Source organism: Saccostrea cucullata, unplaced genomic scaffold (assembly GCF_032062105.1).
Source record: "Saccostrea cucullata isolate Sc308-1 unplaced genomic scaffold, CSIRO_AGI_Scuc_v1 ctg281, whole genome shotgun sequence".
In the NCBI taxonomy this organism is placed as follows: Eukaryota; Metazoa; Mollusca; class Bivalvia; order Ostreida; family Ostreidae; genus Saccostrea; species Saccostrea cuccullata.
Genome location: NW_026926059.1, coordinates 714,910 through 785,948, shown reverse-complemented (window position 1 = coordinate 785,948; position 71,039 = coordinate 714,910). Strand labels below are relative to the sequence as shown.

Below are 71,039 nucleotides of genomic sequence, written 5' to 3'. Positions count from 1 at the left end.
CAATATGACAATATCCCCTAAGTATTAAATTTCGATAAAAATGCTTAGTACAGAGAAATAACAATTAGAATCGGGCTTGATATTCCACAAAATAATCATCATGATGGCGGTTTCTATAAATAAAGTTACAGAGTAGAAACGATATTTACAACAAATCTAGCGTATTACAATACTGAAATTAATCCAGGATGATAAAATTAGAATCATAAGATCATTCTCTTCTAGAAACGTAAGTACAGTGAATCAATAATAAGAAATGTAACCGATTATGCGATCAACAAATGGGGGAAAGTACAATGTACAAACAGGGTAACACGAATCCTATATAAAACAATCGGCATCATTGTCACAATCGTGACATGTCTTTAGTTAAAATCTTGCCTTTTGAACACATCATCTACTCCTTAGGTGTAAGCTGCCTTCAAGGTTTCATTTCTGTCAAGCAAAAAGTTCCCACGATATTGATCCTTCTATGCTTGCCCCAACTGACTACTGCAACTAATGTGAACCATTTTTTAGTGATCAAGATTATTGATTTTTTTGCCCAAAATTTATTGTGTACTCTTAATGCAGAGATAATTTCTTCAAGGTATCCACAACACCCAAGAATTTTTCTGAATTCTTGTGTTTGGATTAGAATTCAATTTGTACATGACTATGTGAAAAGAACAAGATGCATTTTTAAGGCTGATTCCCTCCACATGGTAGCTATTGCCCAATGTTAAAGTTTTTCAAATGAAGTTCATTAGATCAAACAATCAAAAAGGTGGTACCCAAGAAAGGCCTTATCACAAGGAATACTTATAATAAATATGAAAGCCATAGCATCACCCATTCAAAAGTTATGACAAAAGTTAGTTTTCACAAATTAATCAAATGTCAAGGTCAAAGGGTCAATAATGTTGATGCTCAAGGGGAGATAGTATCACAGGGAATATACATTTGTAAACTATCAAAGCCTTAGCACCGACCATTCAAATGTTCCGGGAAAGGTGAAAATTTTCAAAAGTAGGTCAAAGATCAAAGGAAAGGTCTTGGAAAAGGATTATATCTGTTAAATGTAAAAGCCTAGCTTTGACCAATCAAAAGTTATGGCCAAGATTTAAGATTTTCAAAAGTGGGTCAAACTCCAAGGTCAAAATTATTTGTGCTCTTGGTAGGTCTCATGACAACTTGTATACCACTGTAATCAAAGATTTGGGCCATATAATTTTTAGGTCAGTCCATCAGTCTGTCTGTTTGTCTGCAAAACCTTTAACCTTGTTTGTAACTTTTTATTAGCTGGATTCTAGGGCTTTCATATTTCACAAGTGTTTTCTGTTTGCAAAACATTCATTTGGGTACAAATATACTCAGTACTTGATCTCTTGACCTTGGATTTTGGCATACTTTTGCAACAAATCACCAAACGCATATCTTTTCATAACTTTGGAGTTTTTTTTAAACATGTAAATTTCAAGTGTCCGGACTTGTCTTTGGGTAACAATATTTTTTTAGATTTTGTCCTTGATCTTTGAAGTTGACCTACTTTGAAAAATAACCTTGACCAGTACATTTGAGCAGGTGCTAGGAATTTCATAAATAACGTTAGTATTTCTTATGGTAAACCTTAATTTTGAGGGGATGTCAATCTTGTAATCTCATGGCCTTGACCTTGGAGTTTGACCTTCATTTGGGGAAAATCTAATCTTGTCTATAACTTTAGAATGGTTGCTGCTAGGGCTCTCATATTTAACTTACACATTCTTTGTGTCAAGACTTTCTAGTTTAGTACCATTATCTTTCTTACTCTCATGTCATTGACCTTGAAATATGAACTACCTTTTTAAAAAATCTCCAATCTTGGACACATTTTCTGAATGGTCGGTGCTAGGGCTACTATGTCAACTGTGTTTCCTTGTGACAAGACTATTCTTTGGGCATCAACATTTTTTTTAAATATTGGTCTTGACCTTTGAGTTTGAGTTGACCTACATTCTAATTTTCGAATAATACACCTAACAAAAGGTGGGGAGGTTTTAAAGTTGCAGTTGCAGATCAAGGCTGGGACCTCTTTTGGTGGGTCGGATCGGCCATTTCTTGCCTTCTATATAATCATGTACATATGAAAATAATTCAGTCAGATGAATTTGTAAACATTTAATAACACAAACACCAACAACAAAAATAAATGGCAGTGGACCAGTAATCTCATTTGGTATAATACCGGAAGTGACATCAACTCCATGATAAATCCATGACGTCATGACACTACATGTGAGCTCTTGTCACGTGTAAAATGACTGTGACTGTAGCATGTCATCGATTAGATTACTAAATCGTGTATCCTTTTTAACACAGTTATTGTATCCTGGTCCCCAGCACCCATCTGTTGAACATCTTATGCTACACACAGCTTTTTCTGAAACTAGAAACGTTTGAAAGATAACAATATGGGGCAAAACATGGCAGTACATAGGTTGGACAATTTTTTTTTTAGAATTTCTTTACATCATTTATTTAAATAAAAAAAAATTTCCTTACCACAATTTAATACTGATTTATTTCTTTTGATTATGGCTTTTTGGCGCCTTGACCTTCTAAAGTACTTTCGAAAATCTATACTGTCAACATAACACAAATCTTTATTGCTGGCAATAGCTACGTTTCCTCTCTGGATTGTTTTTAATGACGTCATACCGAGGTATTTTAATGATGTAAATGCTATGGTTAATGAGTTGTTCATCAATCTGAAACAAAGAAAAACACGATCTGATTGAACGAAAACGAAACAAGAGAAAACAAAATACATTTATATAAATACCACCGTAACAATTGTAGAGTGAACAATTACTGTTTAAATACTAGCATTTCCCTACCAGTTATGTTGTTATTTGTAAATTAAGCTAACAATAGGATTTTCAAGAGTTCGCATGGCTATTTTTGTTAATCACACTCGGTGTATTTCTCCATTAAAAGATTTCCTTTACATCATTAGCTTCAATGAACTTGAAAGGGACCATTATATCTCACTAAAACTATATTCAATAATTTAATCCTAAGAATATAGTACTAGACCTGTGTTTATATACATACGTCTTTTTTCCTCGTATTCGAATAAGATTCTTGAAGTATGATAGGTTTGTGAAGTCAGTGTGTTTGCCCTGTACCACAAGAAAACCCGTTATATCCTGGACGTTTTCGAATACCCTTAAGGCGTCCGGATGAAGTCCCATCAAATTAAGATAGGGATCTCTACAGTTAAAAGAAATTGTATATCTAAAACATCACAAAGATCATCAAAACATGTGAACAAAATTACAAAATTAAATAGCACGACATTTTATGATGTAATTAAACATAAATAAACTTTAGGAAAAGACGTGTACTTACCCATGGAATGTAGCATCAGTGATTATAATATTCCCATTAATTTTTGTACATCCCCGAAATCTTCGGATATTAGAGTAATTCACGTAATCGGGGTCTCGAAGTCCTGGGCATACTGTAAAAGAAAAGACATTGTATTATTAATATACAAATCTACTTTATATAATAAAATATTTTTTTAACTTGTGCTATCTTCGTTATTAGTATTTGAATTAATGTTGCAGCTGTTTAAGGAAAAGTACCTATCTGTTTAAAAGCATATAAAATCAAGTGCGTTGAATATTGTATTATTGATATGTAGATATGTCTATCATTGTACAACTCAATGATGGAAGAGCCGCTACTCTAGAAATCTAGACATGTGACTTGCTTGGCATCGTTTAGGTATTGATAAACAACTATGCTTTTCATATGATATTCAGTTCATGTAAATAATTCTAACCATATTTATACGTATCCGTACTGTAGATTCCGTACTTTAGCAAGAATCTTTAATAACGCAAAAAAAGAAAGACTGGAAGAGATCAGATAAAACGAAAAAAAAACTTCAAAATATTTTCTCAATTTAGTTCGGATCAAGTAATTTTGATATTTGTTGGGAAAGCAACAGTGCATTTATAAATATAAGAATTCTTGTGAGAATTCTTGAGAAATACGTTTGTCGATGTTGACTTGTGACAGTCCATTTATTTTGCAACTTTTGGGCAAATTAAGATCCGGCATCAGGAACAACAGTTGGTCTTCTATCCGGCATTGGTTTAATCATTGTCCTCCTGTGAGATGCTGGGATCGATGATTTTATCAGATTGATAGATTACAACATGGAAATATCGCAGTAATGAAGTGGGCATGTAAGGACTCATCCTCCCTTAAACAAAATAAAATCCTCTTCGGAGGATTGTTAATGGTACGAGCATTTTTTATTTTTCACATGAATCAGAATAAAAATATAAGAATCAAGTAAAGTTTGGCTAGGCAGAACTACGGTTTAACTATTTTTATTATAGCTTCTTCTGAGGATTTGGGAAACTGATGACTCTTGTCAAACAAATAATTGAAATCTGGTGAAGAAAAGGATGGAAGCCTTTCCTTTTGAGAGCTATGACTTGCTTCAATTAATAGTTACATCAATAGTTATATAGCTATACACTAATTAATGTAGACTTCTATCATAATTATACTAGTATATTTTTTAAAATTAACTTTTAGTTTACAGCCACAGGCACTTGTTTCTGTAATAAATTTTTGCCCCATAGTTTAATAATAACATTATTATTACACTATGGATCAACAAATTTATTTTAAAAACGTGCCTGTCTCCTATAAGCCTTACAGTATTGTTTCTTCCTATAACTTTTCAGTTATCACCTATATTACGGTTGGTGTATCGGACTTGTGACTGAAATTCAGAGAGAACGATTTTATTGATCAGTTGTTCAGATATATCTGATTTTCGTTACATTATGTATTCATAACTTTCTTATCTTTTTGTTCCAGTGCTAATTTTGACCTGGCATCCTGTATATTACGGAATCTTGCTCTAGGCTAATGTTTTTTTTTTTTAACAATGTCCCAAATTTATATAGATACAAACCATTCAAATTACTTAATGAAAATCACAAATTACTCATTCCAAAGAAAAATATTGTGCCTAACCTCGAATCAAGCCAATCAATTTGCAAAAAAACTTTTTTAAAGATAATTTTTATCGAAAAAAAAAACATGCAACATTTTACATATCATGCAAAACAATAACTTTTTTAATGACAATTGCTATTTTAAAATCTAGAACTGTTGATGTCTCGCAGCTAGTTTTACATCATTCTTTTATTTTTTGGCTAAATAGTACAAGCAAAAATTACAAATCTGTTTATTTTTAGAAAACTAATCTTGCGTCCATCTTTTTTCCTTAAGCGCGAAAATTAATACCAAAACAAAATTAATTTTAAAAATGTTATTCGTGACCTGTACAAAATTTATAAATCAAATTAAGAAGCTCAATGATAAGAGGAAAAAGATATATATATGTATTTTTGTGAAAAAGGAAGAAATTTAATGTCAATTATAAAATCATTTGAATTAAATATGAGATGTTATTATACATGTTAAATTAAAAAAAACAACAACATATTTTTTTTAAAAAGGTAGCTGTTAAAAAAGAAGACTGAGTCCGTTGCGATTTTTTTTTTCAAATTCAATTTCCTTGTGTGTTCGAAAAAAAGGTTGGAAATCGATAAATTTGGAAAGAAAGTACAAGACGCGTGCTCTATTAGAAAGTAAATTCCATGGAAAATTTAATCTGTAGCTTCTAAATATTATAGATATATAAATGTATACTTTATTTATTGATGTGTTTGTTTGCGACATCTGATTAAAGATTTATTATAAAAATTGATAAGGTCAATTTACCAGAATTTTGTGAATCTCTTCAGTACTCAGTGATGATTATGAAGATCGCCGATTCACATTTTCGTATAATAGAGTCCTGTATTTTTTTTTTTATCTGACCTTATTTTATTATAATTTTAACCTAGAAAATTTTCAAAAGTGCTATATTAATATCGGATATAAATGACCAGAAGTGGTGTAAATTTGCCACATAAAATAAATATTGCGATAATTTTCCCGCGTCTGGATTATAGCCGCACTCGATGGAACCAGCCAATGGCTTCAGGAGACGTTTATTGTGATGCTGACCTTTACTCTCTTTTATTAACAATTATTTTCCTTGAATTTGAAATAATAGCCTAATACTGGAAAAGCAGAATAAAAACAGCTTTATACCTTAATGTTAATCTGCTGATATTTTATAGAAGCTATCTTTTAAATGTTTCCATCAATTCTGATATCTGTAACCCCAAGGCCCTCAAAGAAAAAAATCCTCAGCTCTCATATATGCAAACCGGAAACAATTTTATTCGTCCAAACACGTGAACGCTCTACATAGACTGTTAGTCCTCAGTTATGATATTTTTTATTGGTTAAGATTATTAAAGAAATGCTCGCTCACCTCTTCTTCTCCTCGCTGCATGTGAAACACAACATAAACATCCCAGAAAAATCAGAAAATCGCTCTTCATTCTGAAATGAGTGTTCAATACCCGCTGATATCAACATATATATTAAAACTGACTAAAATGGGTCGTTGTTTAAATACTTTAATAAAGTGTGACATATTAAAAGTCAGAAATCTGCCCGACCATCCCACCTGGCCCACTGAAGAGAGCCAAGTACTCTCTACCTGTAGAGCGTGACTCACTTTGTTTACATCATACAGATGCCTCTCATGTATACATTGATAAAGATGGTTCATTTTGCAATATAGGCCAAAATAAATCATACATGCACATATGATTTGGAGGTCTATATGTGAAGGAATCAACCACTCCCCCCACGTTATCGTTACGTCAGCCACGTCGCATTTATCTTCATTTAATATCAACACCTGAGATTTACCTGAGATTTACCTGTACATATAACACCTGACAGATTATCCTGCCGGGGGATTTGTGAAGGTCTTAAAGCGACCTCCCCCACGAAGAAATAAACCCAGGCCGAGAGATTCCTCGTCGCCAGAGGAAGGACTAAATAGCTCTCGTCTCTTTTGATGGTTCTTGTCTCCAAATCTCACTTGTGAAATATAGAAGATGATTCCCTATAAAGATTGCCTTAATTATTTTGTCATTAAGTCAATTGCCGATAAAAACAGATGCTTATTGACAGATTTTAAGGCAATGGATGGAGACAGGGCGCGTTCATCGGGTACGAACAAACAGGAAATTTGTGACATGTAAAGAGAAGAGCTATAATAAAGTGTGTCGCTAATGAAAAATAGCCACAAGTATGTGCATAGTATTTATAACGATAAACATCGGGTACATGTATACCAAAACACGTGCGGATCTAAAGGGGTACCCCTTCCTCGAAGTTTAATAATTAGGTTCAGATCAAACACGGACCTCTAAAAGCGTCAGAGTTGGGATCAGGTGCCATGGAGGAGTAAGCATCCCCTGTCGACGTCATACCCACCTTGAACCAAATAATGTGCTTTAAAAAAAATACAACAATTCCGGCTTTTGACTTCATGTTTATCAAACTCTTTCAAATGCCAAATCCCCATCAACAAGTTTTTTATGAGTTTTTTTAGTTGAATATCAGCAATTCAAACTTGAAATTTTACACAATTTTCAAAAGAATTATTTATAATTGTGATTCCAGCAAAAATGGTTTATCCCATCTAACTACCCTATTCTTTGATAAATTCATCATGACCCACCAGGACAAGAAAGGATGTTATAGTTACATTTTAATCATTAAGTGCATGATGCACTTTGCTTTTATTAATCCAAATCCCTATATTGTCGTCCGCGTGGCGCAGTGATATAAGAGTCACGAAGTAAAAAGTTGATCCTTACGTCGCGGGTTCGAATTCCAGACCGGTCTGTTGGATGAGACCGTAAAACCCGAGGTCTGGTGTCGCAGAAGATGCTGCCACGAAAAAGACCCCCCCCCCTGCTCAATAGCCGTGGATGCCGAGTTTAGCACAAAATTTGTACCTTTCCACCGGCAAGTGGTGGCGTCTCATTGGAGTGAAAATTCTAGAGAGGACATTAAACAACAAACAAAAAATTATCCTCTTTCCTGGCTTACAAAAAGACAGTTAAAAAAATCAGGCCAAAAAGGAGCAACTTTTTTTTTAAATAATCGTAGTCAATCCTGACCGATATAAATTTTCAATTCACAATAGCCTTGAAATTCGGAAAATATGACGTACGCTCATGTATGACAATTATTAAAGTTTAAAATATGTATAATTATATGCTATTTGTGCTAAAAATTCTCTCTCTCTCTCTCTCTCTCTCTCTCTCTCTCTCTCTCTGAAAGTCAATTGCAAAAAATAGCAACTATTCTTTGATTTACGACAATGGAGAAAGATCACGGCGAAGATTTATATTCAGATCATTTAATTAATAAATGATTTTTTTAGTACTCAAAAAATGAAATGTGAAAGAAATTTGTAAGATAGTTTGTACTGATTTTATCGATGCTAAAACACAATTATCGCGAAATACCCATATCAAACCAGCTTATTTTTTCGTTCTCTCCAAATTTTTACATTTTAAAAATCTAGCTGAAATTCAACGCACAGACAAAAAAAAATCTCCGAAAAAGAATAAAAATTTGCTTCATTTTCATTACGAACAAATTCATTCAAATCTGAACAAACCATATTACAAGAAGCAATGATAAAACCTGAAAGAGGTTTAAAAGAATAAGAAAAAAGTGTTGAGAAAAAAATAAAAAAGCAACCTCAAGAAGATTTTTTTTGGACATCAATGGCTTTATAATTTAATTATAAATCTATGTTTACATTTAACCCATAATTATATATACGTGTTCATTTTAAAGATAATGTTCCAAATATAAATCGTGAAAGACCTTAATTAGCTAGATATCTAAGTACAGCGTTTTTCTTCAATGTCGATCTTATTTTATCAAGAAAATCATCAATGTTTTTTTCACTCTGTGGAGCTCCTCTTGTTGCTTTAAATTGATCTACGATTACATGGACTATTTCATTTGAAAGAAATGCATTTCAATAGAAAAATGGTTGGAAAGAAGAGAAGAATATAAAACGTTTTCCGTGACCTTTTAAGCATTTAGCACCAAATTGATATTGCTATTAAAATCGAAATAAAAGGGTGTAATTTTGCGTCATTACTTTTAGCACGAATGGGAGTTATAATAAAGCATATTCAATAACTATTAAATAGAGAGACAATTTTGTTTTATTGCCGAGTAAATAAGGAACATGTTTATTTCAAAGAAACATTTTATTTTAAAAAATATAAACTCAAGTAATGAAACTAAAAATTAACGAAGATAAATTTCACTAACACCTACACTTTTAAATGACGACATTCTAAATCAAAGAAATTTTATTTAATGCTAAAATAAAATGTTTATTGGCATCATTTTTTTCTTTAATTTAACAAGAATAAAATTAAATCATTGTATGGAAAAAAGAATACTTGTTAACGAACATGAGAACGTTTGAAGCGTTACCTTGCCTGCCAGCCGGGGCCTTGGATAGCAGTCCACAAAATGACACGGCAGTAGAAGCGTGGACGATATTGGTAACTGAGCAGCTTCCGGCCATCTGCCCACACCATGTGATGCCAATTTCTAACCGATTATGATAACTGATATAGCCACAATCCATAATGTTATAAAACGATAAATATACGTCAATTTCTTGTTGTAATGATATGATTTTTAATGCCTTTTGTTTTTGCGAAAATTGAGGGAATTGACCTTGTGTCCTGTTTTGGTTATATATCGTTTGTTTGAAAACAAAATGAGATTAAGTGTTGTCTAAGAATTCTTTGCAGGGTTTGAAATGATTATCTCCTAATATTACTTAGATCTCTTTTTCCCTTGTCATTTGGGCAATCCCAGGGAAAGCTAACAAACAGAATACAAGCATATAACTTCTTTAGACATTCTCCTGCAGCACAGTTGCTGTGAAACTGCAAAACACGGATTATCTGTGTGATAATGCATATAATCATAGCGAAGGAAACCCATGTTTTCCCTCTAAACTGTATTTACAATATTGTCCATTATAGCGAAATAAACCACTGGCGTATTTAAGAATTTCAGGCTTGTATGGTGCCATTTAGCAATTTTAACCAATTATATTGGTCATTTACAGAAGGGAGTTCCCATAAATCACGCTCTTAATTACCAGGCTCGCCAATCTAACTTTATGAATGGACCGTGGTTATGAATGAGAGCAAAGGTATGCCCATCGACAATGTTATCTACAAATGTTACTAGAACCGCAGCAGCCAGCCAATTTACAAATCAAAATGTTATAAAAAGAAATTCAAGCTTTGAACAAATGATGAGTAGGCTTTGAGTGAGCAAATCCTCAGCAGTAGATCATCACACGAACTCCTACACTACAGAATGACCACACCACATATCAAAAACTTCCCGCTGAGCAGGCTTAAATCATACATTAATGCGCATCACTCCGAAGGATGCTAACGATCTTTTTGGTTAAGTCATCACATTCTTCATCATCTACAATGGGGATTTGATACCTGTACAATTAAGAAAACCCATCTATCCCCCCCACAAAAACGCAACACTTTAGAAGCAGTTGATCATTCATTTCTGTTTGGTGATGCAATACTTTAAGTAATGTTTGAAATATTTGTGCATCATTAACTCCATAAAACGATGGAGTAGATGATAATATCAATATAATATCCTTAACAGAGATTTTTTCTGTATTTAAAGTAAAACTATATGACCCATATTTCAGTCTATTGGGAAAAGGTGTGCTACTTTCTTTTCAGAACTTGAGTTCCATACAAATGCTTGTTTTCCTACCAGTAATTACAGCATAAAGTGTGTATAATATGTATTAAAACAAAAACTAAACTTTGGCAATGGATAATTTTATCAAGGTGTAAGGACAGAGCAGTTGAGTTCGTTCCTTTAATTCAAATGTGGATCCAGCACAATGTACATGCTAGGCGCTCCTACACCCCTTCCCTCTGAAATCTCTGGGACATTGGCGTCGGAAGCAAATTGAAAGTGGAGAGGGGCTAAGTGAGAAAAAAAAATCAAATCTACAAAAATTGCAACGTTCCTGTTCAAAAGGGGGGGGGGGGGGCTAAATCTACGACCCAGTGTTCAATGCATATATTATTATGTCTATAATTAAGCCCCCCCCCTGGTTCCGACGCATATGTGGGATCCGCCACTGACTTAGTTTTGAACTTCGTACTACGTACACCTCTCTAACCCATTTATTGCAATTAAAAAGAATTGCCCAAATTGCCCTTTAAATTAAAAAGTGTTTATTCAAAGATGAATTGCCCGTTTCGTGATCATCTGAAATCAGTTATAACCAAGGATTATTAATTTATTACGTATGTCGCCTCACGACCTCCAGCGAGAAATTTGAACACAGTGATTGGTATTGAGATATTTTCTACATCACGCTCACATGTTTGGTTTTACGGGCACAGTGGTACAACCTTGATATTAAACATTCAGTACAACCACACTCACATTAAAAAGATAGTTCTGTTCAATAATTTATTTTCGTCGGTAATTAATAAGGCGTAATTTTTTGCCATGCATAAAATTGAGTTTCCCGAGAAAATGATGTTGGCCTTGAAACTGTGTGTTCTTTAACTGCTGTATCATTATGGAACGTTGAAGCCCGAGAGACCTCTAGTTAGACACTTAATAAATCTGTGATTTCAAACAGAATCATGAATAGAATATCAAAAAAAAAATACTGCATAAGAATGGAAAATGATAGTCCAATGTTGAAATAAACAGGGGTCGCTGAATGCAGGTCAAATAAATTCAAATATTACCTGGAGGAAAAATGACAGGAAGTCCCTAAATACAGTGGGGCGTTAAGGCAGGTTTGACTGTACCTCTATTTTAATGGAATTATAAGGTAAAATTTTTATCACCTTTCAAGTTAAAAAAAACCAGAATATCTTAAACTTGATTCTTTTAATATTGCACATTTTCGTTGTAAACAGTATGGAAATTAAAAAAAAAATCATATGGAATATGATCTTCATGTAATTTTTATTCAATTATTATTCTCTTTCCCTCTCTTTTCAAAATGACTGCTTGCCTGGTTATGACACTTGTATGTTTACCTCAAGAAACAACAATACAGTAAGTCCTGTGATCTAAATACAGCAAAACATTTACCGCACCAACTCAGATTATACCATCGTCGCAAACCACGGCCAAAATGTATGATCCTCTCCCATTCTGTAGGAGAGAGCTATATGCGGACTCCGGACCGTGGCTTGAGATGATGAGATTATACTGAAGTTCTCCAAATTTAAAGTTTATGTTTTATGCCCTGTTCACACGGAGAGTTTAATTCGAATTAAACGTAAATTTACTGCGAATTAGCTTCGCTTAGAGTTCACACGGAGAATTTAATGCTAATTAGTTTAATTCGAATTAATTTACTGCTCATTAAATTACTTCGCATTAGCTCCGTGTGAACGCTAAGCGAAGCTAATTCGAATTAAATTTTGACGCATGCGTAAGGCCAGAATTAAGTCACAGGGCACGTGTTGGTGGTTATATATGGGTATTTGTGCTATATATGGTTCAAAAATTGAGGAAAAATATGTTAATCACTAAAATCAATGAATACCTGTAGCCTCTACATGATGTATCAAAGGATGGCTCTGTATACATGACGTGATTTACAAATGACGTCATAATAGGCTTACTGACGCCTGACTGTAGAGGAAAAATTTTAATTCGCATTAGTTTAATTCGCATTAACTGTCGTGTGAACGCAATTTAATTCACATTAGTTTCATTCGCATTAGTTTACTTCGCATTAATCTACTGCGAATTAAACTCGTCGTGTGAACAGGGCATAATATTGTAGACATACGAGGGTTGTTAGAAAAGTTCGCGGACACATTGTGTACTGTGAAGTATGACCTATGTCTGAATAAATTCCTACATGTTGTTTATTGGTATGTAAAAAATCAGGTCCATTTACTAAAATCTTGAAAATTTACAACGATTTTTACTATAATGTCATAGGATTTACGGAGCAATCCCTTGACGTAAGGCGACGTGACAACCAGATTTCAATCCGTTATGCTTTGTCGCAGTTTTATAAATCTTTCTTTCTTCAGATTTTTATCTTTTTTCTACTTTAAAATTGAACATCTATATCAAGACATGTTACCTTTCTACTATAATGTCTTTTATACTAATTCGGATTGTATTGATTCGGATATTTTTGAGATCTTTAAAAACGTCTATGCAGTATATTGATCAGGTTTGAAAACGGCAAAACCATATAGGCACAACGTCCATGCGATAAGAGAGTATTAAAGTATCGATGGAGTTAATCAATCAAAATGTTAATCCTTCCATTTATATGAAGTCACAATCATTTGAAAACTTTTGTCCTTTGTGTGTGTAGGAAATTTCCGGCAGCATCTTGAAAATTTTAATCTCTTTTTAGACATTTTACTGTCTACACACATAATTTTTACGTAGTGCAGTGCTCCATGACGCTCAATGACGTTCCGATTTTTGGCTGTGTCTTTACGTGTTGATCATTTATAAATGGCTATAAAACAGTCATATATCCTCCAATTTAATTCAACATTTCTCCAAGTGACGTTTCATGAATACTTTAGCGATAGGTAAAATATCATAAATCTCTTTGCGCTACAATTGTGAAATTTTTAATTTTAATCAAGAGTCTTTGTAATGTAAACGTGCCAAAATGGAGCATGCAAGATTTATCAAAATAAAAAAGCCGTTTATTTTTCAATGATCACCGGAGAGCACCAAATTTTTGTATATTTATTGTAAAATAGGTTAAGATTTTATCTGAAAAGTTTGACCGGTTTCGTGGAAATAGCGCGCTCACAATAGAACTTGTCCGCGAACTTTTCTAACACCCCTCGTATAGACTACTCAAAGGGGAACAATTCATTTTATGAGTTACTGTATGTACTTCTACTGTCATGAGAAGAGTGTAAAAATAACCCAAGGAGAAAATCGGTATCAACAAAAACAATTCACAATTCAAGTTCTTTTTACATTTTTTTCTCCTCCATCTTTGAATTTATACATTTTAGTTTTAAACATATGCTGCATAATCTCTGTTTCTTTGGATTTAAACATTTTGGATTTAAACATATTATATATACATTAAATGTACTAGGTTAAAAAATGATATTGTATAAAATAATTAACAACACTACAAATATAAAACACCCTACAGTAAAACTTGTTTAGATCAAACAGGATATAGCATCCCAGATATAACATTTCTTTGTAATTTATTACAGTTATAACAAACTCTGATATATGGAATTTATGGATATAGCCAACTGATTTTGAGTCCCATTGAATAATAAAACCTTAGTTGTCCAAGGTATGTTTTGTAATACTGTAATTGCTTTTCTACTACATGTATAATCGGTAGTAATATTTTAATTCTCCAGGAGTTCGCTATAACCAAGGTTTACTGTATATACTTAGCTAGAAAATTTCAGACATCAAAACTATTGACAAAATTCATCAACTCATCCAACATAATTAAAAGTGGAAATTGTTAAAAGAAAAAAAACCCAGAAATCTTCAACCAATAGAGCAAACTGTGGAATCATTTTAATTCATGGGGTTGGTATCTGTGGGCAATCAAAATTTCACCGAGTAATGGGAATGTGATTTCTTGGGTAACTTGTAAGATTCGATTGACCAATACCTTGACAAAGTAGCTTTGGGGAATGTAATTTTGTGGGTAACTGTGTCTGACAAAATTCACAAATACTTGGTATTAGTCCCCCATGAACAATGTTGATTCCATAGCATTATTGTCAAACAGGTTAGACAAATTATTGTAAGCTTCCTCAGCACCCTGTCAAATGCCAATCAGCTTACAATGTTTCCATCCCGTGTAAATTCAATAAATTATAAAATTATATTTTTATCAGGACTACTCATGACATCCGTCCACATATAAAAAAAGGGGGGGGGGCATCCTCAGCCCGTCACATGTATTTAAACACCCTTGATAATTTACTTCACATCCTTGTAAATCATAACCAAGTTCCATTTTTTCGTTTCAAATATTTCATTTAATAAAGACTTCAAAGTTCAATGAAATATAACAAAACAGTCAGTACATCTATGAGTATATAAAGTCCTAGCTTAACATCTCTGGCCTAATAAAACACAGTGGATTGCGGTGTCCGTGCGGTGGAGAAATTATACACTACTTAATTTGTATTAGTTTACATTATTTTCTTTTACCTAAGTCACTAGTAATTTACAGTCAGTGATGTTGATGACGTAATATGATCTGATCGTTACGATCGTCGTGATGAAACTGGCGTTCGCTGCTCATATATATAACCTTCCATAAATGGTCACGTGATCACAACAACCAATGAATAATTGTCCTTTCTGGAGCAACTCGGAACTACTTTACATACATTTTGTGTAATACAAAGAAAATAACATCGCTCAAAATGTCCTTTCTACATGTAAAGTGGGAGCTATAAATTCTATTCGATATACATTAGAAAACAAGTTCAACAAACAATCTGTAATAAAACGGACACACACAATCCATGGCGTAGTAATACCGAACAATAATGCAAACACATAAGTATTACGCTACACATTCAAGTTCCAAAACATTTCGTCAAGTACAGCATAATTAAATGACAATACTGCAATAAAATAACATTTAAGTATCAATTATGAATATTTGAGGACACGGACAGTGTTATTTCGATCTTATCAATTGTAAAACAACAATGTTTATGTCACATGACTAATTTCTTCGTAAGAAAGATGGCAGGCGCCCAATTTACAACACATGTGATAATGCTGAAATAAGTAAGTAAATTACAGTCGTAATATGGTAGATAATGATGAAAAACTGACATACAACATCTCAGTATCACTGTCCCTTACTGTCTGTTCAACAATATCTCGCTAGATCGTCTAGTAACACAAAAACAGCATTTGTTTACATTAATACAATGTCGAAGTGCAATGTGTATTGCATCAATAATTCAAGTAAACAATAAGATAATGAAATAACATCAACAATAAAACATTTCTTATAGATTTACAACTGGATGCTACTTTACTTCACTTACAAACACTCCACCATCAGCCTGTGATTAATTAATATGCAATATTCTAAAGTCCAACCCCCATGCATATTACACTTCCCCCCACTTAAAAAGTCAAATTCTCCTGAATTTACAGTCTTAATCAAAATCGTCTGGTTCTGCTAGTTTCTTGCTTCCATCATCAATGAAATCTTTATTCTTCCTGCATTCAACCGCTTCTTTCGGAAATTCTCACACATCTGCCTGCTCGTCTGATACCATTTCATCTACTTCTTTCTCCATCTCTTCATCTCGTCTCTCTGCTACTTCTGTCTCCATCTCTCCATCTCGCCTCTCTCTGCTACTTCTTTCTCCTTTCTCCATCTCTTCGTCTCCACCATGAAAATCCACCATCCATCCCATGTATAAAGTTTACAGCTCCCTGTGCATAAGCTAGTACAAGATTGGAAATTCTTGTTAGAATTGGATGTAGTTGATAAAGGTAGGTTCCTATGGGAATCAGTCAGTCAATCAATCGGGTCTTATTCTTCATTGTTTTTGTAGATTCCTCCCAGGATCAGGAAGTGACATCAATTATCCATTTATAATTTTATTCCAGTAGTAGATTGAAATCAACAAAAGTATCAGTCCGGCCCAGCCCTAGACAACTGAGGTCCACCTGCAGTCCGGCCCAGCCCTAGACAACTGAGGTCCTAATGTGCACTAATAGTAATGGCCAGTCACTATCTACACATTCACCTAGTGTGGTGCACCACCTAGGACAACATCCATCTTTATAGACATGTGTCAATATAATAAAACAAAAAAAAAAATCTGGTATCATCAAACTACTGTCCGACATCATTTAGTTTTGTGGTATGAACTTCCTGAACCAGGGTTGCAAGTTGATGCCTCGATATATATCAACCTATCCTATAAATTAAGTCAAGTCATCTAGTTGTCCTGTTACAAGGTCCTTTTCATTTTGAAGTTAATACAGCAAACCCATCCTTTGGCAATTTATCTTTGTGATGTAGTTAAGAAGAAAGTCCTTTCCAAGGATCCTATCTTGTGAAATTTTGCAAATTACAAATTCGTGTGGCAATGCTTCTTTCCCAAAAGATACATCCAGTACAATGGTCCTGATGTTCTCTATTAAATTCCCATTTACATCCTGAATGTCAGAGGTTGCAGGCCGTATGTTAGAGCTAGTTTCCTTTGAGAGTTTAGTAAAATTTTTAACTAAATAATCCATGCAGTAGATCCACTATCCTAGAAAATATATTGTTTTGTCAAATATGTTTCCTTTTGTATAAAATCCATTGTCCCGTAAGAGAGTTATATCCCCTGTGTGGCCATTCCTAGTATGTTCATTTCCAACAGAAAGACATTCCTCTTGTGCCGACTCCTGACTTAATGATATTTGTTATCTCTCATGTTTCCACTGCCATGTCTTTTATTCAGGTTAGAGGTCGGGGTCATCTGTTGTCCTCTTGTCCATCGGTCTGGGCAGTCCTTCATGAGATGATCTGGTGAATTGCAGATGAAGCAAGTCCAAGAGTTATTGCCCTTCCGAGGTTCCATTCTCTGTGCACTTTCCAGTTTCTCTAATCTATTGATTAGTGACTTGATTGTATCCTCTAAGTTATTTGATTTTTGCTCTCCAGTGGGCTGTTTGACTGCTTGTTCTTGATCCACATGTCTAACATTTATTTTCTTTTTATCCCCATCCCCCATTATTGACTCGTATCTCTCAATGACGTCTACCGCTTCTGCAACAGTGCTACACTCCTTGTCAATACAACGGCATTTCATTTCAACGGGAATAATTTTGTAAAGGTGGTTCAGGGCCAGTGATTCCTGAGCGTCAATGTCCAAGTTACTGTAAGCTTTTTGTGATAATTGCCGTATATCGTCTCCAACATCTGCAATATTTTCTCCAGGCATCCGCCTACGCATTTCCAGTTTTGAAAGCCACCTATTTTTGTGCTTTGAACTACCAAATCTCTGGTCCATACGCTGAACAAGAATTTTAAACGTGCGTCTTTCCTCAAGTGTTAGGCTCATGTAGAAAGTCCTGGCTTGTCCACGTAAGCTAGCGGCTAAGAAAAGAAGTTTAGTCCTGTCGTCCCAGTGGCTAAGTTCAGCGCATTCTTGAAAGTGAGAAAAGTATTCCTCCCAACTTTCTTTTCCATCGTAGGGTTCGGGTTTGATCATAAGTGTAGAAATGCGATTGTGATCACTTTGTGCGTCGTCAGCTAACTGATAATCAGATCGCCGACGGAAATTATGTCCTCCTTCGTCGTCATTGTCATCACTGTCATCTCTTTCCAAAGGATTTTCATTTGCCATTAAATATTCGTCATCAGTGTTCCTCCCACAGACATCTGTTTCATCCCCTTGGCCTAACTGAACATTTTCCTTATGTTCATTTATAAATACTTCAGGATCCGGCGAAGTAGCATCCTCCATTTTTAACTATAAAAACAGTAACAAGAACATATGTACATCGTTATTTTAAAAATAGATTTTTTTTCCTCCACCACACGACAGTCCGCAATCCACTCTATTTCAGTACTTGACAGGTATTAAAGTACGGGTTCGTATCCTAGATGTCCTCGTATATGGTAGGACATCCCACTTCTGACACCAAAAATTGTAAGCTTCCTCAGCACCCTGTCAAATGCCAATCAGCTTACAATGTTTCCAAATTCCCGTGTAAATTCAATAAATTATAAAATTATATTTTTATCAGGACTACATCATGACATCCGTCCACATATAAAAAAAATTCTTCAATCAGGGGGAAAACAGATACTTCTAGGTTTTAGCATTGAAATAAAAAATAAATGAATGATCCTCAGCCACTGTCACATGTATTTAAACACCCTTGATAATTTACTTCACATCCTTGTAAATCATAACCAAGTTCCATTTTTTCGTTTCAAATATTTCATTTAATAAAGACTTCAAAGTTCAATGAAATATAACAAAACAGTCAAAATAACGTACATCTATTGAGTATATAAAGTCCTAGCTTAACATCTCTGGCCTAATAAAACACAGTGGATTGCGGTGTCCGTGCGGTGGAGAAATTATACACTACTTAATTTGTATTAGTTTACATTATTTTCTTTTACCTAAGTCACTAGTAATTTACAGTCAGTGATGTTGATGACGTAATATGATCTGATCGTTACGATCGTCGTGATGAAACTGGCGTTCGCTGCTCATATATATAACCTTCCATAAATGGTCACGTGATCACAACAACCAATGAATAATTGTCCTTTCTGGAGCAACTCGGAACTACTTTACATACATTTTGTGTAATACAAAGAAAATAACATCGCTCAAAATGTCCTTTCTACATGTAAAGTGGGAGCTATAAATTCTATTCGATATACATTAGAAAACAAGTTCAACAAACAATCTGTAATAAAACGGACACACACAATCCATGGCGTAGTAATACCGAACAATAATGCAAACACATAAGTATTACGCTACACATTCAAGTTCCAAAACATTTCGTCAAATACAGCATAATTAAATGACAATACTGCAATAAAATAACATTTAAGTATCAATTATGAATATTTGAGGACACGGACAGTGTTATTTCGATCTTATCAATTGTAAAACAACAATGTTTATGTCACATGACTAATTTCTTCGTAAGAAAGATGGCAGGCGCCCAATTTACAACACATGTGATAATGCTGAAATAAGTAAGTAAATTACAGTCGTAATATGGTAGATAATGATGAAAAACTGACATACAACATCTCAGTATCACTGTCCCTTACTGTCTGTTCAACAATATCTCGCTAGATCGTCTAGTAACACAAAAACAGCATTTGATTACATTAATACAATGTCGAAGTGCAATGTGTATTGCATCAATAATTCAAGTAAACAATAAGATAATGAAATAACATCAACAATAAAACATTTCTTATAGATTTACAACTGGATGCTACTTTACTTCACTTACAAACACTCCACCATCAGCCTGTGATTAATTAATATGCAATATTAATTCTAAAGTCCAACCCCCATGCATATTACATTATGCATTCAGGAAAAAAATCTCACTCTTTATATTTACATACTAGCAAATTATTTAAATCCATAAAATACACAAATATTCAGGGGAAAAACACATAGTATTCTGTTTCAAAAGCAACATTTCTGTAATAGAGAAAAAGATTTTAAAACCTTTTCCTATTAAATATGCAAGTATTCTCATGTAAAACAGTTTTCACTACTCAGGGATGTTTTGTGGAAAGTTTAATTAAAATGGACCAAATAATTCTGAAGAAAAGGATGAAATTCTGATATGCTTTTACAACAGACAACAGGAAGCTAGCTTTCATTAAACCTCATATTAGTCTTTGACACAGGTGAGCTAAAAATCCAACATTTTGCTTCTCTCCCTTTGATTTCTCAGTAACATTCTCTCCCTTTGATTACTCAGTTAAATTCTCTTTGATTACTCAGTCACATTCTCTCCCTTTGATTACTCACTCTCCCTTTGATTACTCACTTATAACACTTCTACTGTACCGGTAATTTTCCCTCAATCACTCTGCTTCACTTCTACACTATTTCCTGCTGATCCACTTTTCGATCGTACATACACTCCCATTCTCTGTATTTACAAACAGTTAGGAAGTTATACATGTTCAAAAAGCAGCCCTCGTCAAAAGGGTGGAAATCCTCGGTGAGATGTTTAAGATATGTGATCCGTTCACGGGAAACAAGTTCCCATGTGGTCAGTCCACGGAACATCAGAAAAGTATGGAATCCCAGAAGTCCAATCACAGTGAAGCCTCCAAAGGACAAGATTAACATATCAATAATAAACACCACATTTCTCTCCCACCAGTCCTTCCAAGACACCTCATACTGGAAATTTGTCCTGAAATGAAGTCAAGTACTGACCAATTAAAATGTTCCATGTAAGGACTGTCTCACGCTTAATCAATTAGCACTTTATATAACATTTCTTTAATTTTGTGAACACAATCACCATAATAGATTTCATACAATCAATGAGTCTGTCAATTATAATGAATATTTCTGTAAAAAAAAAATATGGTATAAAATCTCAATAATTGTGAATTTCATGGTTTTATGAGTTGCTCAGGTGAGCTAAAACTCACCATGTGATTGCAAAGGTCCAGAGAATGAGGATGGTGGTGACCAGCAGGAAGGTCCAGAAGTATTTGTGGTTTCCCTCCCCCACACAGGCATCCAGCCACGGACAGTGGTGGTCGTGTTTCCTTACACACTGCTTACAATCCTCACAGTGCTTAGCACGCATCGGTTGCTGGAAGACAAAACATGGTGAACACCACAGTTCAATTAAAATTCATAAGCATAAACTTATATGATGTTTACTTGACATTTTGATTTTTAAGTGCAGTCCAATTATATTTATATCAGAATAATTTAATTTTGTTTGTAACGCTGTATTTGATTGGATAAAAAATTTACTTTATATCCTATAAAATGAGTTGCCTACGTCACAATGACTTGCGTCAAACACGTATCAATTCGCCTGACGTTACATTCAAATTTTGTACAAACTGAAGTCATTTTGTTAGAACAATCATCTTCTTTTCTTACATCAAACGAATGAAAATTAAATTATAAGCAATGAATTTAATAGCTACCCATTTTATACACCGCTTTTTATATACTGCTTCGCGGTTTATAAAGCGTTCATTATATTAAAATGGGCTTAAAATATAAAACATGCTTTTAAGAAGGTGCCAGAGATGCATGACTTGCTTGGTCATAAGGCATAATACATGTACATATGTATATTCATTAGGTATAAAATATATTTTAAAGTCGCAGGAAATGAAAATCCCTTTGTCAAATCATTATAAGCATGATTGATATAAACATGTGTTACTGTACATCAGATCAACCTTCAACACATCAAGTTTCCTTTGGATAAATAGGCAACTTGTTGTAAATAGTGGTAGTCATGAGTATTTCAATGTATAGCTTAATCAGAAACTGCTTTAAGAAACATATTATTGTACCTCTATTTCACAATAATCACAATATCTAAAGCGCTGCTTCAGAGCCTTCAGTCTTTCCTCATTAGTCTCTGATTGACCAATCAGGGGAGCGTTATCAGACTGAGGCATCATGGGAGTTGTGTCTGAATCGTCTTCCTCCAAGTCCTCATGTTTTTCTGATAAAGCCTTTGATATCTAGTAACAAGTGTGTAAAAGTCAACTGATTTAACTTCACATTACAGTGTGATTTATCAATGATCTCGTTTTACAACTAAAATACACTTAATCATATTTGTACAAAAAAGTTGTCTATATTTTAATCTTCAAAATAACCAAAGTAGAACATGCAGTTTCCAAACTTCATTATTTTTGTCTTGGGTTTTCTTGGGTTCCCCAGAGGTTGCCTTACTTCCATATCAACACAACAGAATCTACGCTCAGTCATATACAAAGAACCATAACTCTTGTTAAAAACTTGTAAATTTTAAAACAGAGGTCTCTATCCTTACCCGCTTTGACTGCTTTCGTCCAATGTATCCAGGATTTTTTAAACATGCAGCAAAATACGTGACCAGAGCTACAAGGACAAGCAGGACATAACTACAGCCATACACCAAGTCCTCTCTGTCCACAAGGGCCTTCTTCAATGCTGTAAAGTAAAAAAAATCACAAGGCAATTCATTTTTAATTTTCTCCTGTTTTCAGCTGGTAATACTTTTAATTTATTAATAATTAATTATACTAATAATGCTAGTTAAATGAAACTGCACAAACAACTTGTTTATCTGAAAATAAATATGACTAACTGTTAATTTAATAATAATATTTAATTATACTAATAATGCTATGAGTTTTTAATTTATATAAACAGATGTATACATATACTGTAAATGTCTACAAATTGATAGATTATATTGAACAAAAGCAGAAGTTATAGAAAATTTTAAATGCAACTATTATCTTGTAAAAAAAATAGGAATGAGACAAAAGATTGGCTAAAACAGGTATGGTTAAAATGGCCCAATCCCCAATCTAAGGGGCATAAAATGTCATCTGGCTCAAAGACACAAGGAAATATTGACTTAGTTTTTCACAATAAATTATGTTACACCAGCTGTCCACTTACATGTTTCTTTATACAGTAGAGTAGCAGGAACTCCTAAAACCAGCAGTGTGTGTGTTCCTCTGATCAGAATATGTCTGCCACAGAAACTTCTACAGCGAACAAGCTTCTTCATGTTTCGTTAAACCATGACATTATACTGAAATATTGAACGTGTAATAAATTTCATATTGATATGTGTGCTCAAATTTCTCTTCAATAAGGTCAACCTCTTGATCACAACAAAACATGATAAGATTTAAAAAAAAAAAAACAGGTCTGGCACAATCACTCCATTTAGCTACATAACAGTACCTTAATGGCTGTATTCAGCTATACAGAACTTATTGGTCTACAAAATCATACTTATGATCTTAAAAGTGTATTTTTCAAGGATATATAATGTATATAACAGTTAATCTGTGACTTCTTGAAAGGAATAACAAATAAGACCAGTTCTGGTTTGTGATAATAATTCAGCACAATATGTTTTTTTTTATAGTATAATATCATGGCTTGCTACATATATGTACACACAAGGTGGTTTACACTTACTAAAACAGTGGAAATACAATCTTTGCTTAAAAGTGCTCATTTAAGAAAGAAGTATGCTTAGCAGCTGAATAAAGCTACTTTGAGCAGCTTAATTAAACCATAAAGGCAAAGACCTATAAGAGGAGGGGGAGAGAGATACAGTCGTTAGGCTATATATATAAGGCAGTTAATTCAGTTAACTGGAGATTCAGTTACTTGCATTTTTCTCATTTCTTGTTACAATTACCGGTAGGCCTAAAATAAAAATTAGTTTGTTTGGTTTGTGATTAATAATTCAGCACAATAGCCATTTTGTAATTTTTTTTTTTTTCTTCAATTTTTCAAAATATTGAAACTGTTTCATTTTCAATTTTTGACTTTTGTTTTTATCAGTGGTTTATAGCAAGAGTGGATGTTACTCATGTTTAGTAGGCCTATGAAAACATGGAAAAGCTATATTATTTGTTATTTAACAAAAATCTGAATTTTATTTAAGAAAGCCGACTATAGTTTCCATTGCGCAATATTTTGCGCATCATAGTAAAATGAAGCATATTTACTGTTTTAATGCAACTTTTTTTGCTTAATTATTAAAATTAAACAAAATTAAGAAATTATGGGTATTAAAATGTTATTACAATTTGATATTACTAATTTTTTAACCGGTTTTGCAATTGATAGGTAGGTTGACGTCGCTGCAGTGTCTTTTTTGACGTTAAGCTCTTAAAGAAATGGGTAATAAAAATATCATTAAAGAAAAAGTAATAAACATACGCTTTTGAAATTTAAAACAAAGAAATTTGAGAAAATCTCCAGTATTTTTTATCATGTTTTCATGTGAATCCATTGTGTACGTCATATTTTGTAGTACGCTATAAAAATAGTAAAATTTGCTAATTTTTTGCATTTTGAGATGACCCCTCTGGTAACAAGACGGTAGAATTTTGTGTCTCTTACATATATTGTATAATATAGTATTACTCATCAAATATTATAGTTTGAACAAAATGTCTATTGTAGTATTTGTATAATTTGCTTTAAAGTGCTAAAAATTGGCATTTTCCTATATAATCCTATGGTAAATGTACCTGTATTTTGAGACGGTCCCTCGAAAATTCCTGGACGGTAGATTTCCCCGAAACTTTGCATGTACACTGAAGTTAATGTAAGTTATATATGGTATAAAAATTAAGAGTTTCGCTATTGTAGTTTTCACACAATAAAACTATAGTCGGCCCCCTTAAAAAAAAAAAAAACAAGATGTGTTTTGAAACACTATGCTCCTGGCAGCAACAAAGTTCAAAAACTATTTTTAGCATATTACACAGTCAAGGTCACAAGGTCATTGAGCTTTGTGTCATTTAAAAGAATTTAATCGGTGTATGCATACTAAATATATCCCTATCTGATATGGTTCAAAAGTTATAGCAAAAAGTGTAAAGAGATATTTTTAGCATATGTTTATGATTTTTTTTTAAAAGGACTTTATCGGTGGAGTTTTTCATACCAAAATAATTCCCTATCTCCTATGCTTCAAATGTTATGACAAACAGTGGAAAAAGCTTTTCTCAGCATATAGGTCACAGTCAGACAAGGTCATTGACCATGGTGTCATTTGAAAGAACTTAATCGGTGGATTATGCATACCAAATATGATGTCCCTATCTTCTATGGTTCAAAAGTCATGGCAAAAAGTGTAAAATATATTTTTAAATAGATCACATCAAGGTCACAAGATCATTGACCTTGCTGTCGTTTGAAAGGACTTTATCCAGAGTATGCATACCAAATATGAAGTCCCTATCTATTTTTCAAAAGTTATGACAAACAGTGGAAAAAGCTATTTTGAGCATAAGGTCACAGTCAAGGTCACAAGGTCATTGACCTTGATGTCTGAAAGGACTTTATTCCTGGAGTATGCATACCAAATATGGTCTATCTCTTATTGTTCAAAAGTTATGGCGAAGGTTAAAGTTGACAACAGACAAACAGACAAACAGACAAACAGGTACAGACACAGACAAACAGACAGGACAAAAATATATAGACACGTGTTAAAAAGAATTAAATAAAAGTTTTTTCGGAATGCAATCAAGAAGTTTTAATTGAGTTATGTTTATTCATTATTTATAGAACAAATGCTGGGAAGAGCTTCAATATAGACCTCTTAATCACATATTTAGAAGATATTGGATGACACCATATAGCTATTCATAGAATTGAATGTTATTTTACGGATCGTTGTTTACTTGCGTTTTTCATTAACGTGATTAAATGCAGTGAGGCCTGTTCAACTACATGTACAAATAACGTAACATTTACAAAAAACAATTGCTGATTAATTGCTAGATCTATATTGTATCACACTTCATATGCAATTTTACTCTCAATGGAAAAAAATCTCAATTTCTATGAACACCGTAGGCCAAGGGTTTATGAAGAGAGTAGCGTATCAGAAACCCTTGGCTAGCGAAGATGTGTAAAAACTAAAAAATAATAAATCAAAATGATTTATTTAAAAGTGTGTTTTATCCGTACCGAGATAATTGGATAATTGTTACTGAATCTGTTAGGAGTGTGCTTGAAGATTTGAAATTAAATCTATAAATCTGATAAGCATTGATAAGGTCGGGTTTGAACTACACTCAAAATGTCAACTAATTGCCGTAAAGATTGAGTTATATTAATTTATTTTAAAGTTTATTAAATGATGTAGTTACAGTGTTTTCTAATAATTATTTATCTTCAAAATATTTTTTCTTATTCATCTTGTGTAATGTATTCAAAATGAATGCCAATACATCATTCTCATACGATATTAAATATATTCGGTTCAATCTGCTTTTCCCGTATTTAGCTTTATTAATACATTTTCATGGGGGAAAAACGAGGTTTTGACAAGGACACTTTCGCATTCTCTGACTTCTGCTAGGGGTGTCACATAATGGCATTCCATATTCGGTGTATCAGCCAGAGAATACGAGCGTGCAGATCTGCTGTAGATTTCTTGCAAACACCTGCTTTTACCCACATAGACAAAAGAGTACAGAGTGCCACTACAGTAACCTGTGTTAATCCCAGGGTGGGTACCTCTGTTACATAATGAAAGAGCAGCAGTTGCATCATGTCATCCAAGTTAAAACCAAAAGGCAGATATAAAGTTCTGAGTTATTTTTTCCAATATATACTCGGATTGTTTGACAATGGGATAACCCAGATTTAATTCACGTATTCTCATCTTAGATATAACTTGCGTAAGATTTATTGAACTTACTCTAAAAATTCATCTATGATCTGTTTCATTGTAGGTATCAATCAATGATTTAGATGAAATCCTTCAAGAATGTAACAAGAAAAAACCATCGGTCAATGGAAGCATCTCAGGAATTTTTGACAATTCATTTGATTTCGAGACAGTTTTAAGACGTGAACTAGTTAAAGAGGGCCATGAGAAGATTAATGATAGAAAGTGCAATGCACTTAAAAGAACATCTTTATCTCACAGCAACCATTATAAACACAAAGTGTCACAAAAAGATGATAAGTTTGGACTTGTGCCACGTTTGACCTTTAAAAGTGATTTTAAATTTAGCTCATCGTCTAATGCAGTGGACATTTTTTTAAGCAATGGAGCAAGTTCAGGAGGAACCCCAACAGATTCAGAGTTTGAGAAGAAAAGAGCGAAAAGAGAGGAAAATCTACTGAAAATGAGGGCTTTTCTTGAGCAGTCTGTATGAGATATTTGATTAAATGTTCAGACTTAACATGCTAGCCCACTATGAAGAGAGCTTAAAATTTTAGATGTTTTCTTCACTTGATGTACTCAAGTTAAAATGTCCCTTTCATTTTGATGTCTGTCTTTGTCCCTCTCTGATATATGCTGTATCTAAATACATGTAATTTAAGATTAAAGAAAATATGCCCAATAAACTGAGCCATAAATATTTGCCTCTTCCACCCCTTTGAATTCATAATTGTTTTTATGCAATTGTCTTGACATTTCAGCTTCCACCACTATTTGAAATAGGTATATCCTTTGATGCCTATTCACCCAACATTGTACTGGAGAATAATTACTGGGGAAAAAAAGAAATTACACTGTGAGTAGACCAATTATTTTATTTCTTTTAATATCTGTAAATTTGAACTCTCATGCATGAATATTAAGGTGTATCTAATAGCTTTGCTCTATGATTTTTTTTTTCCTTTTCAGTGGACTACAGCGCTACAAAGCTAAAGTCTGGACTCTACAGACCTTGACAGGCATACGCTTTATTCACACAAGGCTGTGTTTGCTAAATACCTCATGTGACTTGGATGAAAACTTTGTGCGAGTGCGATGGAGGATTTTAGGACTGAAGCAGTTAGCAGCGATGAAACGCCTTAATGTATATGGAAAATTCTGGAAGATTTCGAAAATGCCTGACAGAGTTTTGGAAAAAGATGCAGTGTATGTTTGTATTATAATATAAACCTTCAGATTTTAGCAATTCATCTTTCATTGTCTTGAAGATTTAACAGATTCTTCAGAGGGAAGATCTGAAAATTTTCTTAAATTTGATATGTACCTTGACATTCAAGATTCATTCTCTCTATTGATTTAATGTTTTATATTATTTAGATGGTATGATGGAATTTCTCTATATTACCTCAATGATGAAGGTTTAGTCAATAAGCATGTTATCAACAGGGTAAGTCTCAACATTCAAATTTCACATGTGTTCAGACAGAGATGCAGCTTTGTGTGACAAAATAAATCTTTTATCTTTATTTTTCACAGGTAGAGGAGGAAAGTAGTAAGAGAGTTTCCCCAGCTGTGTCGTTACGCGAGAGACTCACCAGAAAAGTGGGCGTACTTCCTACAAAACAAATGTAGGGCTCAGTCTTCAAGAAATCTAGGAGATTAAAACCGTTGGTGCAGATATGAAAATCTAACAGAGAACTGTGACAAAGTAATTTAGCAAGATTGGTGCAAGTGGAGATTTTAAATTTCACATGTATTGAAAACTAAATTTTTGCAAATTTATTTTATATGCAATAGTTTCTAAGTGTAACTTTAAAAAAGAAATATATTCTTAGCATCAAAATGGAAACTGGATTAGGTTAGCTGCAATAATGTAGCCCTCTCCCAGTTTTTTTATCTGATGTTTTCTGGAGAGGGCTACAATTCCATCGCATCTTCGTAATGATGCAAATATATTTTTTTAATACGGGCGATTGAAGGCAAAATAAAATATTTTTACATTCAAATTACTTCTTATAAGACGGAATTTTTATTCACTGTCAACAACATAGCCCGCTTAACTCGAAAACCATGTAAAATATATCTGCATGTTTACCAGCAGCAGCCATGACAGTTCACGCGTGACGTACTGAGACTTTCGCTTGAAATTTAGAACAACTTAATAAAGCAAATGTCGATGTTTATAAACGACTGTGCTGAAATGTATCACAAATATATCAATAAACAAAACCATTTCAAGCGTTATTTTCACGCAAACAGCAATATGAATGCTTAAAATAAGGGAATTCCTAAACGATCCGCTCCTATAGACTCTAAATTCTCATTGGCTGTCCCAAAATAAAATCTATCAAGGTCAGTAAACATGGCGGATAATTCAAGTTGTGATGTTGACATACACGAAAAATAACCGATATATGGGTTGTTGTGAATATTTTTGGATCGATTTATGTCTTACATAATTACTTTTTTGGAGTCCAGGTAAGAGATATTAATAAAATAGCCGTTTATTGATGATTTGAGCTGAAATCCGTCCGGGAGTGATTCACTGCTGCATTGCACCATTACGGAGATCCTAAGGAGTTGTAGCCGTCTCCCCCCCCAAAAAAAAAAATCGGAGAGGGCTACATTATTGCAGCTAGGATTAGGTATCTAATATTAAAATGTATTCAAGTTTTCTTCTCATTCATTATATAAGGGAAAACTTTTGCATTCAAATGATATGTTTTAAAATAATTATCTCCCATTGGAATTTGTTATATAAAATCTTAGAAAAGATGATGAAGTAATATACAGTATTGTGCTTTTCTTTGTATGAAGCTTGAAAAATATTGTCTGTCATTTTTTTTTCTGATTTTAAATTCATGCTGAGTATCTTGAGACTTTATTTTCAAATTTGTGATATTCATGTATAAATATATACTAGTATTTATGATACATGGAATGGAAAATTAGAATGGACGATTATACATGAACATGGAGGTATTTTACAAGTGCTAATATTTTGTATAACCACAAATCCAGTGTGTGTCACTATTTCTCTCAGTTTTTGCTCTGCTGTTAATGTTAATATATTGTATATCACAAAATGGAGATGTTAATCCCCAATAAACAAGTTTATAAACATTTCTCTTAGAATGAGTATTATTATGGCCATTAAGTCAGCAGAAATTATACATTTTTTTTTGTTGATAGACACCCCTCCCCCTTACAAATATTTAATGAGTCAAAAGTAATGTAGAAGATACACTTAATTGGCATTAGTTTTTGTTAAATATGAATGCTTTTATTACAAAGTTTTTGAAGTAAAGACTTACAGCTTGCCTGTGTTTTTCCTATACCCTGTCTGGGCCTATCAGCACCTAAAGCCATAACTTAAGTTAATTACCCCTGTATTGTAGGTTGTTATATTGCTGGTTCCTTCCTGTGATGCATAGTTTGAGTAAACTTAACACATCTCTGGATTTTCTTTCTTATTTTAATCTAACAAGCATTAATAATTTACAACAATTATTTCACCAATTAATGTTAAAAATATATATATTTTTTTAAAATGTCATTTTCTATAACAATCAAATTGGGACTACTGATGGATTGTTTTATTTTTTTTTTTTTGGTTACCTGGGTCACTCCACTAACTATTCCTCTTTTTTTCTCTTCAGTTGTCCACCTGTTGGAGTAAAAAGTGTGACAGGACTAGTTTTGAATATGGGCCCCCTGAATCACCCCTCAGGTGCTCTGCCAAATGAGCTAAATTGATACCCATACTTGAATCTGTCTGACTGTCATAAATTAAACTTTTCATAATTTAATATAGACTTTTCAAATCCACAGGCCAATTTCAACTTAACTTGACACAAAGCAATCTTTGGTAATGAGGACCATTTACCTTTCAAAGGGGAAGGGGGAGATATATATTGAATGAAAATGGACACCAATTAAAAAATGATACTTGGGTTTTGAGTCAGAAATTACCAAACTTCTGGTCAATCTTGCAAGTATTTTTAGGTCACGTGAGTCATTCAGGTGACATAGGCCTAATGTTATCTGATTTCAGTGTAAGTCGTGTTAACCAATTTAAACCAATTTTTGCATGTTAGCATCTAGGTACTATCTGTTTGTCTATTTTTCTCTCTGTTGTCAACTTTAACCTAGCCCATAACTATTAAGTGGGCAGGGCTATGGCTTTCGTCTTTCACAAATGCATTCCTTGTGACAAGACCTTTCTTTTGGTACCACCAAATTTGACCCCTTGACCTTGGAGTTTGACCTATTTTTACAAAAATACCACACTTGAACCTTGGCTATAACTTTTGAACAGTTGGAGTTAGGGCTTTCATATTTCACCTGTGTATTCATTGTGAAAGGACCTTTCAGCTGGTATAAATATTTTTGAACTTTTGATTTTGACCTAAGAGTTGGAACATATCTTTTGAACAAGAACTAGGGCTTTCATATTTCACAATGTAATCCTTGTAACAATACCTTCCTTTGGATACCAACACTTTTGACCTTGACTTTTGGAGTTCGACACATGCATTTGAGAGAATTCAACCTTCGCCATGAGCTGATTTTAAAAATCTTCAAAACTAAAACGTTCAGCGTCTTGGGGAAGTTAAGGTTTAAAAAAGATTTGAAAAATTGGCATTTTCTAACAATAAATCATTATGCCATCGTTAAAAAAACTGTTCCTATAGCTCCCGATCGACTGACTAAAAATGCTCCGACTCAAAAATTTAACCCCCCCCCCCAAAAAAAATGGTTTTTTTTTTCATTTCTTATTTATCTCCTACTATTAATAACTATATTTAACATCGCATTTGCAAGTATTTTTGAGTTTAAAACAAGATGTGTTTTTGAAACACTGATGCCCCCGTGAAGGTTGAATTCTCTCAAATGCATGTCAAACTTCAAAGGTCAATGTCAAAAGTGTTGTACCCAAAGGAACGTCTTGTTAGAGGGAAGAAACCTGAGATATAAAAGTCCTAGTTCTAAATGTTAAAAATGTATGACCAAGGTTAAAGTTTTTAAAAAGTGGGTCAAACTGTTAGGTCAAGGTAAAAAAAAATATTTATACCAGTTGAAAGGTCTTGTCACGATAAATACAAATGTGAAGTATGAAAGTCCAAGCCCCAACTGTTTAAAAGTTATGGCCAAGGTTAAAGTGTGGTATTTTTTTGTAAAAGTAGGTCAAACTCAAAGGTCAAAAGGTCCAATTTGGTTGTATCCAAAGAAAGGTCACAAGGAATGCACTTGTGAAATATGAAAGCCATAGCTGCACCTACTCAATATATAGTTATGTTCTAGGTTAAAGTTGACGACAGACAGATAGAAAAACAGACAGACTGGACAAAACGATATCTACACCCGGGAATTTTAAAAAGCCTCTTCCCCACCTAGAGATTCAACTTTTTTATTATGCTCCAAGATCGAAACATCACGGGAGTATATTGCCTTTGTCTTGTCTGTCTGTTGTCAACGTTAACCTAGCCCATAAATATTGCGCTGTCGAGGATAAGTGTATACCACCTCAGTCTACGACCCACTCCAGAATTGTGTTACCATCGGGGGCATAGTGTTTCACAAACACATCTTGTTTATCCTGAGTCAGGAGAGGGCAATCAAACATTTGTTCAAAGATGGCCTTTTGAAATGAAAGAAGAAAAACGTTTAAATTCATCAATATGGAGTCATGAAGAGGGGATGCCGGTCAGTTCTTCGTAAAATAAAGGAATGTTCTAAGCTGACAATCCAAACAACGGGACCTGGCAAGGACTACGTACTTCATTAAAGTAAAAGTTGTCAAGACCAATAATTATATTTTATGCCCCGGGCCCCGTAATCGAAGATTCGGAGTTAAATAGTTTTTGCCCTGTCCGTCTGTCTTTATAGACACTTAGACCTTCTCCAGAGCTTTTGAGTGGGCGGGGCTGTGGCTTTCAGATTACACATGTATTCCTTGTGACAAGAACTTTCTGTAGGGGTACCACCAAATTTGTCCTCTTGACATTAGAGTTTGACCTATTTTCAAACTTAAACCTTGGCCATAACCTTGGGTGCATGCTTTTGAATATGGATATTGCTTATCAATATGACGACGTTTGTCTATAGGTTCCCACCCTGTCTCTAAGAAGAGAGATTCTTTCCACGCTAAAATGGGTAAACCTGTAACTATTCATGCGGCACTTAACTGAACCTTTTCTAGCCTATCCATATCAGATAAAGTACAACTGTCAGTGATTCACAAACGCATCTTGTTAAATAAAATCCTAAGCCAGGTTTCCAGTTAATATTCAATTTCATATTGTAACTAAGTGCAACTACTGGTTTATTGAAATAAAATAAAAGATGTGTCTGTAAAACACTGATGCTCCCATTTTGGTAGCTGATGGTGAGGGTTTGAAGTTTTTCAGATGCAAAGTTAAACTCCAAACGCCATTATCAAAAGGTCAAAATTGTTAATATCCGAAGGAAGGTCTAGTCTGTGAAACGTGAATTAAAACCATTCAGTGCTGCATGTAACTGTTCAAAAGTTATGGCCAAGGATATACATGTAGGTTTTTTAAAGGTGGATCAAACTTAAAGGTAAAGGTCAAAATATTTATACCCATAATGACATTGAAAGGTCTTGTTACAATGAATACACGTGTGAAGTATGAAAGCCCTAGAACCAACTGTTTAAAAGTTATGGCAAAGGTTAAAGTGTGAAATTTTATTTTTTGTAAAAGTGGGTCAAACTCCAAGGTCAAGGTCAAATTTAATGATACCCCAAGAAAGGTCTTGTCACGGGAAATACATCTGAGAAATATAAACTTCATAGCCCCATGGCGCACCCACTCAAAAGTTATGTTATGGGCAATTTTGAAGTTTTTGGGACAAACATGCAAACAGATATGTACATGTATAACTGAACAGACAGACGGACGGACGAACAGGACAAAAACTATATGCCCTCAAATCTTTGATTACGGGGGCATGAAAATGAATTACATACAGTTTGAGAGCCCATGTGAATTATCATCGGCACATTTATCAGTTTATACATGTACATAGACTCTAGTTAAGGAATATTTTTAACAGTTAGTAATTAATTTGTAATGGACTAAAACATGCTTAGTATTTTACTAGACCAAGAATAAGTAATTGAATTCATTATTTCCATTAATTTTCCAAATGTAAGCAGGGACCTATAAACGGGTACATTGTACATGTAAACCGGTATATAAACACTGATAAATGAATGCATGTGGATGGGTTTTAGGTTTTAAAAACTTTAAATATATTAGGAAGAGGGAAGTAAATATTTCTAAAAATTCTTAACAGCTCCTTTTAAAATGGCGCCAAAAGTGGGTATAATTTATGCAGCACACTGCCACTGGGATCCGCCACTCCCATGATAAGTTGACAGCACAATATCTTTTGTTTGACAAGGAAATCCCATTGAATTTAGTTATTACATGTTATGTCGAAGCGAATCAAGTGTATTCATTCATTGATTTGTTATCATGTTTGTTGATAATAACAAAAACAGTGTTTCATATTTTGAGACCAATATGACTCAATACATCGGATTGTTTCTAGACTTTTTACTATAAGCTATACGCTTGTCCTTTCGAAATATCGAGTTTCGGATGGGATAGATAGAACAATTACCGCCTCGTTTTCGCATTGGGAACAGACCAATATGGCGGACTCGGAAGGAAGGAAGTGAATACGAGGGAATAGATTATCGACTTTTTCCCCGTTGTGTCAACTACATGAGTTCAAGTATTTCCTCAAAATTTGCTACTTACCAATTATCTACAATGACGTGAAGTGGTGCAGCCGACATGCAAGGAGAAGGGGGCTAGGGAGTCGTGAACAACCGGAGAGAGATGGGAGCCCAACAAGGAAAAGAAGGAAATCCAAAAGCGACCAAATCCAAGACAAAGAAGGACCCACCCCCGGCCAAGATTCCTCAAGGGAACTTTTTCCCTTCTGACCAGCCTGGTAAGTGGTACTTTTCGGACGCTACCTCAACACGAATTCTTCAGTGGGTTTAACTGGAATCCCGAGTACACACAATGAGTCATCCAGTGTCAGACTGACTACTGATTGTCTGTCTGGGTCGACAGATAATGCCATGGTCAGGGTGGCCATGAGTCCCAGGGAAGGCTCAAATATTGGGTTTTGATGGCTAATTTAATACATTTTTTAAAAAATCTTTTTGTAAATGTTTAATTTTAAACCAAACCAAAGTGATTTGGTGTTGATCATCTGTAGTAAAATATATGTGACTATAAGGATTTTATCACTAGAATTCAACATTTTCGAAAGTTATTAAATATTTACAGGTTTTTCATAGAATACAACATGTACAATAGAGAAATGATCCCCATCTTTACATATTTTTATTGACACCTTGAATGATTTTACCCAGCACACTTTAAAATTTTGATAATGGGCATGGGAGTTTGGTCACACACAGTAACCGATTAATAATATCACATGCATGATGCCCATTCTTGATCAAGCCAAATTTATTATATATCACATTCATGATGTACATCTCTCGATTAGGCCTGCTTGAAAATCATTGTCTCAAGCCACGGTCAAAGGTGTACATATACCTCTTTCCTACCCTAGCTGTTTGATCACATAAAATATTGTAATCTTAAGTAAGGACGCCTCTATGCTGTGACTTCATGTTAAGCCAATGAAAATAATTGTTTCCATTGCAATTTAAATCAAAAATTGACGTCAACAGTAAATAAGAAATGTTCTGTAAATTGTGCTCAGTTAGTAGAGCACCTGATTGGAGATTCAGGGGGCCATGGTTCAAATCCTGGACTATTCTATTGCATATGTCTTCTCTCCCATTACATGCATGAACAAGAGATTAAAGACACAGTGTATACAATGTTCACCACAAACTTTAAGATGTATTTCTTTGAACTAATATTTTGATGGAGCAACCGTTAAGTGAGCACAATGATGTAATTGTTACTTAAACTGTAAACTAAGATCTGGTTCTTCAGTCAAACTGTACAAGACTCCATGCAGCCTTTGATGTCACATGAAATCATTACTTAGTTGCATTTACATTTTGCCAAGTTTAAAAAAGTTCAACTTTTTAACAATGAGTGTTTAATCACTATCTATCTGCAATTTACATTAAAGCAAGATGAGTTTCTCTTCTATTTGTGAACTTCTGTTTGGTTATTGTGAGAACATATTTTGTACATTCATATACACTTCATGGGTGAATAAGGATGCTGAGTTTATAGGATTTTTTTTTTTTTTTTTTTTTTTGATCAGTCAGCAGGAGTCCAGATTTTCTTTTCGGCCAGACATTGTCGAAATATATGGTAGTATTCTTTTTATAGCATGAAATTTATTTTACTTCCTAAATATTTTATCAGTATAGTTATCAATACATAAAAACTGCATTTCTAACAAGCAGCATTAGTGAGGATAGGTAAGAGACAATCCTAGCTCTCTTACATTTGTTAAACATGAAATTAAGAGCTTGTATTATATATTGTTGATCAGATTTCATGGGGAAGTCTTCTATTTGTAGCAAGTAATTTTTGTTTACACAAGAAATACAGTATAATTATATTTACAAAGGGGAAAATTTCTGTCATCTGTCCAGCTGACCGTTTAAGTTGAAAAGAAAGTTAATGAATCAACTATTGACTCCAGTGTTCAGAGAGTTTGACACAAGTGTTATCTATCTTTTGTGTTAATGCACCATATCAGAAAGTATGCGTATAGGCTGTACTCAGTATTAGTCAAGACATTATGTGAGAACAATCACATGTTATGGGTATATATAAGAGAAGGCAAAATTTTTGTCTTAATGACCCATGCAAGAGTAGTCTTTTGATTTTAGTTTATGTTGGTTAATTAAGCATATTAATGCTACTATAATCTTTTGGGAGAAAATATGTACCAGTTAAATAATTTTGGCAGCTAAGAATTTCAACCATGGAGTTTTCTATTTTTCAATTATACCACTGAGCCATGTGCAGAACAGGAATCTTGAGTGTACCTATTCACTCGTGTAAAATAATGTTTGCTTTCAGTTTCAGTTCCACATTTTACCAAAGTTCAGCATGTTAGAATTGCTCAATATTTACTGCCACATGTTTTGTAGAACACAATTGTGGAAAAGTACAAGGATGTATATTTCATGACAAGGGACATGGTTGTATTGTTTATGTGGACTGTTTTATACCAGGTGATGCTGACGAAGTTCATTTATGAGAGGCTGGACTAAAGTGTGTTTTTAATTTACTAATTGTTTAGGATATTGACATTGTTGTATAAGTGCTTGAAAACCACAAAACCTCATAACAATTGAGTAAATCTTGCCTGTACCATATCTGATACACCCAGTCACAGTTTACATCCTACATGGAGTTAATTTTAAGATTTTATTATGTAATATTTCAATGATAAACATGTAGTCAAGTCAAAGTTAAGTCCTGACACCAATATTCTGCATGCTTTACTTTTAGGACAAAAGTTGTGGGGAACAGAAATTACACGTTCCAATTTCCAATGAATCATATATGTTACTTTGCTAGGTTTCAGTGAACTCATAAATCTAGAAGTTAATTAATTTGGGACAATTTTCTCAGAAGCAAAGCATTCAAATTAACAAGGTTCAACTTTATACCCAGTATATGTGTGATGGTCAGACTGGTTTGATGGCCATTGGCCAGATAGCTTAGTCGGTAGAGCACCAGACTGGTAATTCAGAGGTACACTACAGGTCTGAATCCCGGTCTGGTGTGTCACATTTGTTGCCTCTTCTCTAATGTCTGTTTCATATCTTTTATAAAAAGAGCTGTACTTCTGGGTACAATATATTATTAGCTTACCTGAACAGAAGGCTCAAGTGAGCTTTTCTAATCGATATTGTTCATTGTTGCTCAACTTCATTTTCCCCTGAACTACCACTACTATAGGCCAACCCAGTCAAGTTTCTTTTATTCAATTAAATGGTGGGGTATACTTTACAAAATTTAATTATATAATTATTGTAAACAATAAATATATGAAAATAGGTATAAAAATATCCTAGAGAAGGCGAATAGAAGGCAGTTTCTGCAGAATAACTGGAGTGAGAGGACTGTATTTTGTAACATCTAGAATGTGTTAGTAGTTATGGTTGTAGTTTGTGAATGTTTATAACAATAATCAAGTAATTCTTTGGTTGTATTGCACTTTGTATAAACTTTGAGAGGTAATTAATAACTTGTGTTTTAGCCTTCCTTCTTAATTCAGTCATTTAAATCAAAATGTGGTGATTTATTCCTTGGATGGGGATAGTTTTGCACCTGGTGACTGTCATGTGTTGATAACATCATTTCTGAATGAGAAGTATAATAGAACAGGTCAACAAGTAGACTCAGCCAGAAAATTGTCTCTTAAAACAAAGGTACAGGCTTCATAAACCAAGGAGTGCAAAATTTCATGCAGAAACTGTGATAGGACAATGTTATAAATAACACATAGGTGTGTTCAATGTAACTTGTAGGTGTTCGCAGGCGACAGGATCTTTAATATACACAGTATATGTACAGGTAATACATGTAGATGTGGATAAACAGAGAATTATTGGAAGGTATTTACATAGTCTTAACAATCACTTGTTTAAAGGGCAACTTATGGAATCTTGTGACCCAGTTCATCTCAAAGGAAATTTTCACTGTCTGCAAATTAGCTGCATTTAAACATTTCTTGCGTATATTGCACATGGTTTGAGCTCTGATATATTAATTTGAGATTTGGAGGAGCCATAAACTGGGGAATATCTCTGGTATCTCCCCAGCTGTACCACAGAGAGAAAACAAGTCTGATTGGGACACAGCAGGAGTCTAACTGCTGAGGAGATGTTGAAGAATTGTTTAACAATAAAAAATATTAAGTTCAGTTGGAGAAAGAGAGCGAGAGATTACAGGGGCTGCATGTACTTGGCACATCATCAGCATGTTGGTCAGCTCATGATGTACATTTCACCTGTTCTCAGGTACAATTTACACACACCTGTATACCGCAGTAAATACACATATCTGAAGGGCACGGTCTTAGGCTGCGACCACCGACATTTAATCTTCACGATTCACAAAATTAACCTCTTTTCAAAAGCTGTAAATGACATTTGATACACACCCACTGATAAAATCTCTGTATTTACATGAAAAGTTGATTTATAGAAGAAATGTCTTTGTTATTGCTTTATAAACTGTTATGTCTCTTTGTATTAGAGAAGTATTTATAAATGGGTTTATAACAGCCGATGAATTTACATGTCTATATTGTCACATGACACAGTTTGACCATGACTTGATGGACAGGGATGGTGTGGACCATTAGTGAGTAGTGGTAGTCTGGTCATTATTCAGAAATAACAGATAAAGAGAATCACAAGTCATTGAGGCATGTCCTAGAGCTGTGCCAGTCTGCCAGAGAGAGAGCTGCAGAAATCACTCGGTCCGATGTGGTTTGTGTGGCTAAAACAGGGCACATGCTGAACAAATAACAGATTTAACATATAATGAAAATATTTTAAATGCTTCAGTGATTTATTGTTTAGATGGACAAATTTTGAATTTTTTTAATGTCAGATTTGTAGTTTTTGTAACAATAATGTAGATGTGCATTAATCAGATTCTGTTGGATAATGTTTCCTCCTGTAATTCATCAATCATCTTTAAATCTAAAGAAAAAGATGTATTAATTATGTGTGGAATGAGAGACCAGCGGTAAAATATTGATTTTTCTTTGTAAAACTGCACGATGCATGAGGCACATTGATAGAATTGATTCTGGTGTTAAACTCTTTGATTTTTTTTCCCCGTACTTTGTTCTGAATTTATTTTGATCTCTCTCTCCCCATGGCTTGCAGCAAAAAAAAAAAAAATGAACATATACCATTTCAAGTTGTTTTTTCACATTTGAAGAGAATGCACATTTTGCAAAAAAAAAAAAGAAAGTTCGTGATAAGCGTAGTAAGAAAGATATGAGGGGGTCGTTGACCAGCGTAGGTTTGTGTCAGGAGAAGCTGTCTGCCATACCCACAGACAGATTGCTACAAATAAAACAAGCTTGCTTCAGATCATTTTGATAACTGAAAGCAACTGATTTCTCCTGTCTAGCATGTGAAAAGTTTTCTCTGGCAGCTTAGTGTACATGTTCTGTATCAGTTGAGGTACAATACCAAGTGTTTTCTTGTGTTGTAGAGTTTTTTTCTTAACAAGTTTTATGTATATCCAGATTTGCCCTTGTGTCTGATTATTCAGACTTATGTAGGGTTACTCAACAGATGGGGATTGAATAATGAGAATTTATTAATGCAGATAATTGGAGTCAACTAACAGATAACTTTGTATTCAGAAATTAAGACCCAGACCTCTATAAACTGCTGACTGGGTCAGGCAGATTATCTTGGCATACTGGTAACTTTTTATCACAATCAAGTATTCAGAAAATAATGAAGCAGCATAAATCTACACTTATCTCCACACAACAGTACGGAAATAACATAATACATACAAATGAATCATTTAGACTCTGATGCATGAGTCAAAGACAGTTGATGCATTAAAAAATTTAGACAATTTTTAAAAATCTGAAAGTTTAATTTTTAATCATTTTGCTTCTAGAAAAAGTACCTTTATTTCATTGTCTTCTGTGTGCTTATAAAGTCATCAAATTCTGAAAGAGAATATCATTTTATTTTAATTATTAAATACCTGCATACATTTGAAAAAAAAAGAGATTTAAAGTATCTGATGTTTCTTTTTTTGCTGTATTTAAAATGTTTTTATTTGTGACCTTCAGATACACCGACCTTGACAACCCGCCCTCTACCTCCGTCCCCGCTCGGTGACTTCCTGAATACAAAATGGATGTCAAAGGAGAATCTACTAGCCCAGAACGAAGATGATCCGAATTTATTTGTGGCGCTGTACGACTTCCAATCAGGGGGAGATAACCAGCTCAGTATTATCAAAGGTACTAGTCACAGCTCTTCTGTCAAAAACTCAGGATGCGGACAAATGAGTGAATTTGACATCTTTGAGATCATCTATCAATGTCAAATTTAAAATGTTAGGATTGTCCAGAATACATTAAAATCTTAAAATTGCACCAAAAAATGTACATGTGCCAAATTAATACCAGTACACAAGTGCCTGTACCAATGTTCTTACAAATTATGAGTTCATTGACTATACAGTGCTGAAGTTAAGCTTATCACTTACAAATGGTCACTTCAAATTTAGACATTAATGCTATTCATTATAAGGGAATGATTGGGGATCATGTGATGTAAAACACCCACACCCACCCTTAGGATCTGCCATTGTATTTCACAGGAAATGCTAATGTGTCATTAGGTCATATTTGCATGAAGGAATTAATAAATGTTTTGTGTAGACTAGCTTTCTTTGAATTATAGGAATGTCATAGGTTAGACATATCTATATATTTCATGTGATTTCTATTTTGTTGTTTTTCGTAATTATTTTCTGTTTAGATGTCGTAGACTCTTGTTCATAGAGACTTCATTCATGAATTGTTAATCTTTTACCTGGCTGTGTGTAGGAGCCTTTCCTCTGTAGTCAAGCATGTTCAATAACACCAGCTCTGCCATATCAATCTGAAGAATGCACGGCTCCGTGCAGGGGAGATATTGATTTATTCTTCACACTTGGTATAGGTGATTTCTATATAGCCATCTTACACTGAAGTCATCCTATCGTCAGACAGCCCCCAATCATCTTCACTGTCACACAATACAGCCACAATATTGATAAGAACTACTGCATATCTCTGTTACTAGACTGTTCTTTAAATCTTGATTTTTTGACAGTCATGTATTTATGAAGGGTAAACATACAGAGTGTAAGATTATGCATAATTATTGAGTATTTAACTGTTAAATGATTTCCATGTTAATCTAGGTTGAGGTGAAATTTGATATGGTTATTGGTATCTCCACATTCAAAAGAAAATTGATCCTTTTAATTCAAAATACCTATCACTTGAAGATATGGGAGAAAAGCATTTCTTATTTCTAACATTAATAGACCAAGACATGTAGAAATTACTAGAGAAAGGAAAAGCTATCTTGTTTAGATTTATCTACTAAGGGTAAAAAAAATGGTTTAGTTGAGTTGTAGTTGATTGTTGTGTCTTTTGGTTTCATTTTATGTAGAAGATTTGTTTTGTATGTGTGTAGTATTTTATTTTGGTAAATGATTTCTTTAGTTTTGCCTGTGTTGATGTTGTTATGTGTAAGCATGCTACCCTCTGCTACATCTTTCTATCACCTTGCACTTTGTTGAAGGGGAACAAATCACAATCCTGGGCTATAACAAGGGCGGAGAATGGTGCGAGGTCAAGAACAAAGCCGGGGAGATAGGCTGGGTGCCTAGCAACTACATCGCCCCCGTCAACAGCCTGGACAAATTCTCCTGGTACCACGGACAAATCTCCAGAAACGCATCGGAATATCTCCTCAGTAGTGGAATAAATGGCAGTTTCCTTGTCAGAGAAAGTGAAAGTAGTCCAGGTCAAAGGTCAATTTCTGTACGATTTGAGGGACGTGTATACCATTACAGAATTAGTGATGATTCAGATGGAAAGGTAATTGTAAATCAAAAATAAAAGTACTGAATCAGCCATTTAAAAAAAAATAATGTTTCAGTTTTGAAGTACGGGTAAAGATTTTGTTCGTTCTATTTTATTTTCAAATCTGCTGTGTTTAATTGTTAAAACTGAATCAAAGGATGAGAATAAACATTATCTTTTATTTTGTTTCAGGTGTATGTTACAGCAGAACACAGATTTAATACATTAGCAGAGCTAGTACACCACCATTCGATCCACTCCGATGGTTTAGTCACCACTCTGCTGTACCCTGCACCAAAGCGACAGAAGCCCACAGTGTTTGGTCTCAGTCCGGAGCCAGATAGGTGGGAGATCGAGAGGACAGAGATAGCCATGAAACACAGGCTAGGTCAGAATTGGGGCCCTTTGTATATGTATTTTATATGAAATCATCTCAATGTAAACAAAATTAAAAGTAGAATAGGAGACAACTAGTTGTGTTTTTGTTAACAGGTGGGGGCCAGTATGGAGATGTGTATGAGGCGATTTGGAAGCGATACAACAAAACGGTGGCTGTCAAAACTCTGAAGGAAGATACGATGGCTCTGAAAGATTTCCTGGAGGAAGCATGTATAATGAAAGAGATGAAGCACCCCAATCTAGTGCAATTACTCGGTAAACTGGGTCTTATGTCAACTTTGTGTTATCTTATTTGGATATTGGTAGGATGTTGCATGCTAAAAAACCATGGGTTGAAAAAAGAAAGTAAATCTAAAAGATTTCTTCAATTAAATTATCAGAACAGCATTGAAACTTTTTGTTTGTATGATGGTTTTATCAGAGATAATGATCAGGAAATTTTTTTTAGGTGTCTGTACACGGGAACCCCCTTTCTACATTGTGACAGAATTCATGGCCCAGGGAAATCTTTTAGATTACCTGCGGAGCACCACAAAGGATGACATAGGCCCCACAGTGTTGATGTACATGGCTACACAGATAGCCTCAGCAATGGCATATCTCGAGGCCAGAAACTTTATCCACAGGTATAGATCTAAAAAGAACAACTATATAGAGGATTATTTTTGTTCCAGGTTCTTTTGGCCCTTTCACACTTGTAATCAATTTTTCCCATTACAAAATTGCCCATTCACAGTTTTGTTATAAAAATTTATGTCTTTATGCTTACTCTTCCTAAATTTAAACACTTTTGTAAGGCAGAATGGGCAGAAATAAAATGGAGGTGAAAATTTCCATGTTAACAATAATGAGTTATGTAAGCTTTAAAGATCTGGATGGTTGGTAGCTTGGAAAGGTTGACTTTGTTTATGTAAGCCTTCTGATGTTGTAGGGATTTGGCTGCCAGGAATTGTCTGGTGGGTCCTGATCACCTGGTTAAGGTGGCTGACTTTGGTTTGGCTCGACTCATGAAGGACGATACCTACACTGCTCATGCAGGGGCAAAGTTTCCCATCAAATGGACTGCCCCAGAGGGCCTAGCCTTCAACAGATTCTCTACCAAGTCGGATGTTTGGGGTATATTTTCTTTTTATTGGAGCTATAGAATTTCATTTGTATATGTAAATATAACAGTACTGATAGAGTTTGATAAATTGATAAAGATTTATGGGAAAAAGTAATGTGTGCTTTCTCAATTCTATACATGAAAGATGAAAGGGTAGAATGTTATTGTTAATTGTAACGTAACTTTAGAATTTTGACTGGACATGTACATTAAAATAAATCTGTTCACTTAATACTAACCAAGTTTATTTTCAAAATTATAATATTCATAATATATATAAATATAATTATAATTATTCATACAATACTTTTACATTTTCAGCCTTTGGGGTGCTGCTGTGGGAGCTGGCTACCTATGGGATGTCCCCGTACCCCGGGGTAGAGCTGACGGAGGTGTATCATCTCCTGGAGAGACAGTACAGAATGGACCGACCCGCGGGGTGTCCTGCCAACGTGTACGAACTCATGATGAAGTGTATGTATTAGACGAGAGAATCCTTCTATTAATGATTAAAAAACATGGTTTACAAAAAAGAATACTGTAAATGTATTACATTTGGCATGTACGATATTTGACGGAAATTCAATTTTCAACAAGTTAGCGTATATTTGATTTAGTGCTGTCTGAAGTTGCTAGTTAGAAAAGTTAATATACAAGACATTTAGCGATGTACTTGAATTAGTGGACTCCGCTCTCCGCCAAAATCGCTAAATAGAATACACCACTAAATGTAATATGTTTACAGTAATAGTTAATGTGCATTAATATCTTAAAGAATTCATTGTTTAAGTGTACAATTTGCTGTGATAGAGAATATGATATGAAAGAGATTTTATAGAGGAGTGAAGTTTATAGAATTATCCTATTATGCAGTTATTCTAAATAAAAATTTATGAGTGTCTCTGTGGTACTAATTCCAAAGTGACTTTCGTTGATTTGGCAGGCTGGCAATGGGACCCAAAAGATCGACCAACTTTTCTAGAGATCCACAATTCACTTGAACACATGTTTGATAAATCAAGTTTAAATGAAGGTAAAGCTACTGAATAATATCAGATTGAAATAATTTATTTTTGTCCCTATGTTTTTCAGTTGATAAACAGCAGTGGTAATTCCTAATTTCATCCATAAGTTTTTTTTAATTATTTAGTGTTCAGGTTCATATATGATTTTTCAGCTATGATAGTATACATGTATACTCCTTTACATGTAATAAACAATCACTCTACAGACACTCATCCAGTTTTATATGTATTTGTTATGATTACTCTAGTTTTTCTGTCAACCTGTTTTGTAGAAATTGAGAAAGAGTTGGAGAAAACAGACACAAAAAAGATTCCAATCCTTCAGTCGTCCAAGAAAAGAAATATGTCAGAGGCTGATCACATGGCAGAAGGAGGTCAAATGAGTGCAAGTACGTGTTTTATTCTTAAGCTAAACATTTTTTTTTACTAAATTAATGTGTCTTAGATGTTTAAAATTGAAATACATTTTCTGTCTATTGAACTATTTGATATATGACATATACAGATGCATGTGATAGGTCTTTGTTTTCCTAGAGTACAGCTTGACATGAGATGTAATACCCTCTCATTCTTGTCTTTCTGTAGGTTCCACACCCCTTACAGGGAGGAAAGTCTTGCCCTCCAGGAATTCTGACGAGTCTTTGAGACAAGTATCTGCTGTCTTGTCCAACAAGGCCAAGAAGAAAGGTGGGGCAGCACCACCACCTCCACGGAGAACCACCTCATGTAAAGAACAGGAAAATCCTAACATGGAGAGTGAGTTAAAAGCCAAGATGAAGCTTCAAAAAGCCAAGATAGAGAGTTCTAGTAAAGTGGAGTTCTATGGAGATAATGACGTGGACCAATCAGTAGCTAGTGATTTTGGACCAACAATATCTTTACAACCTTCAAAACGATTGGAGCTAGGATCACCAAAAACGTTTCAAAGAATGGATTCTAAAGAAGGAGTGAGAACTTCAGAGGATGGAAGCATAGGCCAAAATAGCTCAGACAGTGTTAAAAGAGCTCCTATTGATAAATCAAAATACATGATTAATGTTGACAGTGCCACAAAATCCCCTTCCTTTGAACAGGGGGATAAAAACACCACACGGAAATTCTCTATACCGTATCACAGAGAACTAAGACTAGCATCAGATGTTGAAAACAGACAAAAATCTGACAAGGAGACAAACACTAACTTTATGGAGGAAAACAAAGATTTTGGACATGTTCAAGTGAAAGGAAGGTCTTATCCCAAGAAAGCACTCCCTCTACCTTCTCATGCTCTCAGGAAAAAGTCTGTGGGTGAGCCATTCAGAAGGGGAGAGGCTGGGAAGAGCAATACAATGGTGGCCAGGAGTCTCGATGCTGAGTCGGACCAGGTCACCATTGGACGTTTAGATGTGAATAATGTTACTAAAGCTATTAGTCGTTATGGCACCATTCCCAAAGGTCGCAGGATTGAGGCATATCTAGCCTCCATGGAGAGTGGTGTAGATCAGCAACGCGTGGATAACCTTCCTACGGTGGAAGATCATGATTCTGGCACGGACACGGCAAGCATCGCTTCCTGTCCTGTGTTGTTACCGGAGAACGAGAACGGACTAGGGGATCAGTGGAGACAAAACCAGAATGTGGCTCCTCCCGATTCTATTGAGGGAATAAAACCGGAACCCAACGTAAAACCATCCGCCGTTGTCAAGTCACAGTCTCACAATGTGATAGCTGAGAATCAAAATTCTCATTTTAATTCCTTACTTCAGAGACAGAAATCGGACTTGACTCACACTGGTGGTGCTTTAGACTCTTTTTCTCGGCAATATCCCGATCTGGCTCAAAAACCAAAACCTAGTCCTCGATTATCCCGAATGTTCACTGAGCCGGCAGATCAAGACAGTCTCCATGATAAGAGTGTGGACCAAATCCCCCCTTCCTCTATGTCCCAGAGTTTGTATAAATCTCTTCCTAGTTACTCTGTAGATAAAGGGGCAGAAAATTCGTTCTCCCCGAAACTTCCTTCAGAAGTTAAAAAACAGTCTGACTTTATTTCCCCAGTCATGAGACCACATCTCGCTCAAAAAATGAGGTCATCTTCTATTGGTGAGTATCCCTACACAGAGGAGAGCACGGAGAAGGACGACAAGCAGAGCGCGTCGGTTTTATCAAAAGTAGCAATGTTTCAGTCTGCTGGCCCAGACTTTGGACAGATAAAGCCATTCTCCAGAGGAGAGCAGGATAGGAATTCAATGAGGGAGGGAAAAGCAAGCAACATTGAAGACATTATTTCAAATAAACCTGTATTACCAAAACCACTTCCACATAGCATTGGCATGCAGCAGTCATTTATGTCAAAATCTGTGTTTGATTCCTTAGAGCCTGTGCAAGAGACCTACCATCACACCGGAGGAAATTCGGATTCCGATAGTCCTTGTGTTTCTCGTGACAGTATTTTAAACATGTCTGATGATGTGTTAACTTCTCTTCAGAATTTAACAAGTACGGGAAATAAAAACAGCGCAAATTTTATGATTCTGTATGAAAAAGTCCTACAGTTTCATGACCTCTGTTCTCAATTCTTTGATTCCATGCCACCACATGCAAAGTTCCATGCCAAGGAGTTATTATCGCGCCTTCTATCTCAAAGTGAAAACGTCAAAACAATCTGTAGTTCCAATCCAGCATTCGGAATGAAAATCATTAATGATGTACATGTTGCTATCAAGGAAATTGTGGATCTGATACGAAAGTGATGCATTGTGCTTGCATATTGAAATTCGCGAGGTTGTATCTTTGGGGCATATGTATTTCTTTTTATATGTATTATAGGTATTTTTACGTGAAAAAAAGCTTATCAATTTCTAAAGTGCTGGTATTGCTATTCTGTACAAATATTACAAGCTGTTTTAATTATTTTTATTTCAAATGGCATTATTTTTCACAGCATTGCCAATAGATTTTTACACATGATGGTTGTTAGCCGCTTTCAGTGACCCCTTGTGGTTGTTGTAAGAGTTATGCCCCTTCTCAGAAAATATAAAAAATTGTTCCTGACTGACTGATCTTCAGAATCTTCCGTATATAACCAAGGTGTCATATATTTTGTGTGAATTTCATTTATTGTCATCTGTATAGAGTTTTCATCAGTCAGTTTTTGTTTCCATTCTGTAGATAGGTTACTAGTGTATACAGTTGTAAACTACAGATTCATGCTACCTTGAGGGTCCATGAAATTCTTCTGTTGCGAAAACAAGACATCCTCTTTAATGCAATATTATCAGTCATTTCATCTTACTGTATACAGGACTGCACAAAAATTGATTTGCACATTTTCAAAGTTATACTGGTATTAAATCACATGAGTACCTCTTTCAAACAGAAATCCCTTATTTATATTCACTTAGTATGTTACTGGTAATATCTTTGGGGGTAGAAGCATGCTAAGTAATTAACTATACCTCTTAAGAAAGATTAATTGAAGTTTATTGAAAGGCATTAAAATGTTTGTCTATATATATTATAGCAAGTTTTTGCATTTTACAAATGGACTGCATATTTTAAGAAATTTTTGTTCTGTTCTATCAAGACATGTAATTTACAAAGTCTGTTCAAATCTGGACTCTGAACTGCAGTTTTGAGTACTTACTAAGGTGAATTCCACATTTCTAGATCTGTTTTTTTAAAGCAAGATTCCTTTAAGAATGTGTAGGAAAAAAATCAATACTGGACCAGTGTAAGATAACTACTATTGTTGGTGAGGATAAGCTCTATATTAGGAGTGAATCTTTTAGAACAAAGAGAGAATGCGGGAAGTATTAAGTTATTGAGAACAATCTGTTGTAATTCTGTGAATGATTGTGGACTTTTTTGTTTTTCATCAGGTCCAGGAAGCAAGCTTTATTTAAATTTCTTTAAATACTCAAGGTTACTGTAATTGTAAATGAAACTTTTCAATGAAAATACATTTTTATAAGTGATCACTTGGTGTGTTTTTTTTAATTTGTAATGTTAACAAAGGACAGTGATTTAGGTCATACTGACATCCCTAGGTATATCTGAGGGCATAGTTACTAGTTCCACATTTGGTAACCCATGAGCAGACTAAAGGTCAAAAGCCTCAGTGACTTAAAAGTTAAAACATAATCATGTATTCAAAGATTAGAAAGCTCACTGTCTATATGTAGTATACTTCTGGTGCATCCCTAGATACATTGTCGCAAACAGTGGCCAGAATGTACGATTCTCTATGCTCTATGGGGACTTGGGACTGTGGCTTGGGACGATGCCCTAGATACAACTACGAGGGCCGTTCAAAAATTACGCGGACTGTGCTATTATTTACTCTTACAGACATCATATAGTTATAAAATTTCACAGATATATGTATCTTAAAGATTCCAATAAATTTTTGGCAAAATTTCTGTATTTTAAAAAAAATCTACTAAAATTATCGGTATGTTGATATCGTTGATGGAGAGGTACGGCGCACGACAAAAAAATTGAAGCAAAAGCATGCGGATTCAAAAATTTAACTCATTGATTTTCTAAAATTCGCGATATTTTTCAACAATTTTCTCAAATTTACCTTTAAATTGTTCTTTCATTGTGTATTTAGATTTCGGACGTAATATTTGAAGTACGAACAGAAATAAAGTGATTTTTCTCTGATGCGATTCCCGTGAAAACGACTGTGAAAATGACATCTCCTGAATTGACGGCGCACCACACTTTCGTTAAAATTTGTGTAATGCTCGAGATATCGGTAACATAGATCCAAAATATGCATAATAAAACATGTAGTAAATTAGGCTTCTCGTGACATTCGCCCACAAATAGCAAATTGAAATTTTAGACAGTAACACCTCTTTAAAAAGGCTATAAGGGAGGACGGGAAGAAGATTATGCTATAGACGAAAAGTTAACTTTAACCGGACTGTAAAGAACGTGATTGAGAGTCACCAATAACACACTATATCTCATAAGTAGTTTTTGGTTTAAAAACAAAAAAAAATATTTTTTTACTTGTTTAATAGATTTTAAGCTTGACAAGAAATGGTGTTTTGATGTTGAGTAGATAAGGTAACTCAAACTATACAGGTACTCAAGGGAAAATGTTGAGAAAATAAAAGCGCAATCACATATTTTTTATAATGCTTGTGACGTCGAAGATTTTGCTGCGCCGTAACTAAATGGTATGTCCTGAAAAATCACTCAAAATTAATACCAATGTACAACATTTTGATATGAAAATTTGAAGACCATTTAAGTAAAGATTCTTTTATATTATTTGTGAAATTTTGCCCGATTATGTCGTCAAATATTTCTTCTGTGCAACAAGTCCGCGTAATTTTTTCAAGTTGGATTTGTAAATATTAGAAAAATTAACATGCTCCAAAATCCAAGAAAACGTATGTCAGATCCAGCTTCAAAAGATATCTTGACATTACAAGCTATTGGTTCTATGTCCCTTCTATTTCCATTAACCAGGTATGTGGAAATAAAATGGACACAAAACCCTTGGCTAACAATGATGCATATCTGGTTATATGCATCCCTAGTGGCATGCATATTCAAGTTCAGTGACATTGGGGCTTATAGCATTTGAGAATGGATTAGCTCTAAATATTTTACCTGTTCAATTCCCAAAAGGAACAAACATTGTAGCTTAGTATACATAGAAAGCTCACTCCATGAAATGTAAGATCTAGAGTTGCTTGAACCTGTTGCAATAAACATAGGTCAGGTATAGCATCTAAAGCAAGGCTTGTAGTGTGCATACCATAATGCATCATGTGTGCATGTTGGTCCAGGCAGGGCCTTTTGCTGTTATGTTGTCGAAAGTGAAGATTCGGGGGTACATAGTTTTTGCACAGTCTATTTTTCCACGAAAACTTCAACCTTGCTCATAACTTTTGAGTGGATGGGGCTAAGGCTTTCATATTTCACAGGTGTTTTCCTTGTGACAAGACTTTTCTTTGAGTATCACCAAATTTTGAGCTCTTGACCTTGCAGTTTGACCCACTTTTACAAAAAATTATCACACTTTAACCTTGGTCATAACTTTTGAACAGTTGGTGCTGGGGCTTTCATACTTTTCATGTGTATTCATTGTGACAAGACCTTTAAGTGGGTGTAAATAATTTTAATGCAGATCTAACATCTGAAGCAAGTCTTGTGTACATTCCTAGGCTGGGTTAGAGTAACTTGGGAATGGACCTATATCAAAAAACTGTAACCCTTTTCCTTCTCCAGAAAATGCATTCTGGTGGAGTGCATCCCTAGATGCATCATCCATGCAAGTTTGGTCAAGGTAGGGCTAATAGTTACTTGGGGATGAACTTGCTCCAAAAAAATTATCTGGTATGCCTTATACAAGTACTCTCTTAAAGGATCCTGATTTCTGTTGATGACACAAGCTGTGCATATGTGGTAAAATTCAAGATCTTATCAAGAATTTTGATAGCACCTCAGGTCAAGTGTGTGTAAGGAGAAGCAGATCAGAAACCCTTGGCTAGCAAAGATGAGCATCCATCTACGTACCGTGGTAAATTTGCTGTGATGAATTAATGTGTAATCACAGATAGATTTTAGTACATGAACACATTAACCAAGTCAAGATTTTCATTTTTGATAGAGAATGCTATCAAGGACTTCATACATGTATGTTCAAGTATGAGAAGCAATGGATAAAACTGAGGTAGGGGTGAGGGGTTCAAAACTGGACATAGACGATGCCTATAAACCTTGTATCACTATGCTGAAAACTAAAAAAGAAATAAAATTCAGGTATTTTATTAACAAAACTGCTTTTAAGGAATTAATTACAATTTTTTTCACTCCTAATGTGAAAAAAAAATCTGTGTGTACAATACATATGCTGCTGATAAGAATTTGAATCATGTGACAAATGTCTCATGATCTTTTCATAAACAGTTACATTATATGTAATTTTCTTTAAGTTTCTTGGATCACAGCTTGCTGAAACACAGTCTTGTTTGTAAACGGACATCATCTCTGGTCCACTACCAACACAAATAGCTGTCATAAGAATACACAAATCATCAGGTGCCCTCCAGTTCTAGTCTCTGTCGAGTGTGATCAAGGATCTCCAGTCCAATCTCTGGCTTTAATATGTCCTTTATCTGTAACAAAACCCAGACAACTATGATCTACTGGTATTAATCTACTAGTTTGATCTCAAAATAATACTATAATTATTCTTTCAAAATACATGAATTCTTTTGTACCTATATTTTGATTTCTGATGATTTCTGATACCATTTTCAGTTTTTGTAAGTTTCAGAAATTGCCCCTCGATGGGTATGTAAAATTTCTAAGTCTTCGACTAACATTTTATTTTTCAGGTATCACTTAACTAGTTCTCACTATTGAATTCCTTAAACTGAACATGTATTTACCTGAAAGTTGAGTGATGCTTCATAAGTATACAGTACGCTGGTGTCGTATAATTGCATTTTGTGGGTGGCAAGAAGTTGTATACAGTTCCGTAACCTAGATACTGCTTCTCTGTCAGATCGCTGTACAGGCTGAAATATAGGGGTCAACAAGTGCTAATAACCAAAGGTTATCACAATAATGCTATTTGTGTTTAAATATTTTTTAAAAAGACACAATTTTTTATTCTAAAACCTCACCAATACTAGTACTTTTAGAAATTACTATAAAGAGATGTTCTTTGAATGACTATTCATTTCAAGCAATTCCTGCACAATGAAGTTTAAATCAATTAAACCTTAATTTTTTTTTATAATTTATAGAAAAATACTACTTCAGTTTTTCCCAGTAAACTTTAGACTACAGGGAATCTGAAATAAAGTCTAAGAAAATATTCTGAACTGCCATAAAACTGGTTAGCCTTCATTTCAGTCCTACACCAAGTTATCACTCTTTCCTCCATACTAGGCTTTTATCCTTCATTCAATTACTTGGTTATCACCCTAACCTCCATACTAGGCTGTTATCCTTCAGTCCTACACTAGGCTATCATCCTTACCCCCATATTAGGCTGTTATCCTTTAGTTGACTCTAGGCTATCACCCTTACCCCCATACCAGGCTGTCATCCTTCAGTGCTACACTACGCTATCACCCTTACCTCCATAGCAGGCTGTTATCCTTTGTTCCTACACTAGGTTATCACCCTTACCTCCATACTAGGCTGTTATCCTTCAGTCCTACACTAGGTTATCACCCTTACCTCCATACTAGGCTGTTATCCTTTGTTCCTACACTGGTTATCACCCTTACCACCATACCAGGCTGTTATCCTTCAGTCCTACACTAGGTTATCACCCTTACCTCCATACAAGGCTGTTATCCTTCAGTCCTACAATAAGCTATCACCCTTACCTCCATAGCAGGCTGTTATCCTTTGTTCCTACACTAGGTTATCACCCTTACCTCCATACTAGGCTGTTATCCTTCAGTCCTACACTACGCTATCACGCTTACCTCCATAGCAGGCTGTTATCTTTCAGTCCTACACTAGGTTATCACTCTTACCTCCATACCAGGCTGTTATCCTTCAGTCCTACACTAGGGTATCATCCTTACCTCCATACCAGGCTGTTATCCTTCAGTCCTACACTAGGTTATCACTCTTACCTCCATACCAGGCTGTTATCCTTCAGGCCTACACTAGGTTATCACCCTTACCCCCATACCAGGCTGTCATCCTTCAGTCCTACACTACGCTATCACGCTTACCTCCATAGCAGGCTGTTATCCTTCAGTCCTACACTAGGTTATCACCCTTACCTCCATACCAGGCTGTTATCCTTCAGTCCTACACTAGGTTATCACCCTTACCTCCATACTAGGCTGTTATCCTTCAGTCCTACACTAGGTTATCACTCTTACCTCCATACTAGGCTGTTATCCTTCAGGCCTACACTAGGTTATCACCCTTACCCCCATACCAGGCTGTCATCCTTCAGTCCTACACTACGCTATCACGCTTACCTCCATAGCAGGCTGTTATCTTTCAGTCCTACACTAGGTTATCACCCTTACCTCCATACTAGGCTGTTATTTTTTAGTCCTACACTAGGTTATCACCCTTACCTCCATACCAGGTTGTTACCCTTTAGTCCTACACTAAGTTATCAATCTTACCTCCATTCTAAGCCATTATCCTTCAGTACTACCCTACGTTATGATGCTTACCTCCATACTTAGCTGGTACCCCCCAGTTTGGTCCATCTCCTCCGTCTCCGTGGGACAGATCCACACAAACCCATTGTTACCCAGAATAATGGTGGCGCCACATGGCAGGTGGTGGAAGTGAGTTTTCCTTCTTTTTATAAGTGAGGGAGAGACATGAATTAAGGTTCCTTGTCCTAGCTACAGATTCAAAACATAAATATGATTGACAATATCTAATATTCAAAGACTTTTTAAAATATACAAAGTGAAACATAAATAGAAGGCAGATAGATACAGCATCTTCTACATTATAATGCAATGCGGCATCTTTTGATATGTTATTTTAACAATCATTTAATCCATCAATTTTTTAAGCATTAATGTGCATCTTATAGTCCTGGGAATCTGACTCGAATCACCAAAGTGGGTATTAACAGAAACACATTACCAGTGTTTCCAAAGGATTTAATATACTGTTACAGGGTCAATGAGATCAAACAGTTGTATGTGGTTATTTCAAATTTCCCTACCTTTCCGTATTTGAGACTTCTGGTGTGCAGTGATAATGAACCATCAGCAAACACTGATTGAACCTCTGCCTGGTAGGTAAGGTCAAGGATATATCTAATGTGTGGCTACTCACTTTATTTAAAAAATGCCTCCAAATATTAAAGATTATGAACTATGAAATTAGTGTAGAGTTTAAAGAAGCTGAAAACCCCAAAATAAATGATCGATATAGTTTTTTTAAAGTTCAATTCAGTTAAAGTACCAGTTTTAATTTAACTAGTTCAAAAAATATAAATGTACATCTGCAAGATAGCAATAGAACATTCTGCACTACTTCCTGAATTTTATTTAATTTTATCTCTATAAATCTCCATCTATTAAAAGGATACACTAATCAAATCTCCCTCCTTTAAGTATAGTCGCATCATTTTTTCATCTTCCTCAGATCTTCTTCTCTGTGAAAATAAAAATGGTTCAGTATATTTCAACTCCTCTGAGAAGCAGTAATTCTATTAATAACCAGAAGCTCTGCTCTAGTTACAACCTTATCAGTTCTGTTGTGACAACAACCTAACCACTTTTGTACTGGCGACAACCCTAACCAGCATTGTACTGACAACAACTTTACCAGTTCTGTAATGACAACAATTTTACAAGCTCTGTACTGATAACAACCTTACCTGTTCTGTACTGACAACAACTTTACCAGTTCTGTAATGACAACAACTTCACAAGCTCTTTACTGACAATAACATAACCAGTTCTGTACTGAAAACAACCTTACTAGTTCTGTACTGACAACAACTTTACCAATTCTGTAATGACAACAACCTTACCAGCTCTGTACTGACAACAACTTCATCAGTTCTGTAATGACAACAACTTTACCAGATCTGTAATGACAACTACCTTACTAGCTCTGTACTGACAACAATTTTACCAGCTCTGTAATGACAACAACTGTACTGTACTGACAATAGCCTTATCAGTTCTTTACAAGTGATAAACTTACCAATTCTCCTCCAGGTAAATTTACTGATGACAACAGTAGGGAGGAGTCCAGTTTGGAGTGGGTCTCCACCTTCCACCTCCGCTGCTGAACCTCAATTATTCTCCCTATCACTATATCCCCTATCTCTCCATTGTATCTGAAAGAAAATTTGTTTCTGAATGCACTTAAATAAAACTCAGAATAAAAGTACATCCACATAATCTTTTCCTTTCCTCTATTCTTGACAGTTAAGTAGATCTTCACCTTGTTTTCAGTGGTTTTACACATATTAACTTATTGACACGTTCCACAACCCCAGCCACTGAAGCAAGCAATCTGTCGTCTTCCGAGTTGTAAGTTCCATGTCCTCTGTTAAATAAATACCACAAAAAATACAAATAATACGTTAAACTTATATGAGATAATGCATTGCTAGAAGTGAATGTTTTTGCTGTTCTTATTATGCGTACGTGAAATGAACACTTTTTTTCAAAAGTGAATAAAAAAACAATGAATGTATGTGAACGAAATACATTGAAAACACACCGCATAAATCCTGTGTCGGAAGTAATGATATCTCCTGGGGAAACAAGATTATCTATTTCATCGATTTGTGTTTGCTTTTTTCGCTTATCTTGGATTCCAGTGGCACTTATTCTTATGTCCATCGTGCAGAGATTTTTCGAACTTCCTCGTTTTTCTACAGTTTGACAACTCTTTCATAGAATATTTCGGAGTCAAATTTCTAAAGGAATCTATTGTTCCTTTTTTATGAAGTTAACATCATGATGATGAAAAGGAAACTTAAAAATAATATTTTAGAGAGCAAAAGCTAGTAATAGGCCTAGTATTCACAGTATCATGATATATAACATATACATTATTGCACGAGTTATCAAAAATCTGTAATCCCAAAATTGTAGAAATGTCTCTCGATGATGAAGAAAAGTTTTACGGCGATGCTAAAAACTATTGGGAAGGAATTACGCCAACTGTTGATGGTATGTTGGGAGGATTTGCCAAAATTTCTCCCACAGACATAAATGGATCTCATGCGTTTCTTCGGCAATTCCTTGTGGTAAGTTTACTATTGATCTGTTGTTGACAAAGTGCGCAACTGCCATCTGGCCATAGGCGCTACTCATGTAATTCTATAAATGATGAATGATAAGTATATATAGGTCTACCATACTGGGACATCAGTGTTTCACAAACACATCTTGATATTATTTTGATAGACTGAACTTCTTTTAACAGATTGGAGGTGGAAAAACTGAGATGACAAGAGCTTTAGACTGTGGAGCTGGAATTGGGAGGATAACCAAAAGACTACTGCTACCTATATTTAAAACAGTAGACATGGTGGAACTTAATCAGAAATTCTTAGACGAAGCTCGATCTTTCATTGGAGAAGAATCATCGCGTGTGGACAAACTCTTCTGTTCAGGGCTACAGAACTTTACACCTGAACCAGGCACCTATGATGTGATCTGGACTCAGTGGGTTCTAGGGCACTTGACTGATGAACACTTGCTCAACTTTCTTAAACGATGTCAGTTAGGTCTGGCCGAAAATGGTATTTTTATCTTGAAAGAGAACATATCAGGGCAGGAGCGAGAGTTTGATGAGCTGGATAGTAGTTACACAAGAACACGCGCTGAGTTAGACAAAGTGATTTCCATGTCAGGACTCCGAACTCTCAAGTGTGAAAAGCAGAAAGGCTTTCCCAAAGGATTATATGATGTTTACATGTATGCTTTACAATAAATATGTAATACCCAGAACTGCTATCTGATATTTTATTAATTCAAAACTAGAATAAACTAAGTGTATTTTGGCATATCAGTTATCTACAATATACTGTATACAGGAATATTATTGCCTTTTTGTCCTACTTATAGGTGGGCAAATTTAAAACGAGGCAAATTCAAAGAACACAGATTATCAATCATTTCTTAAATAAAATTTGATGGATTTAAAACCGGGCAAAAGTGTTTGCAAGTATGAAAGGACAAAAATTACACAGGGATAAAATTAATCCTGTATAAAGTATATTTTTGTTGAATTGCAGTAGCAACTAAAGAAATCATGGAGCACAAAAAGCTATATTTATTTGCCAATACTAATTATTGTAAATTTATAACCTCAGAGACTAGAATCTATGCCAAAGAAGTGGTGATTTCAGTTCAATTTACAAAACTAATTTTTCATATGGCTTCTCAGCTTCTGTTGAATACCACTTTCCAGTAAAGTGCTTAATACAGTAAATAACCGAAAATTCATGAACAAGTCTTCTTGAGCATATGGCTAGGTATCAAATTATTTACTTTAAATTTGTAGGTAAAAAACAACTGAATTCAGTAAACAACTTCCTGAATGAATGCATTTTACAAGGCCTGAAGGAAGGAAGCAATTTCCACTGCATTTCATTTCCAACAATTTTTTTTTTAATTTCATGTACAACAATTTTTCTTTTCATTTCTGACATTTTTTTCTTTTTGTTTCCAGAATTTTTGCAAGGTACCTCTCAGAGGTTTTTATTGGGAGGCATTATCAAATACCAAAATTCCTTGGCAATCAGAAAACAAGAGGCCAATGGGCCACATCGCTCACCTGAACATTGTAGCTTGGAAAAAAAGCAGAAATCAGTTTAATATTGAAAAGTTTTAACCCAAAAGTGGTCCCAACCAATCCTTAAAGGGGAGAGGGTATGATTTGAACAAACTTAAATCTACACTATCTAAGGATGTTTGCATATTTCTTTGACTACCTGTGGCTTTATTGCCCTTTACATTTGAACTTACATTGTGGCCCCGCCCTTCCCCCAGGGGTCATGACTTGAACAAACTTGAATCTACACTACCTGAGAATGCTTCCATATGAACATGACTAATTATGGCTTTCTATTTTTGAAAAGAAGATTTTTAAAGAATTTTTCTACATATTTCTATTTAAGGTACATTGATACTCTGATAAGAGAGATAACTCTTATTGACACAAATGTCTATTATTTGTCAAGTTAAAGTGCCTTTTTTGTCAAATTTTGCCCTGCAAACCATGTTATAATTGTTTGTATTTAATTCAGCAATTCAGGGGGTCATGATTTGAACAAACCTGAATCTACACTACCTGAGGATGCTTCCATATAAATATGGTCATTCATGCCTGTGCTATTCCTGAGAAGATAATTTTTAAAGAATTTCCTATTTATTTCTATGTAAAACTTTGATCAGTCATTTTGGCCCCTCCCTACCCCCGGTGGTCATGATTTGAACAAACTTGAATCTACACTACCTGAGGATGCTTCCCTATAAATTTCATCTTTACTTGCACAGTGGTTCTTGAGAAAAAGATTTTTAAAGAATTTCCCTATATATTAATTTCTATGTAAAACTTTGATCGGCATTTGTGGCCCCTCCCTACCCCCAGTGGTCATGATTTAAACAAACTTGAATCTATGCTACCTGAGGATGCTCCCATATATGTTTCATCTTTCCTGGCACACTGGTTCTTGAGAAGAAGATTTTTAAAGAATTTTCCTATATATTTCTATGTAAAACTTTGATCGGCCATTGTGGCCCCGCCCTACCCCCGGGGGTCATGATTTGAATAAATTTGAATCTACACTACCTGAGGATGCTTCCATATAAATATGATCATTCATGCCTTTGCTATTCTTGAGAAGAAGATTTTTAAAGAATTTCCCAATATATTACTAGGTAAAACTTTGATTGGCCATTGTGGCCCCGGGGGTCATGATTTGAACAAATTTGAATCTACACTACCTGAGGATGCTTCCATATAAATATGATCATTCATGCCTTTGCTATTCTTGAGAAGAAGATTTTTAAAGAATTTCCCAATATATTACTAGGTAAAACTTTGATTGGCCATTGTGGCCCCGCCCTTACCCCAGGGGTCATGATTTGAACAAAGTTGAATCTACACTCTTCCCTATAAGTTTCAAGTTTCCTGGCACAGTGATTCTTGAGAAGAAGATTTTTAAACATACCACCAAATTTTCACTATTTCTGAATTATCTCCCCTTGAATAAGGGCATGGCCCTTCATTTGAATCCCCTTCACCTAAGGATACTTTGTGGCAGGTTTGGTTGAAATTGGTGCAGTGGTTCTTGAGAAGAAGATGAAAATGTAAAAAGTTTACGACAACAATGACAACGATGACAGACGACGGACAAATTTCGATCAGAATAGCTCACTTGAGCCTTCGGCTCAGGTGAGCTAAAAAGTCATATTAAAGCCTAAGGTATTCTATTATATCGGCAAAATAATTGCCTCCACCCCACCCCCAGTTCCTACAGCAATGACTGAGGTATAGTATTGCTTCAAAACTTTTCCTGTTCAATTAACCAGAATTTCTGTTCAGCATAGGGAAAATGTAAGCAGGATGCAACATCAGAATCATATCTGGATGTGTGTATCATTTGATGCATCATACAGGCAAGTTTGGCCACCATATAACTTATAAGAATCAGACCTGCACCAAAACCATTTGAAGACAAGAATGTTCCCAATTATGGTGAGATGTTATTGACTCATTAGTGTGGACTCACTCTTGCCACAGGGCCATTATTTGAACAAACTTTGAAAAACCAGAAAAAAATTGATACATATTCTTTTTTAATGATGAATTAGCAGAAATATATTTTTAATTCAATCAAAAATCAAGGACTGCTTCCTAACAAATTCAATCTATATAAATAATGTAAAGGTCTAAAAATGAAACATATAAAATATTTCTGTTAAGAATAAAATCAAAACAGAATAACTTGTACATTGATCAGGCACCAGATAAAAATGTTTCTTGTACTTGAGCAAACATTTCAAGCTAGACTTATGTTATTCATGTACCTGAAATTTAAACTGAATTCCTGAGTTACTCTTCCTGATGTTAGATCAATAGACTTGATCATAATAATACAATCATTAGTCATGTGAATTCCTGATAAAACTTGTCATCTGCTTAAACTGTAATTGTCTCAAGAGTTTAATACAGAATTCTTTGAACTTCATCTATTCACATCTTAGCTGGGTTCATCAAAACTTGAAGACTGTTTCGATTCCTGATTCTGATTTCAAAATCATTGTTAGAAAGTGTCTGCTTTAAAAATCGTTGTAGGAAAGAACCTGCAACAACAGTCTACCACTGGGATAGTTCATTTGATGCCACAGAATGACTTTAACGTTTTTATCTCTGCGTTCTTGTACTCGCGCTTTATTCCTCGAGGCAGGGCTCGACAGGATGAGAGATTGATGTAGTGAAGTCTCCCGCAGTGTCTCAGGATATTTCTAAAAGACAAAATGTACAGATAACAGAATAGCGCTCAAAGTCAATTAAACAATACAGAGTGTGAGCAAAGCAAATATTGACCTTTGAAAACAGAGGTGAGATTTATACAATCCATTGTTCTTCAAAGAGTCTTAACATTTCATGCCTTTCTGATAAAATTATACTCCATATGCAATATAATTATAAATTATTTTAATTATCCAGTAACAAAACACTGTTGCTTTATAAATTCAAAGCAGCTTATAATTGAATGTTTGAGAGTGTTTACACCAAAAATTAATGACATATTTAAAAATCTCCACCCATACTCGTTGATTTACTGTTTATTTATGTCTAAACTTACTCTACACTGGCCTGAGTGATGTTTGTCTCTGCAGCGTTCACCATCTCCAGAACACTAGCACCACGCTGAGGGAAGAACAATTCTTGTAGAGCAGTATCTAACGAGTCTCCCTTGAAGATGTTTTTATCAATGTGCAGAATTCTAAGGCTCATGCTACACTGAAGAAAATAGCAAAGAAAAATTTAAATAAACATTAAAGTAAAACCTAGTGATATACTCTGTGCATTTAACCTCCAGAGTCACACTAGAAATGTACGAAATATACCCAGATAATACAGCAATTTCTTACTATTTGGTAACTTGAATTGCTTTTTTTGAGAGAACTAAATAGCTCCTTGGGCATGTATATAGTCCTCAAAGAAGTTTCTATACTACATTTGTGATGACTTTATGTACCTTAATACATTGAGACTCTTTACATTTTAGATTTAATTTCAGCACTTGAGGCCCCAGTGTATAATTTAGACACCTACCTTTTGTAGTAGGGGCCCCAGTATATAATATAGACACTTTATAATTTAGACACCTACCTTTTGTAGTAGGGGCCCCAGTAGGTAATTGAGACTTATTGGAGAACTGGAGAGATAGAGCTGTTCAAGTTCTGTGAAAGGGAGGCCCAAAAGGGGGGACATATCTTCCATGTTCCAGCAACCTCCAAGATCTAAGAGTTTTAACTTGGAGGATTTCACTAGAATGCTAAAATTCAAACAATAAATGAGAAATTTATTTTATCTATACGTAATTTAAAATTGAAAAGGCAAGTGCCTATCTTTGTTATGTAATATGTCACTGGTGTTACAGTTTTAAACTGATTACCAGGACCCTAGTAAAGTAAAACAGTGCCAGGGATGGAAAATCTTATTTAAAAAATCTTCTTCAAGGTAAGTGTCAATTCATTATAATCATATTCCCAATAAACATATTTTACTCAAAAACTGTTTTTTTAAAATACATTTACAGTAAAAATCTCCCTCCTCATTTTGATACCATAAAATAAAATTTGAGTGACACCTACTCATATACAAAGGCGGTATTGATTCCACCACTCTTACTCCTGTCTAAGCATCCCAAACTTAGCTCCTCTAGTTCTTCAAATCCTGTCAGCTGTTCATTCACTTTCTGTTTTAAAACAAGGCTTTATTTAGCTTTATTTAGCCGTAACAGTGATCTTTCATTTATTCTATTTCTATTTTTAAAAAAGGCATTTAACTATAAAAGATATCTTTCAGAAGAAAGGATTTACTTTTGAGGGAAAATGTGTAATTTTCCCCCATTTTTGTTGATAAAGATTATGTTACCTTTAATCTGAATTTAGAACTCCCCATTCGAAGGATTCGTAATTTGGGACAGCCTTTCTGAAACTTTTGCACATTAATACTCTCATAATCTCCTGAAAATCGACAGTTGGATACATCTAACACCTCTATATTGGGACAATTTTCCTACAAGATAAACATGTCCATTTATAATTCAAGGGGAACAACTTCTCAATTTACTTTGACATTGCACACATGAAAATAATTATAGCTAATAAAAACATAAAATAAGTGCTTAGAAAATTCATGAACTTACAAATAGGCTGTTTGCAAGAGCTGAAAAGTTTACATAGTAGTTTCCTCCTAAATGTAGCTCTTTCAGTTGAGGTCCATGTTTTACAACAATATCTTTTATCGCATTGGCACCAATCTGTTACATACAATGAAAATGTAAGAAAAGAAATAGGTGTACAACAAAACCTCAGTACCGATATTCTGAAGTAAGTGTAACCAAGGTAAAAACTCTCAGATACCAAAGCTTTTAGATGTTGAGGTTAAAAAACATCTCATACATGTTATACATGTAAATTTTATGTATGAGACTTTAAGTTAATTAAAAAGAAAACAACATACTGTCGTAAAGGAGACATCTAACTTCTGTAACCCTGGACAGTTTTCTACCAGGGCTGTAAATCCATCCTGAGATAACTTTTTACAGTAAGAAAGATTTATATTTCTTAATTCCGGACAGTTCTGCAGTACCATCTACAAGAAAAAGTGTATGTACATATGTACTAGTTTCATTCTCAGTCATATCAGACTGGATTTCTCAATTTCATGACAAAGGCAATCTGAGTGAGATAAAGATACTTTTTTCTAGAAGTAAAATGGTTCAAAGTTGAAAAAATAAAGGGAATATAATGGATATATATTTTTTAAAAAAAGTATTAGATGATTTAAAAAAAACCAGAGTGTAGTGTGTTGCTATAGACACTGATAGAATACATTTCTTTCTACCTCTCGCACTATTATCTAATGTACAAAAATTTATATTCTTTGAGTGAAACCAAATGAATGCTGTTGGTACCTTCAGTTGGTCATTGGTTATGGTCCAGTTTGTGAGATTAACCTGTGTGCATTGGGTTAACCTCTCTTTGACTAGCCATCTCAGAGTGTCCTTTTTTGGACGTATCCATCCAAATGATAGGTCAACCTTTTTCCACAAAGATGGATGACTTGCAAGAGTACGCCATAACTGGCATACTTTTGCTGCTCTGAAAAGATGATATTTTTAACACATGTTAAATTCTTGGGGGGGAAAATAGATTAATTATTTTTAGGCTACGTATTTACTTAAATTTTAAGTTTAAAAAAAGACAATAAATGGTCTGAACTGCTTTTTTCAAAATTTAAAATTATATTTTCTTTGTTAAAAAGTAACCTGCATAAAAAAGGCAATGGGCCTGTCTCTTTCACAATAATTTGAAAGATGTAAGTCCATATTTCTTCTGGCAAGCTGACACATGCACTCCCCGTCTTCACAGAAATACTTGGTTCCTTGGAATGCCCTGTGGTTGGTTTTTCATTTGATTTGGTTTGCTTCTTCTTTTTCCTATTACCAAATTAATTATGGAAACTTTTGTTCAGATGAGATGAATAAGACTACCCTGGCCCAGTGGTTCTTGAGAAGAAGATTTTTAAAGATTTGTTCTATATATTTCCATGTAAAACTTGGATTCCCTATTGTGGCCCCGCCCTACCCCCCCGGGTCATGATTTTAACAACTTAATATCTACACTACCCAAGGATGCTTCCACATAAGTTTCAGCTTTCCTGGCTCGGTGGTTCTTGAGAAGAAGATTTTTTAGTGACCCCACCCTATTTTTGTTTTTTCTTGATTATCTCCCCTTGTAAGGGGACTTGGCCCTTCATTTTAACAATTTAAACTCCCCTTTACCCAAGGATGCTTTGTACCAAGATTGGTTAAAATTGGCCCATTGGTTCTTGAAAAGAAGTTGAAAATGTGAAAAGTTTACAGACTGATGGAGGGACAGACAGGCAGACGGACAAAATGTGATCAGGAAAGCTCACTTGAGCCTTCAGCTCAGGTGAGCTAAAAATGTTTTTGTCCAACAGTTACACAAATATAGCAACAACCTTAAATGGATCAAACTAGGCTAATACAATCCTCCAACACACCGTTTTGGTCTTAAATCCTCCTCATCAGAAGGTACAAAATCCGAATCTGAATCATCCGAAGGCCATTCTTCTCCCTCTCTTGCAGAAAAAGAGAACAAAATCTGGTTCTTTGGATCTTTTCTTATACCTAAGATCCCTTTGTGACACCTTTTCATTTTCGTAGTGTCCTGTCCGATGGTCAATATTATTTTTGATTTACAGTATGTGTCCCTTTTGGCTTCTGGCAGTTTTCTTCAATGTGGCTCGTAGGGCTGAAACGATACGCCCCCTCCACGATACGATACGTATTGCAATACTTGTGTCACAATTCAATTTTTTCAATACGATACAATTTAAGAACGAAACTATTCATAAGATTAAAGAAAACGTATTCAGATTTAAAAAAACAAAGAGTAAAAGGTGGTGATACAATAGAAATATACTACCAGGGGTATGCAATCTAAAAATTCAAGTACTAGCCCACAGGCTAGTGGCAGCAATAAAGTTACTAGCCCAAAGTAAAGAGTTATTAGCACAAATATAGGGACAAAAATTAAAATAAAACAAATGTTGAAAAAAAAAATTAATCATTGAAAAAGTCAGGGTACTAAGGTCAATCTTTTGAAAATTAAAATTTTATTCTCACTATTAAAATTAAATCATATAAAATTAATGATTATGACAGAAAATAAAAATGAATTAAAAAAAAAAATATCTGAAGATCTTTCCTTTTCTGATTATTTTGCACTAGCTCATTTAGAATGAAAATAAATTCATTTTGTTTTCATATTAAATCCTTAAATACACTAAAAATATATTTCATGTGAATCACACTGATCTTTCAGTTGATTAGTGATCGTAAATAATTTTAATGAGATATCGGCATGTATTTACAATAAACGGAGGAAATTCGGATTAGGAAAAAAACGATCGTTTTTGGAAGTAAATAAGTCAGGAAGTACTGCAAAATGGAGAAAATTATGGAGATTTATTGACAGTAGGAGCATGCTGCCTGGAAAATATTCACTGGTTGGGAATTTGATAGCAAAAAATGAGTAAAATACCGGTTGTACTTTATGTATATTACATGCGTAGTTATAATTTTTACTAGCCCGAATTTACTAATTTGTTAATTGCACATCTCTGATACTTGTGGTTCTGTTGATTAAGAACACTTTATTCGTATAAATAATAGCAGAGGCAGCCTACTCTGAAACTTTACCGTCCCAATTTTCTCCCTCGTGTGTGTCAAACTGTTAAAATAAGGTCGAACCCGATCTATTTCACAGAGTTATAAAAAAACGTATCGAACCGAAAATCGAGATGGTGAATCGAAAATTGAACCGAGCACTTATATCGAACAATATCGATATTTCGGTGAATCGTTTCAGCCCTAGTGGCTCGTTCCTCCATCTATGATCTACTCAACAACATGAACAAGTTGCACAATGTTTTGCAAACATTCAATGTATGAAATGATTTTGAGAATCGTAATAACAAAAATTCGTAATTTCAAACAGTCCAACGACCCAAAATTTATATGACACCATCCGGAATATCTCGGGACTCTCACAAAAAAATGTAGAAAAAGGCTAGTCTCGTTCAACCAGACCCTCGGCTGTCTCCGTAAATCTCCGACCACCTCTGGGTGGTCGGAGATTTACGGAGACAGCCGAGGGTCTGGTTGAACGAGACTAGAAAAAGGCCCGAGATATTCTTATAGCACTCGTTAGTTCAATCGTAAACACATTCGAAGCTAAGGAACAGAGAGCAGAGTTAAAAAACACTGAAAAATGCAGCGTCATTTTTTTTGCAGAAATATGAAATATCATACTTTTTTCAACCAGCAGAACCATTTCTGATAAATACGAAATACTTACGTACAGTTTATTATGTATATTTGTTCTACTTTCACTTTCAAATAAGCCATCTGGGGAAACATGGCATTTCCAATACAAAAAGTTCTAAAACTTGCCCATTCGACATTTTCTAAATTGTCAAAAGGGATCGCTGTTGATACAGGGTCACTGTCGCCAATAAAGTCCCTTTTGGATCAAATCAGAGCATCCGATGTGGACTTCGATGCGTCGAACTTTCGGGGAAGACAAGCACCTGTTACGTATGTTAAGCTGTACGAGGACAGAGTGATGAGTGTTGGCATTTTCGTGATGAGAAATGGAGCAAAATTGCCCCTCCATGATCATCCAGGGATGTATGGTTTATGTAAAACTATTCATGGAGAAATGAAAGTTGAAAGCTACAGTAGGGCAGTTATGTCAGATGATGTAATAATGAGGAAAATGAGTACTCTTCCTTTTTCTAATGTAATACCTGTGAATAAAAAAGACAGTGCTTGCCTCTCAGAGGAGGACGAATGTTGCGTGCTGACACCGGATTCCGGTAATTTTCATGAAATCCGAGCGGTTGGTGATATGGCGGCGTTTTTGGACATTTTGGCCCCGCCATATGACTATGAAACCATGACTAGGACATGTCAGTATTACACCCTGTTGGAGGATACAGATGAATTCAATGATTTACAGGTCCAGTGGCTGAATGAAATTGATGAACCTAGAGATTTTTGGTGTGACAGTTCTGATTACACAGGGCCAACTCTACAAGACATCTAAATATGTACAGTGTATATATCACTATCTTAACTTTCTGTCTTAACCTTCTATTGTGCTTTCTTATTTGTCAATTATTATTTGGCATCATTTGTGAAGGAAAGTATGTTTGCACTTTCATCAGGCATTATATATGGTGGCATATTTCTGCCCCCTACATGCTATATGCAAGATTAATTATGTTAACATGCAGAAATATGCCACCATAATAATATATAGATTTAGTATATATATATTTACATTTGTCAGTGTCTTTCCTTATATGACAATACTAAAAAAAATGAAATTCTATTTTCAATGACATGCAGTCAGTCACATGATCAGACTTTCTTGCATATGGAAAGCAAACTGCATGAGACATTTGGAAAGTCTTGACTGTGACGTCATATGACGTCGTGTTTATACGTTATGTTTGCATTCAATAACAAAATCTAAATAGAGCATTTTGTCTTTGTAATAAAGATAAAAATATAAATATAAGAAATAAAATATCATTTTTAGAGTGTCAATGGGATATGACATGAAGTCGGTACGTGATCAAATCTACTATAACTCCCTTCATATCCCAATGACACTCTAAAAATGATATCTATTTCTTAAATAATATTATTAGGTTGATGAAATGTCACATTCAGGATTTGGGACAGATACAGTTAAATGCTATCTCTAACTGATTTCCATAACCTTAGAACCTTGTAAAGTTGATAAATCTATATTGGACAACATGGGTATAAAATCAAACCCAGGTTGAGACCAAGGAATCTAGTGGCACTGTTGGACAGGCATCCTACAATTATGTCTTGATTTAATTTTCTGCAAATTCAGTGATTTTATCTATCAAATTCCAGTTATTTAATTTATTGCACTTTTAATTTTTCTTGAAAGGAATTATTCCCAGCTGCCGGAGCCTGTGATGACACTTCAAAATTCAGTCTAAATATTATCCACACTTCTTAGAGTAGTGTTCATATTTTAAAATATAATTTTAATAACTTTTTAATGAATTGTAAATACAAATCTTTGATGTATAGCAAAGTATGTTGAATACATGTATTGTGACTTATGACATTCAATTATTTTCTTGGATGTCACTTTGTTGAAGGTTGTTTCATGTTATTTTTATTATTTTTTTAATTCCTTTATATGTGACATGGGTATTACTTCAAACAGAAGTAATACTGGTTATTTTCAATGTGCTTCTGAATGATTGTAGAATGACAGCAGAGTTGTGTACACGTGTATACAAAGAATTTCATTTTTTTTCACAAAAAAATATACTCTATTTCTAATCATATTTTGTGTTAAGCACTTTTCTTTCAGATACATTTACACTCAGTAAAAAATACCTATTTATAGCCGCCTACGCATAAAAGATATTGTATATATATTAATTAAAATTAAAATAGGATTTTTTTTATTAAACTAGGATTTAACCCCCTTCCCCGCAGTCACGCATTTTAACGCATATACCATTTCCTATTTCTAACGCAAAATCACGCATACACCGTTTCCCCGCAATCACGCATTTTAACGCACTTTAAAATGTTCATTTAAACCTTACTTTAATGACTATTTTCTTCTATTTTATACTTGCAAAAATATATATATTTCTGTATTGAAATATAAAATATAAAAACTAGGGTGCTTGTGGGGAAATTTTTTTTTCCATTAAATTCTGTATGTTGCATTACAGTACAGTAAGTTGTAAGGTGTTAAAGACAGTTCTTTGTGTATTAAATTTCAGTGTGAAATATAGATTTGATTAAATTAAATATGCTCTGTCCTATGTAATATTATCTATCTTTTAGCAGATTGAAGGATTAATATCATGTACAGACTAATTCACACACTACAATGTACTAGTATTCGAATTACGGTAGGCTATGTCGTCACAGTTCTTATCAGTTATAGAGATGTATTGTTATTATTATTATTATTATACACAATTTATAAAGCGCTAAATATAATATAAAATTACTCTAAAGCGCTGTACATAAAATATAAGCATAGAAATATAAGCATAAAACATAAAAATTACAAGCACTATAGAACTAAAAATACGTGTCAAAGCCGTAAGAATACACATAAATAAACTTTTAAAAGATTACAAATTAAAGCTATAAGAATATACATAAATAAACTTTTAAAAAGATAAGAAATATTTATACATGTTAATTGCTGTAATGTCCCATGTTATAAGATAATTTAAATTTAAAAATTTAAAACAAATAAGAGTAGCTTCTTATAATCTGGGTATGCAGTAGTAAATAAATAAGTTTTTAATAATTTTTTAAAACGAATAAAATTTCTTTCCAATCTCAAAGTTTGAAAGACTGTTCACACACTAGTCACGTCGAATCGCCTGTCGCCATATGATTTAGTCCGCGCACGCGACTGAACAAGGAACATGGAGTTCTACTGTACTAGCTCCAAAGAATTACGATTTATTTATTGCAGAATTCACACAATTAAGTAAAATTGTTGTCTTCAAGTTTTCAACTCTGATATTCGCTTACAACAAGACCACCATTGGATCGTACTAAAATTAACACTAGTTACTGTCTTTTTAAATGCAACTTTAATTTGAAAGTATACATATAATTATATATTCGTTAATTACAATGTAATAAAATACTGTTTTAAAGTCAAAAATGGAGAATTGGTTCTTCCCCTCCTAATCCCGATACCCTATATATTTAGCCAAGGCATTGTGATGAAGTATAAGGTGTAGTAATCCTGAGTAAGAGTGAGGCAACAAATACTCATTGCAATAGGAATTTGGTTTCGGAACTATATGCAAATTAAAACTCAAAAGTCCATTCAAACAATACTTATCATGAGCGGGGTAAACAGGGACATCTAAAACGTCAGAGGTGGGATCAGGTGCCAAGGAGGAGTGAGCATGCCCGCTCACAAGTTACACCCGCCGTATGCTCCTTGACATGATAGGAAAATAACAGGAAAATTCATTGATTATTCAGTGTAAATAATGATCTAACAATTGCATAGTAAGAAAGATGTCATTTAGGATTTGTGTTAATGATGGATTGTATTTGCTGACAAGGTCACTGTTTCGACTACAGAGCTGTGTTCCGCAGTGATAACTAACTTTATAAACTTGTGTGTCAGTAACTTACCTCGTTTTATAAACTTTTCGTACGTAGAGCATCTTTTTGCGTCGCCTATCACATCAACTGTTTAAAATTTATAATAGGTACAATGCATTCAAACCCGTGTTCTGAAAAATGATATATACCCTATCAATTTCAGTTTGAAAATTAATATACGACAATATATAATAGTGTAAATGAATTAATTAAATTTTAACAAATACATACCAATCTGAGTAAGAATGTGAAGTTGTATATGTAATTCTGTACTACCTTTGAACCAATATTGGTTTTCAATATTTTACGCGCCATTAACTACACCCCCAGTCTTTGAAGTCTCGGCCCTTTAGCAACATTCGTCATGGACGGACTAAAGTTACAGGGAAAACATTGTACAAACTGCCTCCGGAAAAGCCATCAATCCATGACATTGATTCTGAGTCAATGTGTTGATAGAGTAAAAGTA

The 71,039-nt window shown here is 34.5% G+C and overlaps 8 protein-coding genes across 10 annotated transcripts; 4 read left to right on the top strand and 4 right to left on the bottom strand.

The window, feature by feature from the left end:
- Positions 1-2,124: 2,124 nt before the first annotated feature.
- LOC134270556 (epidermal growth factor receptor-like) lies at positions 2,125-9,519 on the bottom strand. The gene is made up of 6 exons (XM_062752799.1): positions 9,436-9,519; positions 6,380-6,450; positions 3,373-3,484; positions 3,076-3,234; positions 2,524-2,729; positions 2,125-2,407 (listed from the first exon to the last, which is right to left on the bottom strand). The coding sequence occupies exons 2-6, from the start codon at positions 6,447-6,449 to the stop codon at positions 2,268-2,270; spliced, it is 687 nt and encodes a 228-aa protein (XP_062608783.1). The 5' UTR covers position 6,450; positions 9,436-9,519; the 3' UTR covers positions 2,125-2,267.
- Positions 9,520-20,111: 10,592 nt separating this feature from the next.
- LOC134270508 (palmitoyltransferase ZDHHC12-B-like) lies at positions 20,112-23,365 on the bottom strand. 3 transcript variants are annotated; one of them, XM_062752728.1, is made up of 6 exons: positions 23,199-23,365; positions 22,582-22,721; positions 22,094-22,267; positions 21,203-21,369; positions 20,591-20,958; positions 20,112-20,521 (listed from the first exon to the last, which is right to left on the bottom strand). In XM_062752728.1, exons 1-5 carry the CDS (start codon positions 23,308-23,310, stop codon positions 20,637-20,639), a joined length of 915 nt encoding a protein of 304 aa, XP_062608712.1. In that variant the 5' UTR covers positions 23,311-23,365; the 3' UTR covers positions 20,112-20,521; positions 20,591-20,636. The 3 variants fall into 3 exon arrangements, with proteins under 3 accessions (XP_062608712.1, XP_062608715.1, XP_062608713.1); XM_062752731.1 differs by having other exon boundaries at positions 20,112-20,532; positions 20,599-20,958; XM_062752729.1 differs by lacking the exon at positions 20,112-20,521 and having other exon boundaries at positions 20,570-20,958.
- Positions 23,366-26,567: 3,202 nt separating this feature from the next.
- On the top strand, positions 26,568-30,079 carry LOC134270553 (uncharacterized). The gene is made up of 7 exons (XM_062752797.1): positions 26,568-26,790; positions 27,017-27,439; positions 27,714-27,808; positions 27,922-28,158; positions 28,330-28,399; positions 28,489-28,810; positions 29,598-30,079. Exons 1-6 carry the CDS (start codon positions 26,653-26,655, stop codon positions 28,582-28,584), a joined length of 1,059 nt encoding a protein of 352 aa, XP_062608781.1. The 5' UTR covers positions 26,568-26,652; the 3' UTR covers positions 28,585-28,810; positions 29,598-30,079.
- Positions 30,080-34,624: 4,545 nt separating this feature from the next.
- Positions 34,625-49,062, top strand: LOC134270552 (tyrosine-protein kinase Abl-like). The gene is made up of 11 exons (XM_062752796.1): positions 34,625-34,938; positions 40,783-40,956; positions 42,293-42,591; positions 42,769-42,964; positions 43,069-43,230; positions 43,424-43,601; positions 43,907-44,091; positions 44,402-44,554; positions 45,024-45,113; positions 45,378-45,494; positions 45,691-49,062. The coding sequence occupies exons 1-11, from the start codon at positions 34,824-34,826 to the stop codon at positions 47,835-47,837; spliced, it is 3,816 nt and encodes a 1,271-aa protein (XP_062608780.1). The 5' UTR covers positions 34,625-34,823; the 3' UTR covers positions 47,838-49,062.
- Positions 49,063-51,860: 2,798 nt separating this feature from the next.
- On the bottom strand, positions 51,861-56,453 carry LOC134270507 (exosome complex component RRP4-like). Its single transcript, XM_062752727.1, has 8 exons — positions 56,296-56,453; positions 56,014-56,118; positions 55,771-55,906; positions 55,148-55,213; positions 54,779-54,847; positions 54,270-54,446; positions 52,503-52,631; positions 51,861-52,226 (listed from the first exon to the last, which is right to left on the bottom strand). Exons 1-8 carry the CDS (start codon positions 56,415-56,417, stop codon positions 52,146-52,148), a joined length of 885 nt encoding a protein of 294 aa, XP_062608711.1. The 5' UTR covers positions 56,418-56,453; the 3' UTR covers positions 51,861-52,145.
- A 198-nt stretch (positions 56,454-56,651) lies between these two features.
- On the top strand, positions 56,652-57,533 carry LOC134270505 (N-terminal Xaa-Pro-Lys N-methyltransferase 1-B-like). The gene is made up of 2 exons (XM_062752726.1): positions 56,652-56,827; positions 57,007-57,533. The coding sequence occupies exons 1-2, from the start codon at positions 56,675-56,677 to the stop codon at positions 57,514-57,516; spliced, it is 663 nt and encodes a 220-aa protein (XP_062608710.1). The 5' UTR covers positions 56,652-56,674; the 3' UTR covers positions 57,517-57,533.
- Positions 57,534-60,372: 2,839 nt separating this feature from the next.
- LOC134270504 (F-box/LRR-repeat protein 6-like) lies at positions 60,373-65,098 on the bottom strand. The gene is made up of 10 exons (XM_062752725.1): positions 64,858-65,098; positions 64,100-64,270; positions 63,746-63,932; positions 63,292-63,423; positions 62,975-63,088; positions 62,701-62,844; positions 62,418-62,521; positions 61,933-62,098; positions 61,403-61,560; positions 60,373-61,058 (listed from the first exon to the last, which is right to left on the bottom strand). Exons 1-10 carry the CDS (start codon positions 65,010-65,012, stop codon positions 60,926-60,928), a joined length of 1,464 nt encoding a protein of 487 aa, XP_062608709.1. The 5' UTR covers positions 65,013-65,098; the 3' UTR covers positions 60,373-60,925.
- Positions 65,099-66,700: 1,602 nt separating this feature from the next.
- LOC134270551 (2-aminoethanethiol dioxygenase-like) lies at positions 66,701-68,335 on the top strand. The gene has a single exon (XM_062752795.1). It carries the CDS (start codon positions 66,777-66,779, stop codon positions 67,464-67,466), a length of 690 nt encoding a protein of 229 aa, XP_062608779.1. The 5' UTR covers positions 66,701-66,776; the 3' UTR covers positions 67,467-68,335.
- Positions 68,336-71,039: the final 2,704 nt, after the last annotated feature.

Bases quoted from the DNA above. Each gene is read 5' to 3' on its own strand.
- LOC134270556 (XM_062752799.1), bottom strand. From the start codon at position 6,449: ATGAAGAGCGATTTTCTGATTTTTCTGGGATGTTTATGTTGTGTTTCA. The intron at 2,730-3,075 runs GTATGTATATAA...TCTTTGTTTCAG, and splicing joins CGAATACGAGGAAAAAAGAC to ATTGATGAACAACTCATTAA. The intron at 2,408-2,523 runs GTAAGGAAATTT...AAACGTTTCTAG, and splicing joins TAAATCAGTATTAAATTGTG to TTTCAGAAAAAGCTGTGTGT.
- LOC134270508 (XM_062752728.1), bottom strand. From the start codon at position 23,310: ATGAAGAAGCTTGTTCGCTGTAGAAGTTTCTGTGGCAGACATATTCTG. The intron at 22,722-23,198 runs GTAAGTGGACAG...TTTACTTTACAG, and splicing joins TCTACTGTATAAAGAAACAT to CATTGAAGAAGGCCCTTGTG. The intron at 22,268-22,581 runs GTAAGGATAGAG...ACTTGTTACTAG, and splicing joins GACGAAAGCAGTCAAAGCGG to ATATCAAAGGCTTTATCAGA.
- LOC134270553 (XM_062752797.1), top strand. From the start codon at position 26,653: ATGGCATTCCATATTCGGTGTATCAGCCAGAGAATACGAGCGTGCAGA. The intron at 26,791-27,016 runs GTGGGTACCTCT...GTTTCATTGTAG, and splicing joins TAACCTGTGTTAATCCCAGG to GTATCAATCAATGATTTAGA. The intron at 27,809-27,921 runs GTGAGTAGACCA...TTTCCTTTTCAG, and splicing joins GGAAAAAAAGAAATTACACT to TGGACTACAGCGCTACAAAG.
- LOC134270552 (XM_062752796.1), top strand. From the start codon at position 34,824: ATGGGAGCCCAACAAGGAAAAGAAGGAAATCCAAAAGCGACCAAATCC. The intron at 44,555-45,023 runs GTATGTATTAGA...TTGATTTGGCAG, and splicing joins GTACGAACTCATGATGAAGT to GCTGGCAATGGGACCCAAAA. The intron at 45,114-45,377 runs GTAAAGCTACTG...CCTGTTTTGTAG, and splicing joins TAAATCAAGTTTAAATGAAG to AAATTGAGAAAGAGTTGGAG.
- LOC134270507 (XM_062752727.1), bottom strand. From the start codon at position 56,417: ATGGACATAAGAATAAGTGCCACTGGAATCCAAGATAAGCGAAAAAAG. The intron at 55,214-55,770 runs GTAAGTTTATCA...TTATTTTCACAG, and splicing joins ATTTACCTGGAGGAGAATTG to AGAAGAAGATCTGAGGAAGA. The intron at 52,632-54,269 runs GTAAGCATCATA...CCTATATTTCAG, and splicing joins GGTACCAGCTAAGTATGGAG to CCTGTACAGCGATCTGACAG.
- LOC134270505 (XM_062752726.1), top strand. From the start codon at position 56,675: ATGTCTCTCGATGATGAAGAAAAGTTTTACGGCGATGCTAAAAACTAT. The intron at 56,828-57,006 runs GTAAGTTTACTA...TTCTTTTAACAG, and splicing joins TTCTTCGGCAATTCCTTGTG to ATTGGAGGTGGAAAAACTGA.
- LOC134270504 (XM_062752725.1), bottom strand. From the start codon at position 65,012: ATGAAAAGGTGTCACAAAGGGATCTTAGGTATAAGAAAAGATCCAAAG. The intron at 64,271-64,857 runs GTGTGTTGGAGG...ATTTGGTAATAG, and splicing joins GAGGATTTAAGACCAAAACG to GAAAAAGAAGAAGCAAACCA. The intron at 62,522-62,700 runs GTAACATAATCT...GTTTTAAAACAG, and splicing joins GTTCTAAATTCAGATTAAAG to AAAGTGAATGAACAGCTGAC.
- LOC134270551 (XM_062752795.1), top strand. From the start codon at position 66,777: ATGGCATTTCCAATACAAAAAGTTCTAAAACTTGCCCATTCGACATTT.